This window comes from Homalodisca vitripennis, chromosome 5, assembly GCF_021130785.1.
Source record: "Homalodisca vitripennis isolate AUS2020 chromosome 5, UT_GWSS_2.1, whole genome shotgun sequence".
NCBI classification, from domain to species: Eukaryota; Metazoa; Arthropoda; class Insecta; order Hemiptera; family Cicadellidae; genus Homalodisca; species Homalodisca vitripennis.
Genome location: NC_060211.1, coordinates 129780943 through 129846612, shown reverse-complemented (window position 1 = coordinate 129846612; position 65670 = coordinate 129780943). Strand labels below are relative to the sequence as shown.

General features: G+C 31.9%; 4 protein-coding genes across 4 annotated transcripts in view; 2 read left to right on the top strand and 2 right to left on the bottom strand.

The window, feature by feature from the left end:
- Positions 1-6433: 6433 nt before the first annotated feature.
- On the bottom strand, positions 6434-20668 carry LOC124363617 (trypsin II-P29-like). Its single transcript, XM_046818875.1, has 4 exons — positions 20589-20668; positions 9179-9425; positions 7372-7506; positions 6434-6574 (listed from the first exon to the last, which is right to left on the bottom strand). Exons 1-4 carry the CDS (start codon positions 20666-20668, stop codon positions 6434-6436), a joined length of 603 nt encoding a protein of 200 aa, XP_046674831.1.
- A 477-nt stretch (positions 20669-21145) lies between these two features.
- Positions 21146-35351, top strand: LOC124363616 (trypsin delta-like). The gene is made up of 6 exons (XM_046818873.1): positions 21146-21173; positions 27680-27807; positions 28426-28514; positions 32320-32566; positions 34309-34443; positions 35211-35351. Exons 1-6 carry the CDS (start codon positions 21146-21148, stop codon positions 35349-35351), a joined length of 768 nt encoding a protein of 255 aa, XP_046674829.1.
- A 560-nt stretch (positions 35352-35911) lies between these two features.
- On the top strand, positions 35912-48783 carry LOC124363615 (chymotrypsin-1-like). Its single transcript, XM_046818872.1, has 6 exons — positions 35912-36017; positions 40477-40601; positions 41265-41353; positions 42646-42871; positions 47718-47852; positions 48643-48783. Exons 1-6 carry the CDS (start codon positions 35912-35914, stop codon positions 48781-48783), a joined length of 822 nt encoding a protein of 273 aa, XP_046674828.1.
- Positions 48784-59784: 11001 nt separating this feature from the next.
- The window catches only part of LOC124363614 (chymotrypsin-1-like), a 6269-nt gene continuing 383 nt past the window's right edge, over positions 59785-65670 (bottom strand). Inside the window, exons 2-3 of the mRNA XM_046818871.1 lie at positions 64616-64862; positions 59785-59925 (exon numbers count right to left, since the gene is read on the bottom strand). Coding sequence (XP_046674827.1) covers positions 59785-59925; positions 64616-64862 — 388 coding nt within the window. The remainder of the gene's footprint in view (positions 59926-64615; positions 64863-65670) is intronic.

Genomic DNA, 65670 nt, shown 5'->3' with positions numbered 1-65670 from the left:
CGACGAAGACAATGGAATGACGTGATAGGACCGTTATATCACAGCAACGCCTCTGGTAGGATCACAACCTGTCCAGTCCAATCTCAAAGAAATAATTATCTTTAAAACAACAATCCTCACCGAAATTAAATAGTAGAATTATTCTAATTCCAATTTCAAAATAACAGTCAAGTAATTATGAATATTGCATATAAATATGTATTTGATATTCTCAGTCTTAAATGTATTAGCAGTGTTCATTTATATTTTTCTCGTGTAAATATGCACAAACATTTCTTTATTTATAAAGTGTACAAACAATTTCAGATAAAAAACTAACTGAGTGTGTGATATAACTCATTGACAGTCTGTGTGACGAGTGATTGTATTGGCTGTTTATAACCACTGTGTTTATAATTGCTGATAACCAGAAATCTTTACGCAACCTCTTCCAAGTTGTACATGCTTGTCACGTCAGTTAGGACCCTTCGTGAGTTAGGACAATATCCAATAATTCCATCAAAATGAGTTTAAGGTTTCAGATTTAGTATCACTCAATTCGAATTTTAAGGAATTAGACGTAATATTCGCTATTCAAACAATTATTACGCAAACAAGAATCTTCAAATATTGAATTATTTATAAAATAAATCAGCTTCAAACTTGGAAAGATTAGATGTATTACTATAGTAACATTAAATTTAACAAAATAATTTCAATCCAGCAGCGTTTTATTAACTTTATTTTTATTACTTTTATAGTGACGGAGCTAAATTTATTATTCTAAACGTACGGCTTTCATTCATTGTGGCGAGTTAAAAGGTGACTTGAACAGTGTTGTAATTTATTTTTGGTCTTTCGTATCAATTTCAAAAAATATAAAATTTCCATGAAGGTATCAAGTTACCTGATTATAAACAGAAGTTGTTTTTACACATAAACTTTAATAAGTCAATACAAATCGTCTAAACCGTTTTAATTTATTTCTAATATAGAAAAATGAAGGGGAGGAAGTGCTTTTTAGTTCCCATTCACTCTTTCAAATTGAATTCCAAAATAAAGAAACCACATAACTTTGTTTTTAGGTTCTAATACAATGAATTTCATAAAATTATTTATTAACATTTTTTTAATTAAAAGTTACTACATTTTTATGAGTATAATTCTTAAATATAAACTTCATTACAAAAATGCAGTTAAATGAGTTCATGTGTATTTAATACGATTCTATATAAAAACATTCGATTTTAAGTTTATCTAGTATGTCTGAATTTTCGTAGCAATGATTATTACCTATTCGAAAATGCAGTGAAAGGATATTGGTGAAATGAATAGCTGATTAGAAGATTCCATAAAGACAATAATTTTGGCCTAATCGACGAACACGTGTCTTTTACTATAGAGTAATGTTAATTGGGGAAGAAAACAAACATGTCAATTAATTTTTTATTTATTCAACCACTAATTTACTGTCGGTCACTGCTCCAATGCTCCATTTGACGCAGTCGACAAATACAGGCACATCCACGTAAAGGCAGGAACACTGTATTAATCTTAGATTTTAAAGTAACCCCAAATAAAACAATCACATGAGCTCAAATCGGGAGAACGATAAGAATGACATCAGGAAACTGAAACTGTGCTTGCAGGATTTGGCTTGATCGACGGAAACCAAAAGGTTTCCGTATCATTTTCCTTAACATAAACTTCAACTTTAGGGAGTGCATAATTCTCCAACATTTCACACAAGCCGTTGCACCCTCAGAATAAAAGAGGGAAGGGCCAATAATGCCTATGGTGATCTCAGCGCACCAAACTGTCACATTTGGTGAAGGAAATTTTCTCAGATCCTTATATATTTTATTCATAGGTGATTTTGCTTTTATTCCGGTCAAGAATATACACACACAAACGCGCTCGAGCGCACACGCGCACACACACATATGGTAATGGTCTACAAGGAATGTTTACCATAAGCTTAGCTCAAGATAGGCCATAATTAAAAAGGGTTTCTTTAGCAGAGATACAGGGAAAAACCTGATATAAGTTATTATAATAGAACATTTTTTTAGGTAAGGCTTCAGACCTCATTTGTTGTATAACTTACATTACACTTAATAGCAATGTACATCTTGATTTATGCTTATGTTAAAATATTTTGCCGAACTCTTTTTAGACCATCCTCTATTCGATGTGAAGTTTCACTAACTACCTTAAATATATTTTATAAGCCCAGTGTTCATTTACTTTCACAATTCGACAAGAAGACAAGAATATTAAACCATATACAACAGAACCTTCCTTAAAATTGTTTCTATTTTTAAGCCAGCATATTTTTTGAGACTTTAAGGATGAATTTTCAGCATTGTACTTTACTAAGAAATTCCGTTACTTTGATGTACTACTCGACCCGTGCTTTATTTATGATTTCCTTCCGACTCCTTGCGGGCCATACCATGTAGATATGTGTATTCTTGATTGGGGAAGGCAAACTCAGCAGTACGGTAAAAAGTGTAATGTATCCGAATAGCAATCCATGGTCGTACATGCGCAACTACTGAAATAAGAACTAATAAACATTCTTTGAAATTTGTATGTCTTTATCATGGCCACTTGATTAAAAATAATAAATGTATACATAATTTAGATTGAAAACATCATAGGGATTCATCATATTGTATTTTAAATACTTTACCTAAGAATGCCCTTGGAATAAAAAATATATTGCGAAGAGGCGGTTGACTGCTAGTAACCTGTAATTCAAAATTGTATTTACATCAATTAAACTGTATAAAACAACTTCAATAACATTCAGAAAAAGAAATGCTGCAAGTTTTATTAGATATTTATGATTCTCACCAGTACCATAAAACCATTATCGCTAACATGAGCCAACCTGTCCTGAACGAAGGACTACCGAAATATCACAATACTCTGCTGCAATCTGTGTAACAGATGACAAACCCACTCTATATTCCGAGTATAAGATTCTATCATAAGGATGGAGGTCTACAGAACATTGTTTACTAGAGTATGCACCGACCCCACACGTTACATTTTAATATGACCACTTGGAGACACTGCATGGTATGTTTTATACCAACTGGAGGGTGTAGGAAGATTAAAGCTCTAATATTTAAAAATATTTTATACCGACATGCAGTTGGAAAATACTTTCCAATAGATAACTTCAAACCTTACTTACATTAAAACATAAAACCAGTATTTAATACTTTTATTATTTTGTGAGGCCTTTCCATATGTGTCTTTTGTGATGTGTCTGAAGAAGAGATCCTTGATATCGAGGGGCCTCACAAAATAATAAAAGTAGATTAAATATTGGTTTTATGTTTTAATGTAAGTAAGTTATCAGTACCAATATAAGCTTCATCTACAACTTTAAACCTGCACTATTACATTGTCATTGAAGGATTAAAGCTGAAATTACAAACAAAATTACTGAAATTTATTTACAATTATCAAAACCTGCTTCCGGTATATCCATGTCATAAGTGAGTGCTTAAAATGCCAGATTTAGCATAAAGCATGTGAAAGCTGGGCATATTATATTATTTCCTTTTTATTTACTGGTACTGACGAAACATAACGTAGAATTATCAGGATTCAACGCCTAAGATCATTAATTCTCGAAATGTTCATTTACAGCCAATAGCCATTAATAATAAGTAGTAGACATCAACCGTATGAAGCAAATAAAAATAAATCTGACTTAGTAGTTAGTGTTATTCATTCCAAAATAAACTCTTCATTCGATTAATAAAAAAAACAAAGTCTTTTAAGTTATTTGACATATGTATTGAAGAGTTTACAGTAGTTAGAAGTGGATTACCAACCCACAAACTCATTTTAGATATTGTAGTAAATGTAAATTTTTCGAAGACTTTGAATATTGCAAGTGAATAATAAATAAAGTGTCAATTCCTTTTAAAAAAATTTTTGAACAATTTTGCATTTAATGATAAGTAACTGGGAGTAAAGTATATTTGATTAAGTATGATGAACCTCTATAATAATTTTAAATCTGAACTAGATATGTTGATAGCTCGTACTTCCGTTTTCACTGCTAAGACGTTAAAAGTAATAAAAGCGACTCTTATTAGGGGGAGTGAAGGAGCAGTGCTTGTTTCGATAAGTTTTGTTATACACACGCAGTAGTATAGTTTTCCTTTTTCCCAAGATCAAAAACATAACAGTATGTGATTCTGGACATTGTAATCTACTTCCTGTCTGATGTACTTTTGATACTGTAGTAGCGCTTGCATTGTTGCCCTGACCAAGAAAATGTATACTTATACGTCTGAAACCTCTTCTTCGTCAAAAACTGTATACTTATATTCAACATAACCTTGTTTCGGCCTAAGGTACTTCCGCCGCTTCCTTAGCGTTTGTCGATAAAAGAAGTAGGTTTGAAAAATCTACTACGGGTAACACTGAGTTTACGGATGAACTGTTGGCCCAATTAAGAAAATATACACTAAGTTAGGTCAAATTATATTTTTCGGTCAAGATTTGATTACTTCCGGCTATTAAATACATTTCCGGTTCAAAGTATTTCGGGTAACGGTTGTATGTCAAGGGCATAATACAAATGTTTGTCAATATCACATTTGTAGGACAGTGGGAGTAGAAAAATGAAATATACAGTTCTTTGCAACGCCATCTCATCTGTACAGTTATTCATTGTATTTTATATAATACTTTTCTCGACCCTGTTACTTGTTACTGGGTAATTTATTTTACATCCGATTTTTTTGAACTAATTTCTTGGCGTATTTACAACTTAATTTGCACACGTATTATTTTTTTCGGGAACTTTGTAGCTAACGGTCCAGCTGCCGAACTACACCTCGCGAGCTATGTCTGCTAGTTTAATTTTGAGTATCTGAGTGTGATATTAAGGATAAGTGCAACTTCGAGTGCTTCTAGAATTCATGTTTTGGACTTCTAGTCTACTTCTAGCCCAAGCATGTGAGTCGATATCAACGTGAACTATATCGAGGTTAAGACGTCAACGTAACCTGCCGGATAAAAGCTCGTTTAATTTTTATAAAAAGGACGGTAAAATATTGGTTTTGAATTAAGTTCGACGTTAAAATTGGAGATGGAAGATTTATAATGGATCCTATGTTCATATGTAAAAGGTAAGACGGTTTATATGTATTTTGTGTTTCATCAGTTTTTCGTTTAATTATATTGTATAATTAGCGATATTCAAGATTGTAGGTGTTTGAGATAACAGGCTTAACTAGTTCTAAATTTAGAGTAGCATTCTTATTTCTAAAGACAAGGATACATTATGTTTACCATATACCTTACATGCGTTATCAATTAACCATTCATTGGAGCTCATTAGAAAGGCTGCGTGTCTCTGTCCAAACTTCTTTTATTTCGCACATCTCGTAAACGCAATCATCTATAGATTTGAATTTTTTTATGACGCTTTAAAAAAAAATATATATATATATATATATATATATATATATATATATATAGAGAGAGAGAGAGAGAGAGAGAGAGAGAGAGAGAGAGAGAGAGAGACAACACTCAGGTCGTCGATGAAGGAAAATGCCACTCTACGGGAAAAGTATTTTTCATTGGTTTTATGAGTCATTTATTCATAGAGTAAGTAAATAAAATAATGGCGTTGAAATTCTACGATAATATTTAATGTAAAGATTTGATTTCAGCACACTCATGCATTGGAGTGTACACTCTAGCTCACTGGAAATTTTTTAAGCTATCACGTCAACTGTCGAAGACTATTTACAATTTGAAAAATAAGGTAAAGCACAATATTTAAAACCTGGACACAGGCGCCGTGACGTCAGCCAGTAATCCTCATAACTGATATATTCACAGGCCTTGGAGAGCCACGGGTGGTCCTCATTTTGACTTCAACAATTATATTGCTTTATTTTTATTAATATTGCTAGACTTAAAAAAATAATATGTATGTTTACCTCCAATATATATAAAAAGTTTCTGATTAACAGTAAAACCAATATAAATACCACAACTTTGCAAGGAAAAAAATCTTTAAACGTTTTCAGGCCATTTCTAAAAATAATTGTGTATGTAATACATTTTAAAATAATGTACACTTTTACTCTGTCACATTGGCAAATAAGCCATTTGTACGAATCTGAGTTGTGAATATTTGATAAGAGATTTAAATTATTTTATTGATATTTCTTATTTTTATCCATTTCCATAATTATTTTCTTGGACGACAAAGCTATTTTGATGTATAAAAAAACTGGCCTTATTCTGGCACATGGAAAAGGCTTGCGGTGGAATGTGGAAGGACCTGGGAAAATGAAACCACATTTAAAATATCATTGCTGTACTAACAAAGAAGTTTGTTTAGGCCATCTACAAATAAGTTCTATAACAATCTACACTATGAACTGTAATTTTGTATATTTCTGATCAGTCACTCCTTTATGGCATTTTTGATCCAATCAAGATAAGCAGGCACATTCGTGTAAACGACCGGATAAGCGAGGCATTCGGTGATCCCAGTCAACAGTCCGTACACCTTCCCCTTGTACACCAGCGGGTCTCCCCAGTCAAACTGTACATGACATTATTTATGTACTCATATATAATTAGTATGATATTTTTCATAATACTTTGTACTTTGTAGTGTAAAAGTTTTATATTTAAATCACGGTTATAATACTATTTTTACATTAAATCTTCCTAAGTTAATTCTTAGTAAATTAAAATAATAAAATTAAACTTACAAATTAACTCAACTAAGTATTTTTAAATAGTGTAGAAGACATGACGCTTAATAAGGAAAAATCATGAGAGTAAGCATTTTAATGGGCTAAACTGCTTTGAAATTTGTCGCACTAAAAAAAGAAGAAAACTGCAGAGGTAACAAACTTATTTTGTTATTGCATTTTTCGACAAAACATTACACCTCTCAGTATACAGTGTTCATGTTTACATTCCGACACAAGAATTATTAACTTTGGAAAATCCATTGTAATAATCCATTGGATAAAAATTTTCTACTATGTACATCAAAGGAAGCATTTACCATTAAACTAATAAAATACTATTATAACATTAATTTTACAAATATATGGTTATAAGGAACGTTTTACAGTAACTTTTGTATGTATAAAATAAATCTGTGGTTGAGTAATTAACCTTAAAAAGTTTAAGAACTTATTGAAAATGGAAATAATGTTAAAGTTTATGTTTCAGAAATAAAGGAAATTTATAAACTTAAATTTTGTGTTAAATTTAACAAATCTCTTGCTATTATGTACTCGCTAATAAAAAAATTTCTAAGGTAAACTAAAATAAATGTAATTAGTAATAATTATAGTATTCCTCGTTATATCTTAATACACTTACAACGCAAGGTCCAGTTTGTTTGTCGTAGGTACAAATCTGTCTAGTTGTGACCTCATCGGGGTAGATATTTTGACATTTCTCCAAGTCGTAAACTGTCAATGTTGTATCCAGCAGGACAGGCGACGATTCTGTGGACTAAAACCAAAATGGCGTTATAATAAACATAACAATCATTACTAACACTGCTCAAGACATAAACAATACACTGCTCTCGCCAAGGATGGCAAAGTCATATCAATCAAGAAATTGATATATTCAATGTTTTAATTTAGTTACAGTACTTTCAAATTGCGAAGTACCTATTGTCTTGTAAATTACAATGCTCGTCTTGAAATTTTCATGGTAAAATTTAAAATCATTTTCCATTAAAAAGCATAAAGTAAAAGTGTTTTACTTTATGTGATTAGAGAACTTAACTGTATTGATATCCAGTAATATTTTAATTCATACTAAATCCTTAAATACTTTGAAAATCATTGTAGTTTGATTGGTTAAAAATATGTTTCCTGGTAGAAAGGATTGGATAGCTTATGACTGATTGTATATGCTAAATAGAAAATTGTAATAGTGATATTCTAAAAACTTTTACACAGTAAATGTCGATAACTACTACACTATTGAGACCTTTGAAATATCTGGATACAAGATATAAAACAGGTTTCATAGATAAAAAATAAGTTCCTCTTTAATTTTATAAAATGCCCAAAGGTTCACGAAAATGATTTCAATTTATTAATAAATGATTAAATATTATATATTGATAAAATGTATATGTTGAGTTAATATTCAAAGTATTTTGATGTCTTTTTATAAAAAATTATTTATATATTTTAGGGGGGTATTTTTAAAAGGTTTATTTTAAATCACAAGGATACTTAGTCACCTAATATATTTGAAATCTCCTAGACAGTATATTAGTATTCCTAACGGAAACAAGGTACATAGCATAGGGCTTTAACTCATGCATTAAATAACTCAATTCAAGATGCATAAGCATAAAAACAACCTGACGTTCAACGGGGGTTTCAATTTTTTTATTCACTTCAATGATCGATGCCTATTGCTCGAGAGCTGGGGGGGGACTAGAAAAATGTTATTTCTGTCTGTCTGTCTGCGCGATATCTTAAAAAAAACCTACAGTCGAAATTCTCCATGAAGGTTCATTAATAAGAGGGACACTGAGAAGAAGATGGTAAATGTCACTCCATGGGATTTTGTTTAGAGTTAGCGAATATTTTTAAATTCTTCTTATGTTAAACTATTATGGAAACTGATAAGCAGAATAAATTAATTTAAAAAAACCCAATACACCTACAGATTCAAACATGTAAAATATTAAAATACTTAGCCAAACTATCACATCAAACTCATCATATTATAGTGTCTTGGTAAGTGGTATTTTATTACATTATTTCTTATATGAAACCGAATGTAATTAAGGAAATAGAGAATTTATTACGTAAGATAAGTCAAGATAGATGTTCTGTTGTGAGTTTAAATTTTGTGTGACATTTAATTTCTTAAAGAATGAGTTACTTAATGCTTATTTTCGTATCAACCTCTTTTCTGTACGATTTCTTATTATTATATTTGTCCTCAGGACATTTCATCTGTCCTCATTTAATCCTCCATATTAAGGAGAATGAAATGAGCTATAGATTTAATATTTTTCACCCAACCTCATCTAAGACTGTTACTACGTGTCGTGTGGCGTACTTTTATTGTGTTAAATTTGTCAGAAAATATTACCTGTTAGATTATTACTGTGTTTTATAATGGTTAAGAATGTTACGACACTACTACTCACATCTGAGGTTCCTCCCCACCCTGCTATTTTGCATTTAGTCCCTGCTTTGAGACTTTTGGTTCCAAGCTTGATGGGTTTTGCGTTCTTCCCGAACTTGATGGGTTTGTTGAGCTTGATGACCGCAATGTCGTTATCCCAGGAGCCCGCGTAGTTCTTGTTGGCTACAACACGGTCTGCAGTAAAGATCTGGCCGCCATCTTCAGACTCGGTACTGCCAATTCGGAATGAGAGCTTGTCTGGTTTACTCCTAAAAATATTGGTTCTGCATACATTCCTCTGACATTAAAAGTTATTGCATGTTTAAATAAATGTGTTTAAGTTAAGTTACTAACTCTGGCTAGGTACAGTAAAGGTGTGAGCAAAAGATATATTATTTTTCCAACGAAACATAATAAAACAAATTAAAAATACACGAACCTCTTTCTCTTTGATTTTATGTTATTTTTATTTCAAATTTGATGCCAATATATAATTATGCTTTGATGTTTCCTATTTAATGAACCATAGATAGGATCAGTGTGGTCAAAACATCATATTAATTTCTTAACTATGGCTGTTAAATTAGCTAAAGTGTCTTCCATTGAGGCTAACTTAGAGACAATTAATTCCTTTTCGGCCACTATTATGTTTATATCTCTCTTATCATATTGCAACTTTTGGACCTTCATTCTGCAATATTGTTTTCAATGGTTTTCCTTATATTTATTATATATTTTACTATCGTTATAATAACACTGCTTTTGAAATTTACGTTTGCAGGAGTCATACAAAATGGAGAGCCAAAATATTGCAATAATAATTTAGTTGAATCGTACATAGCAACTGTATACAGCCATTTTGCAGCTAAAACGTTTACTGGCAACTTACTACTTAGAAACATTGACATTAATGTAATATTTCATTTGATACGACTCAGTTCTATTCAGGGACAAATCTAAACTAGCTACAAACCTTTTTGTATCTGCCAGGAATATAACATGCATACATTTTGTGATTCAATGAAAACAATGTATTGAAATAAATAAATATATATGTGTGTGTGTGTGTGTGTGTGTGTGTGTGTGTGTGTGTGTGTGTGTGTGTGTGTGTGTGTGTGTGTGTGTGTGTGTGTGTGTGTTCATGAAGTATGCATAATCAGCAGTGACATGATTTGATTTTCAATAAAGATTGAATCCCTAAGAGCACTTAATAGGCCTTATAGCCTAAATTAAATTTGTAATATGTAAATATCAATTCGTTTTCGAGATATCCTAGGACGGATTGGTTGTACCCCGCTCCTCCTTTCACTGGCGCTAAGATAATAGTAGCAGTGATTATCGATATTGATAAAATATTATGAGTCTTGACAAGCAAAAGAATTTTATTTCAATTAAACCTCCTTATTTTTACATTCTAGCTACAATATCAATTGAACTTAGAATGTTCACAATTTTCAAAGTAAGTTAAGCTCTAGTGCAAGTCTTTATATATTTCTGATTTACATGAATATTTTGTTACCATGAGTAAATTATGAATAGGTTAGGAACCATTGTTTATGTCTTACCAAGAAACGGAGAAGGCAGTAGTCAGTATCCAACGAGAGTTGAGAATAACTCCTGAGGTAAATTGTTTATTTTCCAGAAGTATGACAACCTGAAATTGAGAATTTTTCAACAAGAGATAAATATTTGGTAACAACTTGAATCTGGTAATATGCAGACATTTATTCACAGCTTTGTACTACTCACCACTATTCATTAATAATACTGCTACATATTTTACACACATTAACATTTTTAGGCAAAGTATATAGTCTAAATTACTAATAACGAAGACTATATATGTTTTTTGATAACCCAACACTCCTATATTAAATAAATAACACATGTTTACAAATCGTAAAAAAAGTTTTAACGGTAAGAGTATATGTAAATAAATAAAATGCTATATACCTTATAGTATGTTTTAATTGTTAAAGTATTTAACCAAACCATTTTTTTGTTTTAAAATATTTCTGTATATGTATACTTTTGTTTTTGAGACCTGTTTTAATACCTGTCGAAAGTATTGAACTTTCTCCTAATACTTAAAGTATAGCAGTTTCCTCTAGTTAATATTTGTATTTGAATTTATTTTTATTAAACTATAATTCTAAATTATACAATTGCAAAAAGGCTATTATTAAGAAAGGAAAATAATACTATTACAAAGCATAATGTAATGAAAATTGTAACCAGAATATGCTATGCCACTTTTTTAAAGTTATAAATGACTAATGCATACACTCAAATAGCTATACTTACCATGTATGGGAATTTGTTAATGGAAGTGGTGTTACCATTAATTATCCCAAGACTTGATTTCTCATTGTTACTGCTTATAATGTTAGGCATGAGATGGTTACGAATTTGTAGCCCCCTTGCCAAACCTGTAAAATGTAACATTGTTACTACATATGTTGTTAGCCTGAGGATATTTACCAATTTGAGGATCTTTTGCTCGAGCAATCCGATGAAGTACGACGTATGTACAGATGAATTACTGGTGTTAGTAACATTACAAATACTATTGAATTAAGTTTAGTGTTAAATTTTTATTGCGATAAAGTATTGTTACACAACTAGCATAAAGAATTGATTAATCTAGTTTATTGTATTAATTGATCTAATTACTACATTAAAAGGCAATGGTGCCGCCTCAATGTGTTATTTATTTGCGTAAAAACCGATTGTACTGATATTTTAGAAGAATATCCGTAGAGATTCTGGTTTTCCTAAAATCCTTCCTAGCTACGTCCACTTCTCTCGAAAGGTGCATTTGAAAACATATGTTATTTATTGAAAAATCCTGTTAAATTTATTGAAGCGTTCTGAGTAAACATTGTTTTTTAACAACTCTATACGTTTTTAAATAATTTTAATATTATTCATGGTTTTGCGTTTATAATGTTTATAGCGTAAAAAAGCTTAATACTAGCAATAATATTGTTTATTGCTATTTAAACTTTGTACTATTTATTTTGTACTACTGTACATTGTATTACTGTTTTGTTCTATTTAAACCTTTTCTTCTCTCTCGTATAACTCGTTGAGCATATAGTAAGACATTATCCAGATACAAAATTGAACGTATTACTAAAATATACTTTTAAGTATATGTATTAAAAACATTAATTATTCAGTACGTTGGCTGTATTTTAACGCAGGTATATAAGACTAAGTTACTATTTAACTTTTACTCGTATATACTTAAGCACTGTTGTAAAATCCATCTTAGTTGTCTCTCGAGTGAAGTAGGCTCCTCAGACCTGTTTACGTATATATATATATATATATATATATATATATATATATATATATAATATATAAATACAGGGTGGAAAAAAAGTATGGAAACGCTTTAACTAATTTTGTATGGCTTCACTAATACAAATTAAATTTTGTACATCACCACTTGTATTAAGAACCTAGTTTTTGAGACCAGTGGGGACATTTTATCTTTTCAGGGGGACGGCCCGTGAGGAGTCGGACGAAAATCTTAAATGTAAGCATAGGCCGAGTTTGGTATCAAATTAAAGGTCTAGTAAAGAGAAACTCATTACCGCAAAAACCGCACTTAAAAAGGTTGACCCTATCCAGAGTACGGGCCGTTTGAATTTCATAAGTAACGTTTGATTAATTATTATTTCTCCGCAATTTCACAGTCTCAAGTAAAACTGTTCTGACTGAAAATGACACTTTATGGAACACAATTATCCAAAAGAATTAAATTAAAAATTATCTATGTATTACAAAAAATAACCATACCTTTTAAATGAGGTGCTCAAACTGCTCTCCGAACACTATTATACCTGAGCTATTCTATTATAAAAACCTACTGCAGTCACATTTTGAAGCATCTCGGGTTTAATTCTTCTTGCTTCTTCTAATAAACGATTTGTCAGCTCCTCAATGTTGGCTGGTTTAGTTTTATACACATTATCTTTTAAGAAGCCCCACAAAAAGAAATCTAGTGGATTAAGATCCGGTGACTCTAGCCGGCCACTCAACGGTACCCCTGCGACCAATCCAACGGTTAGAAAACACTTCATCTAACAGATTGCGCACCCGCAAATAGTAATTGGGCGGTGCTCCATCTTGCTGAAAACCATACTGCATTAAAATTTTTGTCCCAAGAAGAGCACGCACTGCTGGCAAAATGTTATTTGTCAACATATTGAAATAAATTTCGCCTGTTAGATTTTCCATCTATCACAAACGGTCCTACAATGTTATTGATTATTATTCCAGCCCACATATTCACTTTCTGAGGCCTTTGTGTGTGGCCTTCTATCATCCAGTGTGGTTTATGGTCGGCCCAGTAACGGCAATTATGCCTATTTTAACTTGTCCATTAACAAAGAATGTAGCTTCATCTGAAAACAATATCGAACTTAAAAATTTTTGAATTTCGTCACACTTTCTCATCATTATTTCGCAAAATTCAGTCCTTCGATCAAAATCATCCTCTGCAAGTTCTTGGGTTAGGGTTACTTTAAAAGGGTGATACTTGTTTTTGTGTAAAACATTCAACACTGAGGTATGGCTCATATCAAGATCTTCTGCAGCCACTCTGGCCGAGGTGCTGGGATTTTCAACAAATGTTTGGAGTACATCCAAAGATTTTTGTTCATTTGTTGCCGATTTAGGCCTGCCACTTCTTTGACTGTTCTAGTTTCTTCAAATCTTTTTTACTGTCTTAAACACTGTTGACTTACTAATTGGGGGTCTATCAAGAAAGTGTCATTAAACAAATGCGCTGTTTCTTCATAGGGACGAACTAGATATCCATACCCACGCATCATAAGCAGCGTGATTCTCTCAAACTCACTAAGTGACATTGCTTTTAAAACTAGTAGAATAAAATGTAAACACTTAAGTAAAAAAATTTATAACTATATCGCAGTACCTTCTAGTGAAGACTTTCAAACTTTATCTTACGTGGACGAAATTATAACATAGACTAAAAACCAAAGCTGATATTAAAAAATACAAAACTGTGGAGTTTTGCTGTGACAGTACTGTTTGTATTGCCTAAAACCAGTTTATGTTTGCCTGAGATAAAAGGGCTGGAGGGACTGGACCTTGACCTCATGTTGATAAGGAGTTACGGTGGTATTATTGAATACTCTCAGTTTCTTGAAGACAAGACAGGAAAAACCCCTATTTACTGTTATCCAAACAAATGTAGAGGTAAGAAAAATAATTTTTTGTAGGAAATTGTTTTTCAAATTTACATAACCGACATAAAACATACTACTGAAAGTAAATTAGTTACTTCACAAGACAAAATTACTAAATTTCTTTGTCATGAAATTCATACGGCCCGTACTCTGGATAGGGTCAACCTTTTTAAGTGCGGTTTGCGGTAATGAGTTTCTCTTTACTAGACCTTTAATTTGATACCAAACTCGGCCTATGCTTACATTTAAGATTTTTCGTCCGACTCCTCACGGGACGTCCCCCTGAAAAGATAAAATGTCCCCACTGGTCTCAAAAACTAGGTTCTTAATACAAGTGGTGATGTACAAAATTTAATTTGTATTAGTGAAGCCATACAAAATTAGTGAAAGCGTTTCCATACTTTTTTTCCACCCTGTATATATATATTATTATCGGGTAAAAAGGGCACAAAAAACTATGTAACTAAAAATACCGGATTAAACTTAAATGGTCATAAATGTACAATTTATGACACAGTTTCTGGATCGTTGCAACAAGGCAAACCCAAAATTTGAAAAATAATTCAAACTAATTAGAAATTTTGCTAAACGCGCAGTCTGCGAAATTGCATGCGGAGTCGCAGGTATTAACTAATAACGTTGTATAAATCCGGATATAATCATATACATAATACAAATGTATTAATTTTTGTATAAAATTTGTTTTATGCACGCATTAGTCTAGAAATGTGTGCCGGTTCCTTGCACAAGATATTACATGACATAAGAGATATCATGCATTTAATCAAATTAAACGCACAATTTGTAAATTAACACAAATGGTATAGACGCAATTCCAGCTACTGATAACTGACCACTGTTCTACAGTAAATAGCAATCGTTATGACATACAGGAGACGGGAGGAAATCGTGTAACGTTAAATTCTTAATAGTATCTAGCTTATTTTTTGCTTACAAGGCTATAAATAAAACAATAATATAATAAAAGTTAGATTTATTATTCATAAGGTTGTTCTGTCATGAAATACGTTTACACCAAACAGTTGATTACGTTAAACTGGATAGTAATATAAATAGGCCTCATAACATATTTTAACCAGAAAACAAAAGAATAGTTATGTAAAACTTAAGTATAACTAGTTTGATGGTTTTAACGCGATTGAGTAACACATATACACGAGATTTTTATATGATAGTCTAAATTAGAGCACTTGCTAGGAACTAATTATATGAAAACGTTTTTTAAATGTTGATTATGTATCCAACAGATTGAAATCCATTTTTATTATACTTTAGTTATGTATTTCATAATATATAAAAATAGACAGAAGTAGGTGTATGTAATATTATCCAGAAAATGCTAAATTTAATATTTTACTAAACCTTGTTGCTGATTTATTTGAAGGGGTTGTACTTTCTTAATAAATACCATAACTGAAGTAAAAGAAAGTGTCAGTGAACAATAAATTTATTTTTACTTTGTTCATCTTACATTTGGTGTTACCCTATCACAACGTTACTAGTCAAAACTTTTTCGGTTACTATGTTGTAAACAACATAATGGTAGCAAAATAGATTGTCTTGACAAATTATCATTCTATATTTTCATATTTTTACCACTCACATACAATTTCAAACACACTATTTTACACAAAATATCACTTATTTCTAACACTACTTACATAAACTGAGGAGTATCACGACAAAAGAAGTAAATGTCACTTTCATTGTAGTATTTGTAGAACACTGAAGGAAAAAATATTACTTAAACCTACCAGCGGTTAGAATGTTTAATTTAATATTAATACTGATACGGGTTTAAATATCATAAAATAATCAAGATAGATTACGAAAATTTTAAGATAATCTATTTGTGTTTGATTTTCCATTGTTATAATTGGAGATGACATTGTTGTTTGATACAGCATAGGTACTTCAAAGACACTTTTGCATTTATATGATTATGTAATCGCTTTCTTAAGTAAAGAACAGGAATATTTACTGGCTACAAGGAAATACATTTCCAAAGCTAAAATTATTCTCTTACGTGTTTTTGCACAAGAGGCATTACACAATGTCGAAAATTAGACATCTTTTGGCAAGCCTTCTAATATTTGCTATATATTGATTTAAAATATTCTACTTTTTTAAATTTTAAAATATTACTCAAAATAAATTCTCTAGTTATACAATGCATGCGGTTAAAATATAAAAGTACACGTGTTAATTAGTAATATTATAGCATATACTATTTATCATATGACATTTTTGTAAAAATGTAATGAGAACTTGTGTTTATTAGCATTGCCATTGAACAAAGCAAAATAAAAAAATTTAAATGTTTAAATTCAGTAACATTTAATACCGTATTAAATAAACTTGATGCTTAATGGCTTTTAATTATTTTGTTTGTTCAGTATGTAAAGGAGGAGTTTTATAATAACATTCATCCCACGCAGTTTACTACGTCTAGTTAAATATTCTTACTGACCACAAAAACCCGTCATTTCGTATTGGAAATAATATTTAGTTTTCATTGTCCACCGCAATCTTTCATTCATATGCGGAATTTTTAAGGATGATTTCGATTAAGTTTCGAACGAATTAAGTTTACGTTAGCCAATTAATTAACTGTGCTTTAACAAAGCCAAGTACTTTAGTGGTTGGATACGTTTTAGTTATATGTCTGTCTATCTGTCTGCGCTATATCTTGCGAACTAACTGATATATAGACTTGACATTTTACATGAAGCTTCCTATCTACAGAGGACACATGAAGTTTGATGATTCTGCAAGTTACCCAATGAAATTTAGTTAGCGAACATGTTTACATTGGTTTTTTAAGAATAATAATGATAGCAACGATAAAGTTGCAAGATAAACAAATCGTATTTGACAACACATATAACTTAATAAATGAGCTATAGATATTTGTATGAAACCTCAACAAAGGATGTTAAGTGATGCTTGGTGGGCTACCTTGTATATATATTATTCACTTATACATAAAATTATGAAATTTATAAATCAACTTACGTATAAAGATGTATCAGAAAGTGTTTTCATTACAATTCGGATTAACTTAAAAACGCAACATTCTTTGGAATATTGAATATTTTTTGGCTAATCGACAGCTTAATATAATGCCTTTGACACCAAAATTGTTTTCAACTGAGCTTTTAATTGTTTTAATTTGTTTTATTTAATACCCTCAGGGGACTGTTGATTATTCTGACACCATCTTGAGAAGGAAAATTTCTGAAAGCATTTTTTCTGTGTTATTGTACTCGAAAGATGTCCGTGCCTCTACTCTCATGATGGTGAACATCTCCACCTCGAACTAAAGTTTAAAGGGGGGTTTGAAGACCCTTTCCAACTTGTATTTTGCACAGCTACCCCAGAGTTTATGTCCACATCCTAGATAAGGATAGATTAGTCCAAAATAGGCCGTCTTCAATACTTCAATATAGCAGTACTGTGCCAAGTTGCGAAGAGCAAAAATACCCAAGGCAATTTTTTCCACATGCGTGCGACGTGATTATCCCTAGTCAGGCCCCTATCTAGGTACATTCCAAGGAATTTTGTGAATTGTGTTTCCTGGAGTGGAGCATCATCCACAAACACTGAAGGGCTTGTTTCAGAATCTTCATTCCTCAATGCAAATTTTATGAAATTTGTTTTCGATAAATTTGTTTTCATGTTTATTTCAGATAAAAATTGATTACAAGAATTCAGTCACAAAACCTAATTGTTTCGAGGTCCTGAACTGTTCTGGCCTTGACGCAGAATCATATCAACCACCTACTGAATCTCCTTTCCATTTTGGATTGATTGGTTTAGATCATTTACGTATATGAAAAATAGAATTGGACCAAGGATAGATCCCTGCAGGACTCCACGAGTGATCTTTGCTTTTGAGGTTACGGTGTCCGAAATCTGTACACACTGTTCTTAGTTACAACGATAAGACTCGACCCATTTTAAAGGCAGACCCTGTACTGCGCACCTCTCTAACATGTGCAGCAATGTTCCATGATGAGCGATGCAGAGATTAAGTTTTCCAAAAAAGTGTTCTAATACTCTGCCTAGCATAGCTGACGAAATTACAGAGATTATATCAGCAGTTGCTTTCATAAGTGTTTGCAAGGTCTTTGGTCGAACTGTATTAATTTCAGATTTTAAACTAACCCCAAATAAAATAATCACAGGAGCTCAAATCGGGAGAACGAGAAGGCCATGGAACATCCCCTCACAATGAGATCAGGCCGCTGGGAAACTGTTCTTGCAGGATTTGGCGTGATCGGCGGAAACCAAAAGGCTTCCTTATAATTTTCCTTACCATACACTTAAACTTTCGGTAATGAATAATTCTCGAACATCTCACAGTGACCGTTGCACCTTCAGAATATAAGACGGAAGGGCCAATAATGCCTATGGAGAATATAGCGCACCAAACTGTCACATTTGGTGAAGGAGGAGGTTTTGGTCACGATTCTGCAGGAGTATAGCCTCACTTTTTACGATTCAATTATTTTGTATTTGGCCGTATCTGTCACACATGCGTTTAAATAACCAAACTAGCATATAATCGGATGACCAAATACCTGAAAAACGGCTTTCATTTACACTACTTACATTTGTATAAGTGACATTAGCCGAATTTAAATTCAATAAATATTGAATTACAAAAAGTACTAGCCCCCCCAGGACTCGAACCCCGATCTCTCACTTGCCAGGTGAATGTGTTAACATTACAGCATAGAGCGCTTTCTTTTTACGATTCAATTATTTTGTATTTGGCTGAATCTGTAACATATGTGTTTAAATATCCAAACTAACGTAAGATCGGAAGAACAAATACCTGTCAACAGTCCGTTCTTTAAATAAATTAAATTTGTATAAATGGCAATAGCTGAATTTAATTTCAATAAACGCTGAATCACAAAAAGTACTTGCTCCGCCGAGACTCGAACCAAGATATCTTACTTGCCGGTAAATGTGCTACTATTACAGCACATAACCCTTCCTTTTCACGATTAAATCAATCTTTGACTATCACTATCAAAATTTTCTCAGGTCCTTGTATATTTTTTAAAATTTGATTTTGCTTTGTTTCCCGATCAATAAAACACACACACACACACACACACACACACACACACACACACACACACACACATTTTAGAATAGAATAGAATTTATTTATTCACCAATCATACAAGCATTTGGCCCCGCTAAGTGAGAACTTGTCAGCGGGGTCCAATAATAACAGTTTTTGTGATATACTGGTGGAAAAACAAATAAAACTATAATATAACATAATTGCTAGAAAAGTACAATCTATTGATTTTACTAGTGGCACAAGTGAGCAAATCCATGACAGTGATCAAAAAGTGGCTACTTATTTATACATCTATACACTGCTTCCAATAAAATTAATCTAAAGACCAGCGGCACATCACCTGCAAATCATATCAATGTTATATTGCAGTTCTAGATTAATTATTATAGCTTACCTTTATCATACTTAAAATGATTGGATTTAAGAATTACGTGGTGGTATACCATATGCAGTATTCATGGAAGGGGATGAATTTCCTAACTTACTCCCCCCACCGGTCTCTCCGGTTAAAAAATGCTGGATTGTACCAGCGGTTAATCGCAAAACTACAGCGTACGGCAGTTACACTTAGAGACTGTTCTGTTCCGACCCAACCTTGGATCGTGAAGATTATGGAAATATAACCTAAACGTTAAACTTGCAGTGCATTAGCACGAGTAACTTAAAACAATACAAAATAAAAAGTGATTGCTTTCAATCGTAATAAAGCAGCTAGTGATGCATTTATTTAATCCTACCCTGAAACCTGGTTTTACTTTATTTAAGTGTTTGTGTTACTTTGTGTTTGTGTCTCCTAGTGTTTGTGTCTCCTTTTGTTGGTGTTCATTTATTTTTAACAACTAACCAGTCTTTAAAGACTATTTAAAACAATTAATAATAAGTGCAAACAACGTGATCCGTTCCTAATCTCATTCTCTCAGATTTATAGTAGAATTGCTCCAAAAATTTTAAATTTTGAACAGATTGATTTGACCTCAATTTTTTATTATCTCAATGTTTGAAAAACCTTTGAATTTAATGTAAGTTATTAACTGTTATATATTCTTAACACATCTCAATAATTAGTTATTGCAACTATGAACCCGTACCATTCTCTATCCTGAGGGTCAACCCCAGTAGTAATACTGCCGGTGATATTATATGCGGCAAGTCCACAATCCAGAGACATTATTTAGGTACATGGGCTACCATTTTTTAAGTCCGAGCATCCAACAAGGTTTATTTATCGTAGGAGCTTCAAAAGGACGATGGAATATTGAGTTATGTTATGCTTATCATATCATTTGATGTATTATTATTATTATTATTATACGTCTTCGTATAAACAAGTTTTTTACGTAATCAAGTAAAACTGGCAATTTTTTTATTTATTTTATATATAGGTAGTAAAACATATAAACTACCTATAGTTAACTAAATTATAAAAATATATAATATATATATATATATATATATATATATATATATATATATATATATATATATGCAATATTCTTAACTACTTGACTGCTATTTTGAAATGAGAATTAGAATAATTCTCCTATTTACTTTCGGTAAAGAATGTTGTTTTAAAGAGAATTATCTCCTAGAGTTCGGTGTGGACAGCTTGTGAGCCTCAAAGAGGCGTCGCTCTGATATAACGGCCATGCCACGCCATTCCATTGTCTTCGTCGGTAAGATGTATAATCAAAACAGAGATCGTTATTTATTATAATGTTTGGAGTTGTTTAAAAATATGTGTTTAATTAAATAGTATACTGTGAAAATGAATTAAGTTTGAACTGAATAAGATTCTTGCACAAAATTAATTGGTTAGAAGTTTTATATTAGTTCTGCACTTGTAAATAGAACGTCAGTATTAAATACCAAAAGGTATATATTTAGATTAGGCATTTATGAAACTTTTGGAATAATTTAAAAATGTTTTTAAACCATAAGACGCCTAGGGTTTTCGTTAACAATATGTTTTACAAAATCGGAAAAATTTAAAGTAATGCCTATTATTATGGACTTAATATGTAGGATTTCTTTTTAAAACAGTTGATTAACAGTTACTATTGAGTGACCTCATATTTGAGAAATATGGACTTAAAACTAATACATTCCTAACAAATATATAGCCATAAACTAGTCCGTGTGTAATATTCTTTAAATGGACATAAGTATAAGGAGGAAAATTGAAAAGAATAAATATTAGCTATCATTTTTATACACAATTTGGTTGATTCTTTTAATTTGTTGAAGCGAAAACGAGACCTATTGTTTTCAGATGGGATGATGTAAATTAGAATAAAGAAGAACTGTTGTGCTTCCCAGATATGGATGAATTAATTTTACTGTTAAAATTATTCAAATGATCCCTATTATACTTACCAAAATATAAAATTTGGTATTAGCATTGTGATGCTTAATACTCAGGTTTGTTATATATTCTCACTTCTTTCTTTTTTGTTGAGAGTTCAAAAAATAATAATGTTAAAATATAACAGATCTAAAGATAAATTGATAACTCAAAATAGTAATTTACTGTAGAGAAACTTTCTAAGAATTAAACATTTTAAACACCTAACACTCGTTTTTGTATTAATTGCAATTTGTTTATTTATATGATCAGTAGCAAAATAGAGTGGTAGTGAGTGAGAACCCCAAACCTGCAGATATCCAAGGATCGCTGGCATGATGTTTTTTATTTACTTTAAGATAATAGCAACAGAAAAACCTCAGAGAACCTATATGAGGGGAAAAAAGACAGCGCTTTGTCCCATTTAGAAGACCAGTGTTTTTCCTCTACCTTTATTATTGTCATTACTCTCAATATTTAGTGAGTAATTAAATCTGCTTGTTTTAAGCAAGTTTCTTTAAAAGACACAATTATATTAAAGATGAGAACTTTAAATAGCCATATTACTTTTTTTGCTACTTAATAAAAACATGAAATTAGCGTGACAGATCACTTTTATTAAGATATATAAGCACCATTTCATAGAATCTTCATCATTTGGTTGAAATCAACTATCTAGGTAAATATGAAGTGTTCCTAAGGAAATCTTTAGTATTTAACAGGAGTTAATCAAATATAATCTAAGCAACGTAAACATATATTCTAAAATAGATTGCATTTAAAAAACATAATAATAAATAAGTATAACGTGCCTATTCCAAATCATAACATAAATAGTAAATAAAAAGTTATAATATGTTTGGAGCAAGTTTTCGCATGTAAAGGCTCACTGAGATATACACTTTTAACTTTGTGATACTGAGCAAAATTTATAGGCACATTTAAAGTCCTTACGGAATTCATAATTTGTATTGTTTATATTCTCAGTACACCAATTTGTGAACATTGACATATTAGTGGTTTTAATTTTGAAGAAGAGATCATAGCGACAATGTGGTGTGAAATAATTAGCTGAGAAACACTTAGTTTACAAAATTCGTTCTAACACATAAATACTAATTTACTACAACTGTTTACTAGAGAGGTGTTTACAATCCAAAGTATAAACCTTGTCAAAGTATTTTGAACACTCTTATGACAGTAGTCTCTTAACTCGGTTTTAATCGTTTGAATTTTGAGTTGATTTGTTTTGCCGATCAACAAGATAAAAATAATATAGAAAACGAATGTAGTTAACTAGATATGTATACAGAGTGAGTTTTATGTCCCGGCACACCTGGATATAATTTAAACGGCCCGAGATATCTTTGTGAAACCTTGACCCTACTTATTATAACATTTTTTGTTGTTCCTATTTGTTTATAAATTGCTAGTCAAGATTTTGTATTTAATACTTTTCCCAAATATTATTAAAAGTATTTTATAATGAACTCTTAAACATAAAAACAAACGCAGATCGTTTCGTTTCTATTAGGCCTGTTTATTTCAAAAAATCTTTTTCGCATGTCCTGGCATCCCATTTAAATATATTTATTTTGCAAAACGTTTTTTCTAACAATAAAATTATCCTTTATTAAGGACTAGTTTTTAACTGTAATTTAAATATATTACTGTGTTCTTTGCTTAAATGTGATTAGACGAGGAAAATTTAGATATTTTAGCGTCTAAATATCCTACTCCCTTAAAATTTTTCATTGGTGTGATTAGAAAGCGATAAAAACTCTTTATATTGTGCTCAGCTATAATGTTGGTTATTATTTAAAATAAATGTGCTCCCATGAAGTCGATAGCAAGGAGACAGAGCCCATACTCTTGTGATCTGTCAACATCTATTCTCCTTGCATATTCCTTGTGAGTTTATTTCTCATTATTTGTAAATCTAACAAGATATTTAGAGCTTTACGTCTCTAGCTATTTCAGGAAAATCTGCAGTAAATTATAAATAAATAACCGTTTTGAATACAGTTAATTGTTTACAAATATTTGTTCACATTAAACGTATGTGACACATTTCACACTTACGCCTTTTTTTTATTGAAATTTAAATATATCATAAAGGATTATTGTAGGGATTTACAAACCGATTCTCCAACAAAATATCACAAGATTTTTGCGTTTTCAAGTTAATACAATTTTTTAATGAAAATACTGTTTAATATATCATAAATAATTTATAAATTTCATAAAATTTATGGATAAGTGAATAATATATGTACAAGGTAGGAGTATTCCCACTAAGTATTATTTAACATGCTTTGTTGTGGTTTCATACAAAATCTGTATAGCTCATTTATTAAGCTATATGTTCTTTGTTTGAAGGTTATTTTTGATGATGGAAGGTTATTTTTGACGATGGAAGGTTATTTTTGACGGCCTGTTTCCTTCACAAGCTATATGTGTTGTCAAATACGATTTGTTTATCCTGCAAATTTATCAATGCTATCATAACTATTCTTAAGAAACCAATGTAAAAATGTTCGCTAACTAAATTCCATTAGGTAACTTACAGAATCATCAAACTTTATGTATCCTCTGTAGATAGGAAGCTTCATGTAATATTTCATGTATATAGGTCAGTTAGTTCTCCAGATATAGAGCACGTAGATAGACAGACATATATAAATAAAATGTTTCCAACCGCTAATGTGCCTGACTTTGTTAAAGCACAATTAAACAAACGGCTAATGTAAACCTGATTTGATCAAAAACTTAATCGAAATCATCCATCAACATTTCGCATATAAATCAAAGATGGCGGTGGACAATGTGAACTAAATATTATTTCCATTAGGCCTACGAAATGACGGGTTTTTGTGGTTCGGAAGGAATTTTCAAACAAATGTAGTAAACTGAGTGGGAAGAATATTATTATAAAGCTCCTTGTTTACATACATAGCAAAAAAGTAATCAAAGCACATTATCATCACGTTTATTAAAATTGGTAAAAATGTCACTGACTTTTTAATATTTTATTAAATTTTTTATGATTGATTTTTTTAATAGCTTTTCTAAAAAAACAATTCTATCTTTACAATTTTATAAAAAAATATAAGATAAATAGCATATACTAAATTATTATCAAGTAATGATTTATCTAACACATGTATGTTTATAATTTAACCGCATGCATTTTATAACTAGAGGATCACTTTTTAGTAATATTTTAAATTATAAAAATGAAAATAATTTCAATCAATATATAGCAAATATTAGAAGGCTTGCGACAGCTGTATAATTTTGGACATTGTGTAATGGCTCTTCTGCACAATCGTGTAAGAAAATAATTTTAGATTTGGAAATTTATTTCATTGTAGCCAGTAAATTTCCCTGTCCTTTACTCGAGAAAGCGATGAGATTAGATTAAATGAAAGGAAATGTCTTAGAAGTACCTATCATGTATCAAACAACAATATCATCTCCAATTATAACAATTATTGGAAAATCAAACACAAATAGATTATCTAAACTTTTTTCTAATCTGTCTTGATAATTTTATGATATTTAAACACGTACCACTCTTCATTTTAATTTAAACATTTTAACCGCTGGTAGGTTTAGGTAATATCTTTTCCTTCAGTGATCTACAAATACTAAAATGAAAGTGACATTTATTTCTTTTGTCGTGATACTCCTCAGTTTATGTAAGTAGTGTTTGAAATAAGTGATATTTTGTATGAAATATTGTGTTTGGCATTGTTTTTGAGTGTTGAAAAATAGGAAAATTTTGAAGGGTAATTAGTTAAGACAATCTATTTTACTTCCATTATATTTTTTTTATGTCGTATGAATGAAATATAGTAAATTTATTGTTCACTGACATTTTCTTTTACTTTCAGGGATGGTATTTATTAAGAAAGTACAACCCCTTAAAATAAGTTTGCTACAAAGTTTAGTAGAATATTAAATTTAGCATTTTCTGGATAATATATATCACACACAATTACTTGAGTATGATTTTATATATTATGAAGTACATAATTAAAGTATAATACAAATAGATTTCAAGTTTGTCAGCACATTTTTACGCTATATTTTAGATATGTACAACAATATAGTAGTAACTGTTTCATAAAGGTAAGTACATTTTTATAACTTACTTATTTTACAATACTTAGATGTGTTTTAGATAACAGGAAATTTAGGCAAATTTAAATATACACATTCAACATTTAAAAACATTTTCGTATAATTAGTTACTAGCAAGTGTTCTAAATTACACTATCATATAAAAATCTCGTGTATGTGTGTTACTCAATCACGTTAAAACTATCAAACTGGTTATACTTAAATTTTACATAACTATTCTTAGGTTCTATGTTTAACATATGTTTGGAGGCCTATTTATATTTCTAATATCCCTCCGATCTACGCCCTACTGGACTCTAAACTTGTAAAAATCCTATAAGGAAAGCATTACAGCAAACAAAAATTATTACTATGTGTAACGTAAGGAACTGTTTGGTGCAAACCTTTTTATGACAGCACAACCTTATGGATAATGAATTTAAGTGTTATTATAGTTTACTTTTAATTTATAGCCTTGAAATTAAATAATAACCTGGATAGTAACAACAATTTAATGTTACACGATTTGCTCTCGTCTCTTTTATGTCATGGCAATCACATCATCCTTTATGATTTTTATTTCTGTGGAACAGTGGTCAGTTATCAATAGCTGGAATTGTGTCTATCATTTGTGTTAATTTACAAAATGTGTGTTTAATTTAATTAAATATAAGGTATATAAGGTATCTCGATATCATGTTGTGCAATGTAATGTATCTCGATGTAATTATCTTGTGCAAGGGACTGACACATTTCCAGACTTACGAGTACGATAATGCTAACTTTATACATGAAATTAAACATTTATTATTAATTTTACAATTTTATCCGGATCTATATTACGGTATTAGCTAATGCTCTTGTATCCGCATGCGATTTCGCAGACTTTCAAAGTTTAGCTGGATTTCTAGTTCACGTGAATTATTTTTCAAATTCTAGGTTTGCCTCATTGCCTCGATCTATAATATATCTTAAAAAGTTTATATTTATGGCCATTTAAATTTAATCCGGTAGTTTTTGCTACATAGTTTATTATGCCCTATTTACCCGAAAAGAAAATATATTACATAAACAGGTCTGAGAAGCCTACTTTGGTGGGTTAAGATGGATTATACAACAGTCCTTAAATATTTAGTCAAATATAAATAGTAAATTAGTCTTTGATACCTGTATTACAATACTGAAAACGTACTGCATAATTAATCATTTAATATATATATATATATATATATATATATATATATATATATATATATATATATATATATATATATTTATATATTTAAAAATATTATTTTACTAAAACGTTTTATTTTTTTATGTGGATAATGTCTTACTCCATGCTCAACATAGTTTGAAGAAATCGTTTAAATAGGAGATGTTGTTAGTATTAAGCTTAGTTTATGCTTTTTAAGGAAATCCATGTCAAATTTCAGTACAATCGGTTTTTACGAGATAAAATAACATGTCAAGCCGGCACCAATATATTGTTATGTAATAATGTAGATCAATAAATACATTAAAGTAGATTATTCGATTCTTCATTTTATTTTTTTAACAATACTTTAACAAAGTAAAGATTTATATTTAAACATAATTCAATAGTATTTGAAATGTTGCTAACATTAGTAATTTATCCGTACATACGTCGCACTTCGTTGGTAAATAACCCCAGGCTAACAACATAAGTGGTAACAATGTTACGTTTTACAGGTTTGGCAAGGGGGCTACAAATTCGGGGCCAACATCCTAGGGCTAACATCATAAGCAGTAACAATGAGAAATCCAGTCTTGGGATAATTAATGGCAAAACCACTTCCATTCAAAAATTCCCATTCATGGTAAGTATAGCTATTTGAGTGTATGCATTATTTATTTTAATCTTTCATAAATACAACCTTCGTAATCGTAAAAGTTTTTAAATTTAATCATTTATAATTATAATTTAATAAAAATAAATTAGAATAAGAGTATTATCAAGACGAAACTGCTAAACCTTAAGCATAAGAAAATTTTTAATACTTGCGTACAGGTATTAAACCACAGGTACTGAAACAGGTACTCAACAACAAAAATATACATATGCATATGAATTATTTTTAAATCAAACAAATACATAATTTAACTATTAAAGATACTATAAATTGTATAGTATTTTGTTTATTTACATATAATCTTACCTTTAAAACTGTATTTATGATTTGTAAGCATGTGTTTATTTATTTGATATAGGAGTGTTGAGTTATCAAAAAACATACATAGTCTTCGTCATTAGTAACTTAAACTATAAACTGTACCTAAAATTGTGAATGATGTGTAAAATATATAGGATTATTATTAATCAATAGTGGTGGTATCCTTGGCGTATAGTAAAACGCTGTGAATAAATGTCTGCATATTAGAAGATTTAAGCTGTTACCATATATTTTTAACTCCTGTTGCAAAATTACCTATTGCAGGTTGCCATACACCTGGAAAATGCACCCTATAGCACAGGAGTTATTCTCAACTCTCGCTGGATACTGACTACTGCCTACACCGTTTCTGGGTAAGACATAAACAACGGTTCTTACAACTTCCATATTTTACTCATGGTTACAAAAATACTCTTATAAAACCTGAAATAAAGACTTGCACGTTTTAGAGCTTATCTTACTTTGAAAAGTGTAAATATTCTAAGTTTAATTGATATTCTAGCTGTAATGTAAAAAATGAATATTTAATGCAAATAATATTATTTTGCCAGTTAAGGCTAAAATATTTTGTAAATATCGATAATCATTGCTATTATTATCTGACACCAGTGAAACCTGTCACTCAACTGGTGTTAGTGGTGGGGTGGGGGTGTGTGAAACCTGTCCGTCCTAGCATATCTCAAGAACAAATTGATATATACATACTAGAAATTAAATTATGCTATTAGGGCTATCAAGGGCTTTTAAGGATCAAATCTTTATTAGAAATCAAGTCAGGTCACTGCTGCTTATACATATTTAATGAACACACACACACACACACACACACAAACGCGCGTGCGTGAATATATATCTATATATATATATATATATATATATATATATATATATATATATATATATATACATATTTCTATGAATTGTTATTATTGAATAACAAAAATTACTTCCTCCGAAGAGAGTGTGCATGTAGAGACTGTGTGTGTATATAAAAAATATTAGGATTAAACAAAGATTGACTGTTTGTTGACTTCGTCTATCTACGCCATGTGGGATATTTAAAAAAACAAGTTGTGATGTGAATTTGTAATTTTCCATGTATCTTATTTTCTACTAAACAAAGCTACTATTTTCATTATGTTATAAAGTTTGGATTTGGCACGTTGGAAATTTGTCAAGAAATCAATTGAATATATATTTGAAAATTAGACATAAACAAAAAGGTTTGTAGTTTGTTTTATTGCGTCCCCGGGCAGATCTTAAGTGTATTATATCAAATATTACATCAATATTAATGTTCCTGAGTAATAAGTTGCCAGTAAAAGTTTTGAGTGGCAAAAAGGCCGTATAAAGATTCTATGTACCTTAATTATCAATAGTCAATAGTCAAGTATTTATTGTGGAGACAAAACGTACATTTGTATAACAAAGGTCAAGTATCTAATAATTTGGACACACATGCTACATCGAACTCTCATTCATACATACATTTTGACACTCAATCTGCTCCATTCATCCCCAATTTTTTACCCATCTCAATTGGAAAGTAAGTCTTCTGATTGTGCGGTCTCCCAGTTATACGCCATAAACTCGTTCACGCTATAAAAAGCGTTGGACAATAAACTGCGTTTCAAACGAGTTTTATATGCTTTATACGTAGGTGACTTTTTAATTCAATTTGGCAAGCTGTTGATGAGATGAACTCCTGCCTGTGAGGGCAAACGTTCATGAACTACCGTCCTGTGTCTCCTGGTTCGGTAGTTTCTCTGCCTCTTGTCTTGTACGAGTGAACATTCCGTCCGTTGGTAAAGGAGGATTTAAGCATACAATATTACCTTGTTTCTGAAGTGTAGAGGCTTGGCAGAGTCAACAGTTGCAATCTTTTGAAAACTGGCCTGCACGACTCTCTTAATTTTAATTTTGCAATGATGCGTATCACTCGTTTTTGAAGCTTGAACCGTCTTAAAAATTGGTTACTTGCACATGCACCCCACAGCACAAGTCCATACGTGAGATGTGGATAGATCAAGCCATAATAAGCCCTCATCATAACCTGAATAGGGCGGTATTTAGCTTGAGACCTCAACACATAAATGCCTGAGGCTAATTTGGAGCAAACTATTTGAAAATTCCACGTCAAACCTTGTTCAAGGTAAATTCCAAGGAATTTCGAGGAACAGACCTCTTCTAATATGCCCTCATCCAACATGATGGCCATTTTCGCAGTCTTTCGAGGGCAAAGAAAATTTTAGAACATTGGATTTTGAAGAATTTTCTTTTAGATTGAGGCTGTGAAAATTTTGCACGCAAATCTTTACTGCAAATAAATGTGTTTTGTTCTAAAACTGATTTTGTTTCATTAAAACAAAGAGTCGTATCATCCGCATAGTGCACGATTTTTCCGTGTGGTAGTGATGATTATATCTCATTGAAAAAGAGCAGGAACAGAATAGGGCTGAGAATTGATCCTTGAGGGACCCCATAAATAATTTTCATTGAATTAGAAAAATGGTTTGAAATTTGGACAACTTGATACCAGTGGATTAAAAATGAACTAAGCCACAAGAGAGGCACGCCTCGGGTGCCATGGGTCCCCAATTTGTCAAGAGCAAAGTAAAGTGGTCAACACAATCGAATGATTTAGTTAGATCGAGAAACACACTTAATGTGTGATTTCGACTCTCTAGCCCTCTGCAATCGTCTCAACAAGACTTACAACTGCGTCTATCGTTGATTTGCCCTTTCTGAAACCAAATTGTTCATTTGAAAGCTGATATTATTTGTTAAGAAACTGAAGCATTAAAAAAGCTTTTCCAATATTTTGCTTATTACAGGCAAAATCAAGGCAGGCCGGTAACTATTGATGCTTGTGGGTCGTCTTTTTGAAGATTGGGATTACTTTTGAGATTTATAGAAGCGAGGGGAAAACTCCTGTGCGAAATGACAAATTAACTAATACAGACAAATGCCTCACAATATGCTTAGAGCTTTGCTTGATGAGCCACATTGACATTAAATTAATATCATTGGACCTTTTCGATGAAAGCCGCTGAATGATTCTAACCACCACTTCCTCAACGGCAGGTGTAAGGCCACTGAGGCTACTGGACTTGGTTTTGAATGGGTTTTACTTAATTTGATGATGGACGAGGGCCCTGCTCACAGGATACATTTGCAAAAAACTTGTCAAATTCATTTGCCACCTCAATCTCATCAACCACAAATCGATCCCCAATTTTAATTTGGGCTTTTTCGGATCTTTGACTTTATTGTTAATAATGCCCCAAAAGGTTTTTCAAATATTTTTGGACAACTTTATCGAATTCAATGTATCATATTATTTGCAGCTTGAATAGATTTCCTTTACAACACAAATAAATTGTCTTTTGAGTTTCTCTCTCGAAATCAGGATGCCATTGGTAATCCATTTATTTTTCATGTTTTATGACAAATTTGACAGTTTTGTAGGGCAGCAGAAATTAAGATGAAAATTAAGACAATTGTCGAAAATTTTGAACAGCTGTTCTACTGATTAAAAAAAATTTAAAGAGTTTTTTGCAAGTGAAACATTGAGGATGGCGGAAATTTTGTCCTTGTGTCTCTAATATATACCATACCAATATTTTAGTTCTCTATTTTGTATGGTTCCAGTAAAATTAAATTGAAAAGCAGTATTATAATATTAATGTTCAGTGTTATAAGGAACTAATAAAACTAATAAAAACAGTATTGCCGAATTAATGTTTAAAAGTTGCAGCACAATAAGATAGATGTAAACATAATTGTGGCCAACAAGACATAAATCATCTACTATGTTCGCTTCAATGGAAGATTCTTAGTTTAATTTAACAGCCATAGTTTAAAATTAATATGAAGTCTTAACCACACTAATCCTACCTATAGTTAATCAAAGCATGAACATTAAAGCATAATGTTACAATGGCTCAAATTTAAAATTAAAATAATATTAAAATCAAATAGAAGTGGGTTTATATATTTTTAATTAGTTTTAATGTGTTACGTTTGAAAAAGAATAAACCCTTTTGGTCACACACTTGCTGCACCTAGCCAGAGTGGGTAGCCTCACTTAAACATATTTATTTAAAGATACAATAACTTTTTATGTTATAAGAATGAATGTAGAATTAATATTTTTAGGTGTGACACAACAGAGCTGTCATTCCGAATTGGCAGTACCGAGTCTGAAAATGGCGGCCAGAACTTCACTGTAGACCATTTTGCAGTCCATGAGAACTATACGGGCAAATGGGATAACGACGTTGCGGTCGTCAAGCTCAACAAGCCCATCAAGTTCGGAAAGAACGCAAAACCCATCAAACTTGGAACCAAAAATCTCAAAGCGGGGACTAAAGGCATGATAGCAGGATGGGGAGGGAGATCAGAAGTGAGTTTTAGTTATGTAACATTCTAAAAAATTAACAACACAGTAGCAATCTAACAGGTAATATTATCTGCCAAAGTTAACACCGTAAACGTACACCACACTACTCGTCGTAAAAGTCTTAAATAGGTTTCCATTGCTCATTTCATTCGCCATTTGTCTTGAAGACAGACAGAATGATAAAAATCGTACCAAGAGAGGTTGGTAAAAGATTATGCATTTAAGGAACTCATTCTTTAAGAAATGAAGTGTCATGCAAAATTTAAACTCAGAATATAAAATCTTTGTTGAAGTACCTTACGTGATAAATTCTCATTTTCGCTAATTACATTGGGTTTCATATAAGAACTAAAATAATAAAATACTACTCACCAAGACACTATAATATAATGAGTGTGTTGGAATAGTTTAGCTAAGTTTTTTAATATTTTATATGTTAGAATCTGTAGATTTACTGGGGTTTTTAAAATTGATTTATTCTTTTACTTTTAGTTACCATAATAGTAAAACATAAGATCAATATAAAAATATTCGCTAACTGTAAAAAACTCATATAGAGTTACATTTACCATCATCTACTCAGTGTTCCTCATACTAACGAAGCTTTATGGACAATTAAATGAGACTGTATGTTTGTTTTATTTTAAAGATGAGAGAAATGGCATTTTTCTAGCCCCCACAGCTTTCGAGCAATACGCATTGATCAATACATTGAATAAACAAATTAAAAACAACGTTGACAGACAGATTGGTTTTTATGTTTTTAGCTGCACCTTAAAGTAGGGTTGAGGCTGGAGCTCTAGCCGAGAGATCACGCGGGGAAGTCAATAAAAGATAATTTTTTAAAGGTTTTGGACCATCATCTCCTAAAATCGTTTAATAAAACTAATACCACTGACACATAAAGAACCTGACCGAACACAGGGCTGAATAACCTTTTGAATCATTCCATGTGGAATGAATTGCGGGTATTTTGCAGGGACCCATTAGCCTTTCGTCCTTCTTTTACGTGTACTCACAAACTGCGTAGCAAATTAGCGGTAGGAAACTGAGATGGTTTCATAGTTATTTTACTGATTCGATTTAGTGCTAATAACAGATACCAAAATAGAAGGATGTGGGAGACATTGAAATCTATCTTGTCAACTTTTGAGCATTTTATAAAATTAGAGAGGGACATTTTTTCCTATCTATGAAATTGGTTTCACTGATCGTATAAAATACTTCAAAGGTCTACATAGTTTTTAGTAGATATTGGAATTTACTGTGTAAAATATGTTTTAGAATATTAAGCTTAAAAATGTCTATTAAGTAAATTAATATTTGCATCAACTGTCTAATCCCTTCAGTTTCGTATACCAGGTAAAGTATTTTGAGCCAATAAAACTATAATGACTTGTAAAGTATTTAAGGATTCAGTTTGATTTAAAACATTGCTCGACATTTATACTATAAATTATTTTAGCTATCTGAATTAAAACATTATTACATTATTATTTTCACACGTAAAACCTTGCAAGGGTTATCCTGAAAATTACAAGAATTGCACTGATATTTATAAGGCAATAGTTACTACGCAATATGACATTACTGTATCTAAATTAAAACATTGAATATATCATTGTGTTGGTTGATATGAACTTTGCCATCCTTGGACAGACAAATGTATTGTTTATTAAAGTACGAGGAAGAAAACAGTGGACGTAATAATTGTTATGTTTTTTATAACGTCATTATGGGTTTAGTCCGAAGAGTCGTCGCCTGTCTTGATGGCAACAAAAGTGACGGTTTACGACTGGCAGAAATGTAAAAATATCTACCCCGATCACGTCACACCTAGACAGATTTGTACCTACGACACAAAAACTGGACCTTGCAATGTAAGTGTATTAAGATATAACGACGAATATATTAGTTATCACTAATTACAATAATTTTAGTTTATCTTTGAAAACTCTCGATTAGCGAGTACGAAATTCACGAGTTTTAATAAATTTATCACAGAATTTAAATTTATGAACCTGCATTATTCCTGAAACGTACATATAATATCTGGTGGTTTACAAGTTAAATAAGTTCTTACACTAATTATGGTACAACACCACCCGAGATTTATTATAAAGATGAAAATGTTACTATCAAACGTTTTCTCTAGCCATATAATTGTACAATTCAAGTTAAAATAAAGTTATAATATTATTATATTGGGTTAATGGTGAAAGCTTTCATTAATAAACGTGGTAGAAATTTTTATCCACATCATAAACATAAACTTCGATACCATCTACTAAGAGGCGTATTTGCTTATCAAAAATTCTATAACAAGTTAAGTTTATCAAATCTGCAATTTCCTTTATTTTAGTGCGACACTTTCCAAATTATTTTAGCGGATTAAATTTTTTTCTCTTATTATTTTTCTTTTCAACGCTTCATTTCCTCAATTATTTAAAAAAATATTGTTCGTTGAGAAAAGATGCGAGTTTAATTTTATTTTATTTGCTAACAATTATCTTAGGAAAACAAATTGGAAGTTTAGTGATAAAATTTATTTAAATATAAAATATTACACCAAACAGTTTCAAACTTATACCGACTTACTTAAACTAAAACCAATTCTCTATGATTAAACAAAAAATGTCATGTACAGTTTGACTGGGGAGACCCGCTGGTGTACAAGGGAGCGTTGTACGGACAGTTGACTGGATTCTTGGAGTGCCTCTCTCATCCGGTTGTTTACACGGATGTGCCTGCTTATGCAGACTGGATCAAAAGTGCCATACAAGAGTGATTAACCAGACATATAGAAAACTACAGTGAATAGTATAGATTGTAACAGACCTTATTTATATATGGCCTAAACCACCATATGTGTTAGTACAGCAATGATATTTACATTGTGGTTTCATTGTCGCAGATCCATCCACATTCCCTCGCAAACTCCTGTTCCAACTGCAAAAATTAGGCCAGTTTTTTAAAGTTCTTCAAATTAGCTCTGTCGTCCAAGAGATCAATGTATTGAAATACTGTAGATAAAAATTAGAGATATTAAAAAATTAATTAAACCTTTTAACAAATATTCACAACTCAAAATAATATACGTCACTTATTTTGCAATGTGGCAGAGGAAAAGCATACATTCTTTTAAAATATATTAGTAATATAATTAATTTGCAGATTATTTTTCTTTTTAATTTAAGTAGTTCTGTTATTTTAACTTTAGTGATTCCTTTATTACAACAGTGTGGTTTTTATCTTAGTTTGAATACTTTTGGAGGTAGGGATACAGATTATTTCGTTAGCCTAACATTATTAATAAAAATAAAGTAAATATAAAATTGTTGAGCCAAAATGAGGACCACCGGTGGCTTTCATGGCCTGAAGATGGCTCTCCCCTTTGAGGACCACTGGCTGTCCTCACGGAACCAGTGTGCCGGTTTTAAAGATTTTGCATCATGTATCAAATATTGTAAATAATCCTCGACAGTCAACGTGCAACGTTCAAAAGTGAGCTAGGGAGAGTAATACAATGCATAAGTGTGATAAAATCAATTCTTTACATTGAATTTTAACCTTGAATTTCAATTATATTATTTTATCTATTTACTCTATGAATACATGACTCATAAAGCCAATGTAAAAATACTTATTCCGTGGAGTAGAATTTTCCTGCATTGACCTTAGTGTTGTCCACATATAAATGAAACTTCATACAAAACATAGACTATAGATGATTACTTTTTTGAGATGTGGGAAATAACAGACAAATGGACAGTGCCATGCTTATTTCCAGTCATTCGAATAAGGTTCAATGAATAGTTAATTGGTAACGCATATAAGCTATATGGTAAAATTAATCTATTCTTGTCTTTAGATATAAGAACGTTATTCTATATTGCCAGATAGTCAAGCCTAATTATCTCATACACTTAAAACTTGTAATAAAACTAGTTATTTTATATAATTAAACTCAAAACTGAATAGGAAAATACATAAAAATTGTTAGACGGACGTTTTACCTTCTACGTATTAATATAAGATACATATACAAATCTTCCGCCTCCATTCTTAACGTGGACCTTTATTCAAAACTAATAATGTTAAAGTTATTTGTATAAAAATTAAACAAAAGACAATGTACTAGATCAATTAATAAAGAATAACGTAGGGGATGGAAACAGGCAACACATGATATGTTTACCAGAATTGGATGAAATTATTTTACCGTCCAACTTATTTGAATGAACTTTATTACGCTCGGTAAAATATTCATTTAAACATTAAATTTGCAATGTAATAGTGAAATTTATTTCACTTCACGTTGATGTTGCCTCACATGTGCGGGCGTCAGCATGTTGGTTCGACATTGTAGCTGTAGTCGGAAAAAAGTGAAGATTAGTAGACTAGAAGTCTAAAACATGAATGCTGGACGCACCTGAAGTTGTACTCATCGTTAATATCAAACTCAGAGACTCGAAGTTAAACTCGCGGACATGGCGCGCGAGGTGTTGCTCGGCAGCAGGACCGTTAGCTACAAGTTCACGAAAGAAAAAATTAATACGTGTGCTTATTAGATTGTTAATCCATAATGAATTTAGTTCCAAGAACATTGGATGTAAATTATGTAGCTGCCTTGTGTTTCGAATAAGGAAATATATGTACATTTATCCGAGGTTTAGCAAGCAAGCTCGGAGGCTTTCTACGTGTATGAGCAATTCTGGTTCGAGTTAATTATATGTCCGATGAATTTTCCATGTTCCTAAGAGAATCTGCCATAAATTGTACATTTATAGCTATTGAAATTTTCTTAGGTCTAACAATTTTTTATGACTTACGTGATTTTGCTTTGTTTCCCGTACAATAATATATTATATACATGAATAAAATATATTCAATAATATATATATATATATATATATATATATATATATATATATATATATATATATACATACACACATACGCAGTTCTAATAAACCTAATGCTGATAAAAGACTAAGCTTAGTTTTATAACATTCTTTATATCTGCATTAAAATTTGCAATAACTTTGTCTTTAATAATAACAAGTTTAACATACTTGTTATTTTCTTTTATATACTGTCTAACCTCACTTATACTAAAACTTACTCTATGGCATGAAGACTATGAATAGACACACATTTTAAATTTAAATGAAATTAATTAAAGATATCGTCGTGCTGTTATAATACAATGTTTCCTATTTACTACTATTAACACTCTTTCAATGAACATTTTACAACTTTAATAAGTTTTTTTTTTCTTTAATAACAAGAATAATTTTAGCTTTGGAAAATTAGTTTATTATAGCCAGTAAATTTACCTGTCCTTTACTCAAGAGAGCGATTAGATCAGATCAGATGAAGGAAAAAATGTCTTTGAAGTACCTATAATGTATAAAACAACAATATCATCTCCAATTATAACAATTATTAGAAAATCAAACACAAATAGATTATCTTAACTTTTTCTCAAACTGTCTTGATAATTTTATGATATTTAAACAACATGTACCACTATTCATATTAAATTAAACATTCTAACCGCTGGTATGTTTAAGTAATATCCTTTCCTTCAGTGATCTACACATACTACAATGAAAGTGGCATTTATTTCTATTGTCGTGATTCTCATGAGTTTATGTAAGTAGTGTAAGAAATAAGTGATTCTTTGAGTGAAATATTGTGTTTGGCATTGTATGTGAGTGGTGGTAAATATAAAAATATTGGACGATAATTTGTTAAGACAATCTATTTTACTACCATTATGTTGTTTAAGTCATATGAATGAAATATAGTAACCGAAAAAGTTTTGATTAGTAACGTTGTGATAGGGTAACACCAAATCTAAGATGAACAAAGTAAACATAATTTTATTGTTCACTGACACTATCTGTTACTTCAGTGATGGTATCCATTAAGAAAGTACTACTCTTTCAATTAAAAGTTGCATCAAACTTTAGTAGAATATTACATTTAGCTTTTTTTGCTAATATTACACACACGTATTTAAGTCTAATTTTATATATTATGAAATATATATTTAAAGTATAATACAAATAGATTTCAATCTGTTTGTCTGCATGTTTCCTTGGAATTTATTCAATCAACGACTGTATCTATTAAATATGTACAACGATATAGTATTAACTGTTTGAGAATGATAGGTAAATTTTTATAACCCACAACACATGTTTTATCTCTACTATCTAAAAAAAGGATATATAGGCAAATTTTAAGATACATATTCAACATTTGTAAAACGTTTTTATATCATTAGTTACTAGCAAGTGCACTAATGTACACTATCATATAAAAATTTTGTGTGTGTATTTGTGTAACTAAATAACATTCAACAATCAAACTAGTTATACTTAAATTGTACATAACTATTCTTAGGTTCTCTGGTTAAAATATGTTATGAGGCCTATTTATATTTCTAATATCCCTCCGATCTACGCCCTACTGGTTCCTAAAGTTGTGAAAATCTCATAAGAAAAGCTTTAAAGCAAACAAATATTACTATCCTGTTTAACGTAATCAACAGTTTGGTGTAAACTTATTTTATAACCGCACAACCTTATGAATAATGAATTTAACTGTTATTAAATTTTTCTTTTATTTATAGTCTTAAAAGTAAAAAATAACCTAAATACTATCAAGAATTTAATGTTACACGATTTGCTACCGTCTCCTTTATGTCATGGCGATTGTTATTTACTGTAGAACTGTGGTCAGTTATCAGTAGCTGGAATTGTGTCTATATCATTTGTGTTAATTTACAAAATGTGTGATTAATTTGATTAAATACATGATATCTCTTATATCATGTATTATCCTGTGCAAGGGACTGACACGTATTTCCAGACTTACGCGTACCAAGAGACAAACTTTATACATAAAATTAATCAATTATTATTAAGGTTATAATTTTATCCGGATCTATACGACGGTATTAGCTAATACTTGTAAATCTACAAGCGATTTAGCAGACTTTCGAACGTTTGATTTCTCTCAAGATTTCTAGTTCGAATAAATTATTTTTCCAATTTTAAATTTATATTTATAGCAACTTTAATGTAATCCGTTATTTTTTGCTACATAGTTTATTATGCCCTATTTACCCGACAAGAATATATATCACATAAACAGGTCTGAGAAGCCTACTTTAGTCAAGAGACAACTAACATAGTATAGTCTTTGATACCTGCATTACAATACTGAAAAAGTACTGCATAATAATGTTTTTAATACATATAGTTAAAAGTATATTTTTACTAAAACGTTTAATTTTGTTATCTGGATATTGTCTTACTCCATGCTCAACAGAGTTTGAAGAAAAGGTTTAAATTACAGATATTGTTAGTATTAAGCTTATTTTATGCTTTTAAAAATATACACGTAAAACAATGAATAATATTGAAATTTATTAAACACACGTTGGGCTGTTAATAAATTCAATGTCTTCAATAAATTTAAAAGCATTCTTCAATTAATAAACATATTTTTTTAAATGCACAATTCCAGATCAGTGGTTGTAGCTAGGAAGTTTAAAACAGCCAGAAACTCTAAGAATATCCATGTAAACTCTTAGTACAACCGGTTTTCACGCAATTAAATAACACATTAAGGCGGCACCATTACGTTTTTATATAATAATATAGATCAATAAATACAATAAACTAGATTAATCAATTCCTTATGCTATTTTGTAACAATACTTGATCACGATAACAATTTAACTCTAAACTTAATTCAATAGTATTTGTAATGTTACTAACACTAGTAATTCATCTGTACATACGTCGCACTTCATCGGATTGCTCGAGCAAAAGGTCCACAAATTGTAAATATCCTCAGGCTAACAAAATAAGCAGTAACAATGTTACGTTTTACAGGTTTGGCAAGGGGGCTACAAATTCGTAAACATCCTAGGGCTAACATCATAAGCAGTAACAATAAGAAATCCAGTCTTGGGATAATTAATGGTAAATCCACTTCCATTCAAAAATGCCCATTCATGGTAAGTATATCTATTTGATTGTATGCATTATTAATTTATTACTTAAAAAAACGTGGCATCGCATATGGTTACAATTCTCACTGTATTACGCTTTGTATTTGTATTTTTTCCATTTTTAAAAAAGCGTTTTTGTAATTGTTTCATTTATAATTATAGTTTAGTAAAAATAAATTCAAATAAAAATAGTAACAAGACGAAACTGCTAAACTTTAAGTATTAGGAGAATGTTTAATACTTGCGTACAGGTAATACACTACAGGTAGTAAAACTGGTTTTAAGAACAACAATATACATATACATATTAAATATTTTAAAATCAAACAAATACATACTTTAGCAATTAAAAATACTATAAGGTTTATAGGATTTTATTTTTGTACATATAATCTTACCGTAGAAACTTTCTTTACGATTTGTAAACCTGTGTTATTTATTAAATATAGGAGTGCTGCGTTATCAAAAAACATACATAGCCTTGGTCATTAGTAACTCGGACTAAAAACTATAAGCTTCACCTAAAATTGTTAATGTGTGTAATATATATAGCAGTATTATTAATGAATAGTAGTGAATAGTAAAAAGCTGCGAATAAATGTCTTGCATATTAGCAGATTCAAACTGGTACCATATATGTATCTCCTGTTGCAAAATTCTCCATTTCAGGTTGCCATACTTATGGATAATGAATTATTTACCTCAGGAGTTATTCTCAATTCTCACTGGATACTGACTACTGCCTACTCTGTCTATTGGTAAGACATAAACAATGGTTCCTATCCTGTTCATATTTTAATTATGGTAACAAAATATTCATATAAAATCTGAAATATGTAAAAACATGCAATAGAGCTTATCTTACTTTGAAAAGCGTACAAATTCAAAGTAATATTGATATTCTAGCTTTAATGTAAAAATAAGGAGATTAAATTTAAATAAAATTCTTTTGCTGGGTAAGACTAATGATATTTTGTCAATATCGATAATCACTACTATTATTAGCTTAGCGCCAGTGTAACCTTCACTCAGCCGTATCGGGGGGGGGGGGGAAACCTGTCCGTCCTAGGATATCTCGGGAACGAATTGATATATACATATTACAAATTAAATCATGTTACTGCTGATTATACATATTTAATGAACATACACACCCACACACGCCTGAAGACACACACACACACACACACACACACACACACACACTCACTCACACACACACACACACTCACACACACACACACACTCATATATATATATATATATATATATATATTTATTTATTAAAACGAACCGTTATCATTGAATCACGAAAATTATGCCTGTTATATTCCAGACAGATACAAAACATGGTTTGTAGGTAGTTTAGATTCGTCCCCTAGCAGAACTGAGTCGTATTATATCTAATATTACATTAATATCAATGTTCCTGAGTAGTAAGTTTCCAGTAAACTTTTCAGCTGTAAAATGGCTGTATACGGTTGCTATGTACGATTTAACTATTGTAATATTTTGGTTCTCTATTTTGTATGGCTCCAGCAAAAGTAAATTTCACAAGCAGTGTTATAATATCAATAGTAACAAATTTTTAAAATATAAGAAAAATCAATAAAAGTAATAATGCCGAATGAAGGTTTAAATTTTGCAGCATGATAAGATAGATGTAAAAAAATCGTGGCCGACACGGAATGAATATCTACTATGTTAGCTTCAATGGAGGACTCTTTAGTTAATTTAACAGCCATAGTATGTTAATAAACGAATATGAAGTTTTAACCACACTGATCCTATCTATGGTTTATTAAATTAGGAGCAATAAAGCATAATTTTATATTAACATTAAGTTTAAAATTAAAATAACATAAAATCAAAGAGATGTGGGTTCATGTATTTTTAAGTTCTTTTTAATGTATTTCGTCGGAAAAGAATAAAACTTTAGGTCACACATTTAATGTACCTAGCTAGAGTGAGTGACTTCACTTAAACATATTTATTTAAAGTTACAATCACATTTTTGTCAGAAGAATGTATTTTGAACCAATATTTTTAGGAGTAACTCAACCAAGCTCTCATTCCGAATTGGCAGTACCGAGTCTGATGAGGGAAGCCAGATCTTCACTGTAGACCATGTTGTAACCAACAAGAACTACACGGGCTCCTGGGATAACGACATTGCGGTCATCAAGCTCAACAAGCCAATCAAGTTCGGGAAGAACGCAAAACCCATCAAACTTCGAACCAAAAATCTCAAATCGGGGACTAAAGGCTTAATAGCAGTGAGCCGGGGCTCAGTTCGGACAATTTTGTCTATTATTTTTCCCACCTCGGCCACTCTTGTCAGTCGGTGGGGGAGTCACTCCGTCAGAGTATTGATTTTCTGCCTGGTTGGACTGATTGGTTGAGGTCAGCTGGTTGACCTTGACTAGTTTACCAACCAGCTGTTCACCGGCACCGGCTACTGTTCGGAGCGGTCAGATACGTTCGGAGAAGCTACTGTGTTTCTGGCTGTTCTCTGCTCTTCCAGTTTCCCCATGGCTGACTAACTCCACTACTTTCGGCAGTTAATTGTCTTTTTCACCCTCTTAACTTTATTTTTGTTGGCGGTTTTTCTCTCCCACCCAGACACATATTTTCGTAGCTTAGTTAATAGTGGTTTATATATTATTTTGTAACTTGTGTTCCTCGTGTACGTTGTTCGTGTCGCAAAGTGTTCTTTCCTGTCTACCGTACGTTCTAAATTTGTTAATTTTTTTACTATGCAAGTTTAGTTTTTTTATTTTTGCTCTAGTGCTTTCTAACTGATCCGTTCGGCGAACGGAAATTATTTATTCCGTGTACACACTTTGTCTTTTTTAGTGTAAGCGAGACGGTACAGACTTTGCAAATTTTTGTTACCTCGTGTTTTGTGTTGCGTGCAAAATTGAGTGGCAACATTCATGATTTCAATTTTATTATTTAATTTTTGCCTTTATAGTAGCGTGAACTGATTAGAATTTAATTATTGTTATTTGGGAAATAATGTATTGTTATTATTTGTAAATTATATAATTATTATTAGGCCTACCTTACAATTAATATTTAATAGCAAAATGTAAATTATTATAATATTATAATAGAATGATTAAAATCCAGCGAATTATAGTTACAAGTAATTGTTATCACGCTTAATCATTTAGTATGGCTGTTCTAGCCTATAAGTAAATGTTTATATATTTGAAAATTTGTTTTGTTTGTAATATTTAATATTGTCACCAAGTAGTGTATCTTATAATACTTGGTGTCGAGGTATTTTTGGGATATAGTCTTCTGATACTTAAAAGGTACTGTTAGTTACAGATTGTTATTTTTTTTTAATTGTTAAATTTAAATATTTTATTATACTTTGTGGCAAACATAATTAAGTTTTTATTATTTCTCGGGTTGTAGTAAAGTTGTTCTGAATATCTACTGGTTATGTTGGGATTCTATAGGGTCTCCGTGAGTGCCGTCAGCGGGACTGATGCGGCGAGTCTGCCCACAGCACTGAAGCCAACTGAATGCACGCGCCCTGCCAGCGCTATTGGACCGGCATCCAACCGGAGTGTAGTGCTCCCATTCATTTCTTCTGGAACAAGGTTGGATCAAAAATGTTTTTTTACTTCTTATACTGAACTTGCGAGGACTGGGGTGCAGGGAGCGCTGCCAGATGTTAGATCTGGAGGAGGGCCAGTACCTAGCCAGTATTTATTTAGTTAGTTACATGACCTGAAGGGGAGGATTTCATCTTTAATTCGGATTCGTGGAGGCAACTAAGCCCCCGCCTCCTTCGAAAATTGGCTTTAAATATATATTTTTTTTATTTTCGGCTACAAACTTGAAACAAAATTACTTTTCAAAAATAGTGGGCCTAGAAATTCTACAACCTTTTTCCTCCCCTCAGTTCATAAAAAATTTACCTGTTAAAAATGTTATATTTACTACCGCCGTACTTGAAATTGTTATTTATATATCAAATTTCTATATTATATTATATTATTTATTTATTATGTTATTTATTCCTATTTATTAAGTTATTGTCTATATTGGAATTTTATCTGTTGTTATTTAGTTCTTAAGTTACACGGTGCACCGTGGTGCTGAAGTAATTGTATTTTGCATGGAAATGTTTGCCACCTACTAATTATATCTTGTACTCGAAATCTTGTCTCTCTTTGTCTCTCTTCCCACTAGTGGCATGTGATTGTTTTTTTTTTATGATTTGCTCCGAGTTTGGGAGGGGCGCGCTTCCGAGACCTCCTGTCTATTTTCGCCTGCTCGGAATAGCAGGATGGGGAGAGAGCTCAGAAGAGAGTATTAGTGTCGTAACATTCTTAACCATTAATAACACAGTAACAATCTAACAGGTAATATTATCTGCCAAAGTTAACACAATAAAAGTACGCCACACTACTCGTCTTAACACTCTTAGATGAGGTTGCATGCAATATTTAAAATCTATAGCTTATTTCTTTCTCCATGTGTTCTGAGGACAGATATAATAATAAACAATCGTACAGGAATGAGGTTGATACGAAATTACGCATTAAGTAACTCATTCCTTAAAAAATGAATTATCATGCAAAATTTAAAATTAGAATTTAAAATCTTTCTTGAATTATCTCACGTGATAAATTCTCATTTTCGTTAATTAAACTGGGTTTCATATAAGAATTAAAATAATAAAATACTACTCACCAAGGCACTATAAAATCTATAGGTGTGTTGGCATAGTTTGGCTAAGTGTTTTAATACTTTACATGTTTTAATCCCTGGGTGTATTGGGTTTTTGCAAAGTAATTCATTTTGCAATTTTTCAGTTATCATAATAGTTAAACATAAGACCAATCTAAAAATATTCGCTAACTCCAAACAAAATTCCATGGAGTGACATTACCATCTTCTACTCAGTTTCCTCTCATTTATGAAGCTTCATGGACAATTTCGACTATGGGTTTGTTTTTTCTAAGATATCGTGCGAACAGACAGACAGAAATGACATTTTTTAGCCCCCACATTTCTCGAGCAGTAGGCATCGATCAATGAATTGAATAAACAAATTAAAAAAACTGTTAGGCGTCAGATTGGTTTTTATGCTTATGCCTGTTGAATTGAGTTATTTAATGCATTAGTTAAAGTCCTATCCTACGTACCTCATTTCCATCAGGGATACTAATATGCTGTCTAGGAGGTTAAAAATTTCATAGGTGACTAAATATTCTTGTAATTTCAAATAAACTTTTTTAAATATACCTAGCTAATACATAAATAATGTTTATAACAGGACATCAATATTCTTTTAATACTTACTCAACATACATATTTTATCCATACCATTCAATAGCTGTGGATTATACTTACAAACTGAAAAATCAAAAACAGCATTCGTCGTATAATATTTAAATTTTGGTCCAAAGTTCTCATATATGTGTTTGTTGCTTCAACGCTTTCCGGGCATGCATCCTTTGTTGTTTAGTGCAGATTACCTCTTCAAAGATGTAGAGATTTGTACAGATATCTTGTACTGTTACAGTATTTATTTTGTGTTCATTGGGTGACATCTGAATGAGTATTTAACCTTTATACAGTATGGAATCATTGATTACACATGCATGCCTGACTAATACTACTAAAATGTTAGGGAACTCACAACTAAAGATAAAATACGTGTGGTTTAAAAGTGGGTTAAGACAAGTATTAAATGACTATATAAATTTATAGTTGTGACTTTTAATTTATTAAGGCCCTTACTGGCACTTATATTTATTTTTACAAATTTGAATCTTCTTTTAGGCAACAATGAGATCAAATTAAAGTGGTTCATTCTTTATACGGCTGATAAGATAACGTTATCGAGCCCTTTATCTGATTCGTCCACTCCTTCTTCACCTGCAATAACATGAGAGAAGCATATCTCTTACCTGGCTATAAATACGTGCACCGATGAATGGCGTTGATATCCTTCTGTCAAAGCTGAACGTGTCGTGAATGAGCAGGTTCTGGCTACCTTGGTTGTTGTGATCAATATATTTTTAGGCATTGGAAAGTCAAATCCCAAACATATCGCAACATACAACATTAAACAATAAAAACAACATTAAAATAACGCCTTCTTTTTATTGACCTGCACCTTAGAGTAGGGTGAACCCTCAATGCAGCAGCGCTAGCGGATAGATCACGCGGGGAAGTAAATAAAAGATCATTTTCTAAAGGGTTTGGTCCATCTTCTCCTGAAATTGTTTAATAAAACTGATGCCAGTGACACATAAAGAACCTGATCAAACACAGGACTGAATAACTTTGAATTACACCATGTGGAATGAATTGCGGGTCTATTGCAGAGACACATTAGCCCTTCGACCTTCTTCTTCGTGTAATCAAAAATTGATTGCTTAGTATATTAGCGCTAGGAAACTGAGATGGTTTCATAGTTATTTTTCTGGTTCGATTTAGTGCTAATAACATTTACCAAAATATCAGGCTCCGACAGAAATTGAAATCATATTCGTGAACTTTTGTGCATTTTATAAAATTAGAGAGGAACATATTTTATATCTATGAAACCTGTTTTATTGCTCGTATACATATATTTCAAAGGTTTATATAGTGTAGTAATTATCGAAAATTACTGTGTAAAATCTTTTGGAATATTACGATTAAAATGTTCTATGTAGTATATTAATTCATGCATCACCTGTCCAATCCTTTCTGTGTCGTATACTAGGACAAATATTTTGAGCCAATCACACTACAATGACTTACAATGTATTTACGGATTCAGTTTGATTACAAATATTACTGGACATTAATACTGTAAATTTCTTTAATCACTTAAAGTAAAGCACTTTTACTTTATGCTTTTTGAAGGGAAATAATTCTAAAGGTTATCCTGAAAATTTCAAAACGTGCACTTTAATTTACAATAAAATAGGTACTTCGCATTATAAAAGTACTGTAACTAAATTAAAACACTGAATATATCAATGTGTTGATTGATATGAACTTTACCATCCTTGGCCAGAGCCTTGTGTTGTTTATTAAAGTAATAGGAAGAAAACTTGTTAAGTAGTATTTGTTATGTTTTTGATAATTTCATTATGGTTTTAGTCCGAAGAGTCGTCGCCTGTCTTGCTGGACACCAAAGTAACAGTTTACGATTGGGAGAAATGTCAAAATATTTACCCCGATGACGTCACACCTAGACAGATTTGTACCTACGACACCAAAACTGGACCTTGCGTTGTAAGTGTATTAAGATATAATGACGAATATGATAATTATTACTAATTACAATTATTTTAGTTTACCTTGGAAAATTCCTGATTAGCCAGTACAAAATAAAAAGATATTTATTAAATTTAACACAGCATTTAAATTTATGAATTTCCATTATTCCTGAAACGTACATACACTTTCAGGTGGTTTCCATGTTCAGTAAGTTCTTAAGCTATTTAAGGTTGAGTACTACACCAGATATTTATTTAATACATACAAAAGTTACAGTAAAACGTTCTCTATCACCAAATATTTTTACAATTATTGTTATAATAGTATTTTATTAGTTTAATGGTAAATGCTTTCTTTGATGTACATGGTAGACATTTTTTATCCAAATTATTACAATGGATTTTACAAAGTGAGTAATTCTTGTGCTGGAATGAAAACATGAAGACTGTCTACTGAGAGGTGTAATGTTCTGTCGATAAATTCAATAACAAGTTACGATTGTCAAATCTTGAGTTTTCTTCTTTTTTAGTGCGACAAATTCAAAGTGGTTTAGCGGATTAATGCTAATCTCTGGATTTTTCTTTATCAAGCGTCATACCTCCTATTTTATTTAAATATACTCCGATCAGATAAGATGCAAGTTTAATTTTATTATTTTAATTTTCTAAGAATTAACTGAGGAACATTTATTGAAAATATAGTGTTATAAATGTTATTTAAATATAAAACTTTTACACAAAAGCTTGAAATTTATGACAAATATCATACTAATTATATATGAGTACATAAATAATGTCATGTACAGTTTGTCTGGGGAGACCCGCTGGTGTACAAGGGGGCGTTGTACGGACTGTTGACTGGAATCAGCGAATGCCTCTCTTATCCGGTTGTTTACACGGATGTGCCTGCTTATCTTGACTGGATCAAAAGTGCCATAAAGGAGTGACTGATCAGAAATATAGAAAATTATGGTTCATAGAGGAAATTGTAATAGAGCTTATATCTAGATGGCCTAAACTACAATATTCGTTAGTACAGCAATGATATTTAAATTGTGGTTTCATTGTCCCAGGTCCTTCCACATTCCCCCGCAAGCTCCTTTTCCAACTGCCAAATTAAGGCAATTTTTTGAACTGCATCAAAATAGCTCTGTCGTCCAAGAGATCAATCTATGGAAATGGATAAAAATAAGAGATATTAAAACAATTGTTTAAATCTTTTATCAAATATTTACAACTCAAATTCGTACAGATGTTTTATTTGCCAATGTGACAAAGGAAAAGTATGTATTTATTCCAAATTTATTAGATACACATTTATTTGTAGATTTTTCTCTTTTACTTTAGGTAGTTTTGAAAAGGCCTGAAAACGTTTAGTGATTTCCTTCCTTGTAAAGTTGTGGTATTGTGGTAAGTGAAGCTGAAACTTTTTTCTATATTTTTTAGGTAAACATACAGATTATTTTTTTAGTCTAGCAATATTAATAAAAATAAAGTAAAAAAGTCGTCGAAGTCAAAATGATGACCACCCGTGGCTCTCATGGCCTGTGAATGCATTGCCTATGAAGACCACTAGCTGTCCTCACGCGCCTGTGTGTAGGTTTTAGAGTTGAATTTTTACTCTATTTCTATCTACTTACCTTATGAATACATGAGTCATAAACTATTTCGAAATACTCACATTATCATTGCAGTGGAAATTTCTTTCATCGACCTCAGTGTTGTCTATATATAAATGAAGCTTCATACAAACATTAAAATTCTGCTGATGATTACGTTTTCGAGATGTTGTGCGAAATTACAGACACATATTAAAAATCAAGAATCTTTATTAGTCATTATAAAATCATTAAAATGCATTTAAATCGTCACCAAAGCTTCAATAAAATATTAGATCAAAATATATTACATTAAATGTTAATTCCAGTGAAAGCCTGACTGGCCAAGATGAAATAACAGTATCCTACGTATAACTAAGCATGGACAGTCAACAATAAATATATACATTAATAGATTTTACAGAAAATAAATTAATAAATTTGTAATAAAATGGTAAAACTTTCAATTATAAATAAATATAAGACAATTAAAACAGTTACAAGTAACACATTTACGTGGGCTACAATACAGATAGGTTTAAAAGTTAAAAAGAAACACTATCACAGACAGTGCTAGGTATTCATCTATACTATAAAAAGGTATAGTTAACCGCCATCTACACATCACTGATTTGAATGTACTAAGACTAATGTTATGACTGGTAAGAGGTAGTTTATTAAACAAACGGATACCGATAAAAGAATACATAGATTGTGTTTTACTTAATCTGCAGTAGGGCTGATCTAAATATAAGCTGCCTCTAGTAGGATATTGATGAATGTCTTTCTAAGAGAAAAGTCAACAAGATCGTGTTTAATTTAATCAGACATGAATAAATATAAAGGTTGATAACTGTTAGAATACCTTTCTCCGCAAAAATATGTTTACATGTAGTTAAGGAGGAGACACCTGCCAAAATTCTAACAGCCTTTTTCTGTAACAGTAATAATTTTTGAATATCATGACTGTTACCCGATATGGTGATTCCATACAATATGGTGCTATGAAAAAATGCCTAATCAGCGGATTAAGATAATCATTGGGAACAAGTTTCTTTAGGTAGCGCAGTAAAAGGAAAATACTCTTGACAGCCTACAACATACACTTTGAACATAGGGTTGCCAAGTCAAATTAGAATCTAAAGTTATACCCAACAGTCTTACATAGGACTTTATTTTAATCATACTTCGTTAACGTAAGATTTTTACAAAGAGAAAATAAAATATTTTGTGATTTATTATCATTTAGTAACAGACCATTAGATGAAAACCCGTGGTTAGCTTGGTGGAGGACATGAGTTCTCTCTACAAAAAAGGTATTTATATCGTTATTTATACAATAAAACGTGGAGTCATGTGCGAAAATTACTGAACCGAAATCCACATTGGTAGGCAAATCATTTATAAGAACTAAGAATAAGAATGGGCCAAGGACCGATCCCTGTGGTACACCACCCTTAACTGAAGCTAACTCAGAGAGTGTGTTGTTGAAGTACACCCTCTGGGTGCGATCAGTCAGGTAAGTGTGAAAGAAGTTTAGCTCAACACCATTTAGGCCATAATGTTGTAATTTGTTAGGGAGGATATCACGTGGAACACAGTCTAGAGCAGTATTCAAAACCACCTATTACTCCTGAGACTAGAAGCTTGTCCGCGCTCACAGTGGATAAACCATTGAGAAAGCCGAATTGATTTTAGAAATAAGAGAATTAGATTTAAAAAATTCACTAACCTGGTATATCACAGCTTTTAGAATGATTTTTAAAAGGTGGGCACTACAGATATAGGTCAATAGTTCTCAGCCAGGGAGGGGTCATCCTTTATAAAACTAGGCACAACTTTTGGCAACTTAAGCAAGTCAGGAAACAGGCCTGTAGAAAGACAATTGATGCTAGCCGTAAGGGGCTCTAGTATCACAGGCAAAACAAATTTCACGAGATCAACACTGATATCGAAGATGTCTTTACTGGAACTGCTTTTGATGCTTTGGACACACTTCAATACTTCCTCACTTGAAACTAGTTTAAAGTTAAAACTACTTCCTCGCACAAAACATAGGGGTGGCACCTGGTAGCCGCTCACAAGTTGACAGAAAACCGCTATAAAAGGCGGAACCTGACTACATGCATCTTTCACTGTTGTAATGAAGGTTTAATTGAAGTCATCAGGGGTTAAGTTGTGGCGGATCTTACAGGCATTTGAGCTGCCTTTATATCTGTTAATAATTTCCCATGCTTCCTGGCAGCTATTAGGTGCAGAGGATATATATTCAGCATTGAAATTTAGTCTATTATGGATAATAGCTGTCTTGTAGGTTTTCCAAGCTTCAACATAGTTTGAATTGGTTTGTACGACAAACAGATTATACCTTACTACTCATAGATGAATATGATGCAGACTATTAACTTTCTCTTTTAGACGGAGAAGTTCTTCAGAAAACCATTTGGGCCTGCTATTAGAAGACAGATTTATTTTATGTATAATTTTCACAATTTTCTTTGGAAAGCACAGGTTCATGCCTTCATGAAAATAGTTTAAAAAGTTTTCAAAATGTGTGAGATTTTGATTACTGTTTAAAACATAATTCCAGTCCGTTTGACCAATATAAGAATAAAATTTAACTTTGTTAGACATACTATAAGATCTTATTACCTTTTCCTCTACTACGGGAATGCCACTCAGGTTAGGTGCAATAGTGGACAGAGATGTCAAGGTAATTATCACAGCACTGTGATCTGACAAATGAGGCTGTAGTACATTGAGAGAGAGAGAGAATCCCTCGGTAGGCCACTAATAACATTGTCAAAACAGGATTTTCCCCTCGTAGGTAAGTTGAAACAACAACAGTAGTCAAGCGATCTTAGAAGGTGAAACTCATTTGGAAATTCATCATTTACTTTATTGATGTCTATATTGATGTCCCCAGATGAAATGATGGGAGATGGGAGGTTGAAATTACACAAAAACAACAACAGTTTTTCCGTGTTGTTTAAAATATATATTTGTTGCTATTTGGAACTCTGTATATAGATATAAAGATTACTTTAAAATTATTAAATTCCAGAACTGCAGCAACAACTTCAAAAACATTTTCTTCACAGAAATCATTTACATTACTTTCAGAGAACTTTAATGTTTCATGTACATAGATAGCGACTCTACCTCGCGATCTTAAAGATCTACAGAAAATGGCAGCACAGTAAAAACCACTTATAAGAGCTAGATCCTTAGAGTAAAAGGTACATCAATGCTCTCTTAAGCATATAAGAGAAAAGTTATTGTTGGCGATTATAATATTAAGTTCATGGAGCTTATCTAAGAGAGTCTGAACGTTGGCAGTCAAAGACTTTATAGGTAGGCCTACTTGACGTTTGGTCACCACTTTAATTGGAGATTTTGGGAGTTTAAAATCCCTTAAGTAGAGCTTATTACTATTCAGTTCGTCTAGACATAATTTATCTTCTTCTAAGTTAAAGTTCGACTCAAGAGGGTCTAAGCTACAGTTTATGGTTTATGAAGTTTTTAAGGCTTTTAAGATTTGAGAGTTTAAAGGCTTATCAAATTTCTTAGGTTTTTTGAAAAACCTTGAAACATGTGCATTTTCTGGCCAAAATCCAGGAGAAAAATGTCTTTAGAATACTTAGCTGGAACGCCCACCTTAAATGACTAGTAGTAGTTTGTAAATCTTGAATTTAACTTTTCAACAATGTATTTACTGCTCTTTCTCTGTCAGAAAGCTTATTAGAACATCATACTTAGTTTCGATACTTAGTCTTTAAATAAACAGGAACTTTATACGATCCGTCACAGTTAAGTTATGGCCACCTGTGGCTTTTCCAGTCATAGAGCAAGTGGTCTTCTGCGCTTCATTATGTCATTAGTAGTATTATTTCATTTTAGGGAGTAATTGTTAGTCTTCCGAGACACAACAGGATGAAATCCTTCATTGTCATTTATTTCTTCTGTAGCCCTATAACTACTAATATTTATAATATTCTGTTGTGTTTCTGAAGTTGGATTTATATTCACACAATTTTTATTTTGTGGGAGAGTTGGCTGTAAATGGTGTTCCCTTGTAACTTCAGTCACAGCTGCCCTTTTCTTACTAGTAGTTGGGCTAAAATCAGTCCTAGTCCTGGACCTACCTATAAGGTTCTGTGATATGGGATTTATATATGTGGGATTCACTCTAGATAAATCGCTGCAAGCACCTGATTTACTCAGTGTCTCTTTGCATCTGTATTTTAACTTCCCTGCATAGGAAGCATCGTTAAGTAAAATATCACCAATAGCTTCTTCATGATTATTTCTGTATCAGGTGACATTTGTAACATAAATAGTAAAATTGAAAAGGTTATCATAAAAAACTATTTTAATTTCCAATTGGGACAAGATTGTTTACTTGAGATAAGAGTGAACTATCACCAATAGAGTCATGACTGTTTAGAGCAGAGGTTAGTCTGATACTGTCAGTTTGAAGTTCACTGAGTTGTTTTCTCATTTCATTTTGGTTCTTGGTCAGTTCAAAGATTTGATCCGTTAGAATTTTTATATGATCAAAACATTGAGCACAGTCACAGCCAGTAGTTATTTTAGTTATATCTTCACTATTGGCTGTTAAACTTCCTATGTGAGTGTCAGATGCTTCTAAGTTTGAGTGAGAGCAATGTCTGCATAACGATAATTCTCGCCTTGTTTTCCAAATACTTTGTTAGATACACCCTCACAGTTAAAATGAAACCATATTTGACAATTTCCACTAAATTTAATACCACCAGAAGTTTAGGTAACGTTTTTATCACAATAACCACACTTATGTTTACTACCCGCCATGTAGTTAAAAGTCAAATTTGGATATGAGGATTGTTGCCTTTGATCTTGTATATGTGATAACAAGGTATAGAAATAACTTATTTAGTAACATAAATAGTACAAACAGTCACAGCTATAAAAAATTAATAATTAAAATTAAAATTCCAATTATTTTAAATTTTCAAATATTAGTCAACCAATGGAATTATTATTAGTTTGGAGTCCCTATTTATATACAACCGATTGGGAGAACCAAGTTTAACGATTGGGAGATAACAGTTACACAATTTTCCACTGCTCAAGAGCCAAGAGCAGTGCAACGATCAAGCATAATTTCTGCCAGCCAGACTCTCATTATCAGTATTGCTGATAAAGATCCCTCTTATCTCAAGTGAACAATCTTGTCCCAATTGGAAATTAAAATAGTTTTTTACGATAACCTTTTCACTTTTACTATTTATTTTAAAAATTTCACCTGATACAGAAATAAGCCGACTTTCTTCAGAGATTGGTGTAAAAGAGATTATATAATTTCTTTAAAAAACCACATAAATTTCAACTGTTACACAGGAGCAAACTCTAAACTGTTATCACTGTTACTCACTCAGTCAGACGTGTCAAATCTATAGATAGAGACATGCATATTTCCAGCCTTTCGAATGACCTCCAATGAATAGTTAATAATTGATAACGCATATGGTTTATGGTAAAATTAATCTCTTCAAGTCTTAAGAAATACGGATGATTTTCCAAATTTCTAGCTAGCCAAGTCTATTATATCACTAGATAATGTTTAATATAATTATTTATAATATATAATTAAACTAAAAACTAAACCAGCACAAAGTTCCTACAAATTGTCTTACCTTGTATGTATGAATAAAACATACTTATACACATCTTCCGTTTCCATTGTTAACGTATGACCTAATTGAAAATTAATATTTTTAAAGTTACTTGAATGAAAATTAAGCAAACGTTTTTCAGGCAGAATGAAGTGTAGTAAAATAATGTAAAAAAGACAAACTGAGAAGATGGAAACAGGCACCACCTGTTATGCTTTCCAGAGGTGGATGAATTAATTTTACCGTCCATCTTATTTGAATGAACTTTATTACGCTCTGTAAAATATTTATTTAAACATTGGATTCGCATTGTGATAGTAAAATTTACTAGTGTTACTAGTGAAATTTATTTGTGTTTTTCTTCACGTTGATGTCGATTCACATGCGCGGGCGTCAGCATCTTCGTTCGACATTGCAGTTGTAGTCGGAAAATGTGAAGATTAGTAGACTAGAAGTCTAAAACATGAATGCTGGAAGCACTCGTAGTTGTACTCATCGTTAATATCAAACTTACAGACTCGAAGTTAAACTGGCAGACATGGCGCGCGAGGTGTTGCTCAGCATCAGGACGCCGAAACAAAAAAAATAATACGTGTACCAATTAGGTTGTTAATCCGCTAAAAAATTAGTTCCAAGAACATCGGATGTAAATTAAATTACCCAGCAACGAGTAATAAGGTTGCGAAAACATGTATTATATAAAATACAACTAAATAACAATACAAAACAACCTATCGAATGGGGTTCAAAAGAACTGTGTTTTAGTATTTCCATCTCTCAATGTCCTAGAAATGTGATAATTGACAAAAATTTGTACATGGCGTTTCAAAAAGGACTTTACAACTTTGAAAATTCATATAAATTTTATTAAACAAAATACAGAGCTGGTTTTGGTGTTATTTTAAAGGAAATAACTTCAAGTTTTTTTACCATACACTAAAAATGTTCTATGTGGCTTCCATTGGTTATTCTGCAGACATCCCATCGGTAGTCGATTTCTTCCAAGACTCGAACTAGCATTTTAGGTGTAACTTGCTCAGCAGCAGCGTAAATTCTTGCTCTAAATTCAGGTAGAGTGGCCGGCAAAGGAGGTACGTACACCATATCTTTTATGAAACCCCAGAAAAAAATATCTAGCGGTTTCAGGTCTGGGGAACGGGGGGCCATGCAATTGGCGCATCACGGCCAATCCATTGACCTGGGAAGCGGTCATTTAGAAAATCCCGGAGGTCAGTCAGATAGTGTGGTGGTGCGCTCTTGCATAAAGAAAACATTTCGTTCTCGGTCATCCTCATCGATCTGTGGTATAAAAATTGTTGCAACATATCAAGGTACACTATCCCATTGATGGTTCTCTCTTGAAAAAAAGGGGCCGTACACTTTCTTCTTGCTCAACGCACAAAAAACGTTCAATTTAGGGCTATCACGAACATGTTGTAATGTTTCATGTGGATTTTCGCTGCCCTAAATCGTTATGTGTGTTTACCTTGAAACGTAAGTGAAAAGTGGACTCGTCAGAAAAGATTATGTTGTCCAAGAAATGTTCATCATCATCCACTCGATTTAACATATCCACACAGAAGTTCCTACGGGCAATCTTATCAGTGTCTTTAATTGCTTGTAAAAGGGAATATTGGTATGGTTTCAAATGCAAACATTTTTTTAACATACGTCAAACCGTCGTAAGTGGTACGAGATGCACGCCGGGTCGATTTTGTAGGGCTATTTACAAAACATTGTCTCACTTGCTCAGCGACTTCGTCAGATGTGCTTGGACGACCTAAGGATTTTTTATGTTTCACTGAGCACCCTGTTTCTACAAAACAACTATGCCACTCATAAATTGTAGGCCCGCTATGAGGATCTTTAGCGTACTTTGTACGAAAATTACGCTGAAATGTTGTCGCAGACTTCGATTCTTCAAACCAAAACACACAACTCCGCTCCGGTTCAGTGAAGGCAGCCATGTTTAACGCAACTGTCACTAGCGCTTGTGCGGCGCGATTAGGCACTAGCGGACTACGCGAGTCAAAAATTGGACTGTTTTCCTTTAAAACAACACTAAAACCAGCTCTGTAACTTGTTTAATAAATGTTATATGAATTTTCAAAGTTGTAAAGTCCTTTTTGAAACGCCCTGTATTTTGCCCTTGACAGACAACCGGTACACGAAATACTTAAAACTGGAAATAGATTTTAATAGCCGGAAGTAATTACAATTTTGACTGAAGTAGATAATTTGAACTAACTCAGTGTATATTTTATTAATGATAAGTTACTGGGAATAAAGCATATGTGATTAAGTATGATGTACTTCTATAATAATTTTAAATCGGAACTAGATATGTTGATAGCACTTAATTCCGTTTTCACTGCTAAGAGGTTAAAAGTAATAAAAGCGACTCTTATTAGGGAGAGTGAAGAAGCAGTTCTTGTTTGGATAAATTATGTTATACACACGCAACATTATAGTTTTCCTGTTTTCCAAGATCAAAAACATATCTTTATGTGATTCTGGCCATTGTAATCTACTTCCTGCCTAAGGTATTTTTGATACCGTAGTAGGGCTTGCATTACTCCCCTGACCAAGTAATATATACTTATAAGTCTGAAACATCTTCTTCGTCACAAATCGTATATTTACATTCTACATAACCTTCTTTCGGTCTAAGGTACTTCCGCCGCTTCAATGGAGTTTGTCGATAAAAGAAGTATGTTTGAAAAATCTACTACGGGTAGTACTAAAATAACAACTGCACTGTTGCCCCAATTAATAAAATATACAATGAGTTAGTTGAAATTATCTACTTCAGTCAAAATGTGATTACTTTCGGCTATTAAAATCTATTTCCGGTTTAAGGGATTTCGATTACCGGTTGTCTGTCAAGGTACAAATGTTTGTCAATATCACATTTCAAGGATATTGGGATTTTAAAAACAAATATACAGTTCTTTTCAACCCCATTCATTCGTGGTTTTGTACAGTTATTCATTGTATTTTATATAATACTTTTCGTAAACTTGTTACTCGTTACTGGGTACTTTAGTTTACATCCGATGTATTTTGAACTAATTACTTGGCGTATTTATAACCTAATTTGCACACGTATTAATTTTTTCTTTCGGGAACTTTATAGCTGACGGTCCTGCTGGCGAGCAACACCTCGCGCGCCATGTCCGCGAATTTAACTTCGAGTCTCTGAGTTTGATATTAACGATGAGTCCAACTTCGAGTGCTTCCAGCATTCATGTTTTAGACATTTAGTCTATTAGTCTTCACTTTTACCGACTACAGCTGCAATGACGCCAGCTCACCAAGTTGCTGGCGCCCGCTCATGTGAGACGACATCAAAGTGAAGGGAAGTAAATTTCACTATCACAATGCAAATCCAATGTTTAAATGAATATTTTAAGAGCGTAATAAAATTCATTCAAATAAGATGAACAGTAAAACTAATTCAGCCACTTCTGAAAAGCATAACAGGTGATGCCTGGTTCCATCCCTTTATTATCTTTATTACATTATTCTACTGCAATAATGTATTCTGGCGGAAAAAGCTCGTTTAATTTTTATACAAATAACCTTAACAATATTAGTTTTGAATTACGTTCCACATCAATAATGGAGACGCAAGATTTGTATAAGTATCTTATGTTCTTACAGACAAGGTAAGACATGCCTCTAACAATTTGTATGTATTTTTTGTTTGTTCAGTTTTGAGTTTAATATAATATAATTAGTTCTGTTAAAAATTGTAAGTGTTCGGAATGGCATCCTTAATTCTTAAGACAATAATAGATTAATTTTACCATATAACGTATATGCGTTTTCAATTAATTATTCATTGGAGCTCATTCAAAGGGCTGGAAATATGCATGTCTCTGTTTATATGTCTTTGTTACAACATCTCGAAAACGTAATCATCTATAGACTTTTAATTTTTGTATGAAGCTATATTAATATATAGACAACACTGAGATTGATGAAGGAAAATGCGACTCCACGGGATAAGGTGGTTATTTTTACATTGGATTTATGAGTCATGTATTAAGAGGGTATGTAGATAAAATAATAGAGTTGAAATTCAACGTTAAAACGTAATTTAAGATTTGATTTCAGCACACTCATACATCGTAGTACTCTCCTTAGCTCTCTGGAATCTTTTGAACCAAGCACGTTGACTGTCGTTGACTATTTAAAAATTTAAACATGAGATGAAGCTCAATTTTTAAAACCTGCACACAGGCACCGTGAGGACAGCCAGTGGTCCTCATAGGTAATGCATTCACAGTCCATACAGCTACGGGTGGTCTTCATTTTTTTTTTCTTTCTTTTCTTTCTTTTTTTCAAGAATTTATACTTTTTCTCTGCCACCTTGGCAAATAAATCATTTGTACGAATTTGTATTGCAAACATTTGATAAAAGATTTAATTATCATTTTTCATATATCTTATTGTTCTCAGTTTCCATACATTAATCTCTTGGAAGACAGAGCTATCTCGATGCAGTTTAAAGCACCAACTGGCTTAATTTGGGCAGTTGAAAAAAGGGGAATGTGAATGGATCTGGGACAATAAAACCACAATTTAAATATTATTGCTGTACTAAAACAGATGGTAGTTTAGGCCTTCTGTAAATAAGCTCTGTTACAATATATACTACAAATTTACTTTTTTATATATTTCTGATCAGTCACTCTTGCATGGCACGTTTGATCCAGTCAACATATGAACGCACGTCTGTGTAAAAGGCAGGATAAGAGAGGCATTCACTGAGTCCAGCCAACAGTCCGTACACCTTCCCCTTGTACAGCAGTGGGTCTCCCCAATCAAACTGTACATGACATTATTTGTTTATTCATATAGAATTGGTATTAGTTTAAGTAAGTTGGTATAGGTTTAAAACTGTTTTGTGTAAAATTTTTACATATAAATCAGTTTTACTACTATACTTTAAAATTGTTTTCCTAAGTGAATTCTTAGCAAATTAAAATAATAAAATTAAACTCGCATCTTAACTCAACGAATTATATTTAAATAAAATAGGAGATATGACGCTTTGTAAAGAAATATCATGAGAGTAAGCATTTTAATCCGCTAAACTAATTTGTAAATTGTCCCACTAAAAAAGAATAAAACTGCAGATTTGTCAATTATCTTGTTATTAAATATTTTCGACAAAACATTACATCTCTCAGTATACAGTGTTCATGTTTATATTCTGGCATAAGACATACTCACTTCGAAGAATCCATTATGATAATTTCAATAAAAGTTTAGTACCATGCACATCAAAGAGAGCTTTCACCAATAAACCAATAAAAACTGTTATAAATTTAATCGTACAAATATATGGTTATAGAGAAAGTTTGATAGTAACTTTTGAATCTTTCAAATAAAGATCTGGTGTAGTATTGGTCCTTAATTAGTTTAAGAAAAAATTGAACATGGAATCCACCTGAAAGTGTATGTACGTTTCAGGAATAATGCAAGTTCATAAATTTAAATGCTGTCCTAAATTTAATATAACTCTTGATATTACGTACTCGATAATCAAGGATTTTTAAAGGTAACATGAATTAACTTTAATTAGTGTTAGTTATGATATAGGTCGATACATCTTAATACACTTACATCACAAGGTCCAGTTTTTTTGTCGTAGGTACAAAACTGTCTAGGTGTGACGTCATTGGGGTAGATTTTTTCACATTTATTCCAATCGTAAACTGTCAATGTTGTATCCAGTAAGTCAGGCGACGACCCTTCGGACTAAAACCAAAATGACGTTATAAAAAACATAACTATCTTTACTTACACTTTATTGTTTATACACATTTGTACTTTAATAAACAATACACTGCTCTGGCCACGGAAGGCAAAGTTCATACCAGTTTGCAAATTGATATATTCAATGTTTTCATTTAGTTACAGTACATTTATAATGCGAAGTACCTGTTGCCTTATAAATATCAGTGCTATTCTTCTATTTTTCAGGAAAAATATGAAATTATTTACGTTCTAAAAGAAAAATGTAATAGTGTTTTACTTTAGGTGGCTTACATAGTTTATAGTATTGATGTTCAGTAATATTTCAAAACAACCTGAATCCTTAAATACTTTGTAAGTTATTGTAGTTTTATTGGCTCAACATAGTTTTCCTGGTATACGATACAGAAGGGATTGGACAGCTGATGCATGATTTAATCTACTAGATAGACATTTGTAATCGCGATATTCTAAAAGATATTTTGAACAGTAAATTTTGACATATAATAAACTATGTAGACCTTAGAAATATCTAGAAACTAGCAATAAAACAGACTTCGTAGATATAAAATGGGTCCCTTTCTAATTCTACAAAATGCTCAATGGTTCACGAAAATGATTTCTATGTTTGCCAGAGACTTATTTTTTTGTATCTGTTACTAACACTAAATTGAATAAGAAACTAAACTATGTAATCATCTCAGTCTCCTAGCGCTAATTTACTAAGCAATTTGTCATTACACGAAGAAGAAGGCCTAATGTGTCCTCGAAATAGACCCGCAATTCATGCCACATGGTGAACTATTTATGTTATTCAGCCCTGTGTTTGTCCTTTCCGTGTCAGTGTCATCAGAGAAGATAGTCCAAACAAATTAGAAAATGATCTATGTATTGACTTCACCGTATATCGAACCAGTGATCTCTCGGCTAGAGCCGCAGCCTCACCCCTTCTATAAGGTACAGATACATAAAAAAAGGCTTTATTTCATATTTAGCGATATATTTGAGGTTTGGCACTCTAATGCCTAACAATTTATTGATTTGCAACAAACAAGGTAGCCAGAACCTTATCATTCATGACACCTTCAACTTTGACAGAAGGATATCAACGGCATTCCTGAGTGCATGTCTTAATAGCCAGGTAAGAGATCTGCTAATCTCATGTTATTGCAGGTGAAGAGGGAGTGGACGAATCAGATAAAGAGCCTGATAACGTTATCTTATCAGCGGTATGAAGAGTGAACCACTTAATCTTGAACGTGGTGTTAATCCACGTGGCATTATTTGGTTAAAACTAGTTGTACCATTTAATAGAGTTTATTTCGTTTTTCTTGCATAATATAATAAACAAATCTACAATAACCCCCCAACACGCATTATAAATAAGGTTTTAGTTATTAAAAAATGTAAACTCAAATTTAAAAGCCTAAAATCTCAGACCTAACGTGGACATGTCTTTCGCTCACTGTTTATTCCCACTAGACTGTATTTTATTATTATACAAGGAAGTTTTAAAAACAAGAATTCTATATCAAATCAAATCTTTAATTGCTCGTAACAAAAGCATATTGTATGGTAAACATCATATTTTATTCTAAGATTTAAACTTTCACACCACATTATCACCACGTCCAAACTTTGTTCATACACCAACACCATTGTTCATACATTCAAGTTTCATTCATCCTTCGTCAATCTCAACCCATTTCCAGCGCTGGAATCAGTCATCGAATTGGGTTTCGATGTATGTATAGATAATTGGGGTCTTTTGCGTTTAAGGGCCAGCACCTTACAAACATACTATACCTGACTGACAGTGCATTTAATCGTTTTTTTAGTGTTATTAGTTCGTAGGGCAGTAGTCCAAGTACTACTTCTACTATAAACTTGTCTTATCTTATCAGTGATAAACGCGCGCCGCTTATCTTTTGCCTGTAATGAAACCTGCGTCAGTTCTGTCTGAGTTTTGTGTGTGTAAGCATGGTGAGTGGATCTGGGCTTGGACTTTGCAAGCTTGAGTTAATTTTTTTTCTAAAAGAGCAAGCAGCACAAAGCGCTGCGCAGCGGGCAAGCATCGCGTGATCTGAGTTTTGAATAGGCAAGCTAGCGTCTTTTGTGGTGGCCCTTAAACGAAAAAGACCCGATAATTGTATAGTGCAACCGTTTTAACAGCGTAAGAATATACTAATTCATTATTTCGTTTAAAAGCATGGCTCAGTATTATTTTTTTCTGTTTTAACAAAAGTTACTTCGAATAGCTGTTAGTGTGTTTGAAAAACTGCCTAAAAGAAGTATCAAATTTCTAAAAAATTAATATAAGAGCCATTAAGGGCCTTATTAAAAGTAAAAGTCACGACAATCAAATCATATAAACCACTTAACACTTGTCTTAACCTACTTTTAAACCACTTATCTTATCTTTAGTTGTGAGTTCCCTAACATTTTAGTGGTATTAGTCAGGCATGCAAGTGTAATCAATAATACCATACTGTCTAAAGGTTGAATACTCATTGAGAAGTCACCCAACAAACACAAAATAAAACAATGTAACAAAACAAGAACTCTGTACAAATCTATACATCTTTGTAGTAGTAATCTGCATTAAACAACAAAGGATGCATGCCCTTAAACCGTGGCTGCAACAGTCACCTAATTTAATTTCGGTCCAAAATTTAAATATTATATAGGACACTTGCTGTTTTTGGTTCTTTTCCGTATGTAAGTACAATCCACGTCTAGTGAATGGTGTTGATAAAATATATATGTTGTGTAAATATGTAAAGTATATTGATGTCCTTTTATAAAATCTATTTATGTATTTTAGGTGGGTATTTTTAAAACGTTTATTTGAAATCACAAGGATATTTAGTCACTTATTAAATGTTAAACCTCCTAGTCAGTATGTTAGTATCCCTAACAGAAATGATTTACGTAGTACAGCACTACAACAAATACATTAAATAACTGAATTAAAGAGGCATAAGTATAAAAACCAACCTGACGGTCATCGGTGTTTTTCAATTTGTTTATTCAATACATTGATCGATGCTTATTGCTCGAGAGCTTAAGGGACTAGAAAAATGTACTTTCTGTCGTCTGTCTGCACAATATCTTTAAAACGAAACAAACCTACAAACTTAATTGTCCATGAAGCTTCATTTGTACTGAGTAAAAGATAGTAAATAACAATGCAAGGGATTTAGCTTTGCGTTAGAGAATATTTTTACGTTGGTATTATGTTTAACCGTTATAGTAAGTGAAAAAAGGAGAATAATTTAATTTAAAAAAACTCACTACACCCATAGATTCAAAAATCTAAAATATTAAAACACTTAGCCAAACTATACCAACACACTCATCAATTTATAATGCCTTCGTTTATAGAATATAATTATTTAAATTCTTGTATGAAACCCAATAAAATTAACGAAAATGAGAATTTATCACGTAAGATATTTCAAGAAAGATTTTATATTCTGAGTTTAAATTTTGAATGAGACTTCATTTCTTAAAGAATGAGTTCCACAATGCGTTATTTCGTATTAACCTCATTTAGGTACGACTGTTCATCATTCTATCTGTCCTTAAAACATATGGAGAATGAATTTTAAATATTGCATGCAACCTCATCTAAGACTCTTACGCCTAGTACAGGTAGTGTGGCGTACTTTTATTGTGTTAACTTTGGCAGATAACATTACCTGTTAGATTGTTACTGTGTTATTAATGGTTAAGAATGTTACGACACTACTACTCACTTCTGAGCTCTCTCCCCATCCTGCTATTAAGCCTTTAGTCCCCGCTTTGAGACTTTTGGTTCCAAGCTTGATGGGTTTTACATTCTTCCCGAACTTGATGGGCTTGTTGAGCTTGACGACCGCAACGTCGTTATCCCAGGAGCCCGTGTAGTTCTTGTGGGCTACAACATGGTCTACAGTGAAGATCTGGCCGCCATCTTCAGACTTGTTACTGCCAATTCGGAATGACAGCTTGTTCCGGTTCCACCTAAAAATGTGGGTTGTACATACATTCTTATGACATACAATGTGATTGTAACTTTAAATAAATATGTTTAAGTGAAGTTACCCACTCTAGCTAGGTACAGTAAAGGTGTGACCAAAAGGTATATTCTTTTTCTAACGAAACACATTAAAACAAATTAAAAATATATGAATGAACACACTTTTTTAATTGAATTTAAATTATTTTTATTTTAAATTTGAAACCAATATGAAATTATGCTTTAATGTTCCTAATTTAATGAACCATAGGTAGGATCAGTGTGGTCAAAACGTCATAATAATTAACTAAATTAAAACTGCTATTGAAGCTGACTGACATAGTAGATAATTTATTTCTTGTCGTCCACGATTATGTTTACATCTATCTTATCATGCTGTTACGTTTGAACATTCATTCGGCAATATTGTTTTCATTGGTTTTCCTTATATTTATTAAATATTTTATTATTGATATTATAACACTGCTTTTTAATCTACTTTTGCTGGCGTCATACAAATGAAGAACCAAAATATTGCAATGGTAATGTAGTCCAGCTCTAGTAGCCGAGCAGATAAGACGCTCCGTTATCGCTCCGTTCAAGTCGCGCGCCACGTGCAGAATACTTCCTGTTCTACACACTAAATTTAATAGTTATTTTGTACTTTTTGGATTAATTTGAAGTATGGCAATCTGTGTCGTCTGCAAGGTTGAGTGCGTTGACGGTAGTGAGTTGAAATGTGTTGGTGGCTGTGGTCGTACGTGCATGGAAGCTGCGTGAAGAGTGACGGACAGAAGCAGTTACGGTCGAAAA

Excerpts from the sequence above, each read along its gene's own strand:
- LOC124363617 (XM_046818875.1), bottom strand. The coding sequence starts at position 20,668 with ATGTCTCTGGATTGTGGACTTGCCGCATATAATATCACCGGCAGTATT. Across the intron at positions 9,426-20,588 it reads GACCCTCAGGATAGAGAATG|GAGTAAACCAGACAAGCTCT; the intron begins GTACGGGTTCAT and ends CAATATTTTTAG. Across the intron at positions 6,575-7,371 it reads AACAAACTGGACCTTGCGTT|TTTGACTGGGGAGACCCGCT; the intron begins GTAAGTGTATTA and ends TGTCATGTACAG.
- LOC124363616 (XM_046818873.1), top strand. The coding sequence starts at position 21,146 with ATGCCACGCCATTCCATTGTCTTCGTCG. Across the intron at positions 21,174-27,679 it reads CCATTCCATTGTCTTCGTCG|GTTTGGCAAGGGGGCTACAA; the intron begins GTAAGATGTATA and ends TACGTTTTACAG. Across the intron at positions 32,567-34,308 it reads GATGGGGAGGGAGATCAGAA|TCCGAAGAGTCGTCGCCTGT; the intron begins GTGAGTTTTAGT and ends TTATGGGTTTAG.
- LOC124363615 (XM_046818872.1), top strand. The coding sequence starts at position 35,912 with ATGAGGACCACCGGTGGCTTTCATGGCCTGAAGATGGCTCTCCCCTTT. Across the intron at positions 36,018-40,476 it reads TTTTAAAGATTTTGCATCAT|GTTTGGCAAGGGGGCTACAA; the intron begins GTATCAAATATT and ends TACGTTTTACAG. Across the intron at positions 40,602-41,264 it reads TTCAAAAATGCCCATTCATG|GTTGCCATACTTATGGATAA; the intron begins GTAAGTATATCT and ends TCTCCATTTCAG.